The 70147-nt window shown below is 43.2% G+C and overlaps 5 protein-coding genes across 10 annotated transcripts; 2 read left to right on the top strand and 3 right to left on the bottom strand.

Annotated features, from left to right (window-relative positions):
* Window positions 1-18081: 18081 nt before the first annotated feature.
* triap1 (TP53 regulated inhibitor of apoptosis 1) lies at window positions 18082-18846 on the bottom strand. Its single transcript, XM_010752093.3, has one exon. The coding sequence runs from the start codon at window positions 18567-18569 to the stop codon at window positions 18345-18347; it is 225 nt and encodes a 74-aa protein (XP_010750395.1). The 5' UTR covers window positions 18570-18846; the 3' UTR covers window positions 18082-18344.
* Window positions 18847-19904: 1058 nt separating this feature from the next.
* supt5h (SPT5 homolog, DSIF elongation factor subunit) lies at window positions 19905-34906 on the top strand. Of its 3 annotated transcripts, XM_027280172.1 has the most exons (31): window positions 19905-20047; window positions 20250-20356; window positions 20458-20614; window positions 20704-20772; window positions 22105-22110; window positions 23389-23400; window positions 23504-23573; window positions 23776-23844; window positions 24293-24358; window positions 24448-24478; window positions 24567-24635; window positions 25445-25696; window positions 26032-26121; window positions 26213-26283; window positions 26365-26470; window positions 27615-27705; window positions 27830-27966; window positions 28069-28224; window positions 28371-28517; window positions 28599-28745; window positions 28959-29084; window positions 29168-29252; window positions 29855-29980; window positions 30088-30190; window positions 30313-30440; window positions 30527-30632; window positions 30708-30866; window positions 32989-33157; window positions 33744-33941; window positions 34239-34334; window positions 34493-34906. In XM_027280172.1, exons 2-31 carry the CDS (start codon window positions 20270-20272, stop codon window positions 34631-34633), a joined length of 3270 nt encoding a protein of 1089 aa, XP_027135973.1. In that variant the 5' UTR covers window positions 19905-20047; window positions 20250-20269; the 3' UTR covers window positions 34634-34906. The 3 variants fall into 3 exon arrangements, with proteins under 3 accessions (XP_027135973.1, XP_027135975.1, XP_027135974.1); XM_027280174.1 differs by lacking the exon at window positions 22105-22110; XM_027280173.1 differs by lacking the exon at window positions 22105-22110 and having other exon boundaries at window positions 23386-23400.
* A 652-nt stretch (window positions 34907-35558) lies between these two features.
* On the bottom strand, window positions 35559-41473 carry rnaset2l (ribonuclease T2, like). 4 transcript variants are annotated; one of them, XM_027280178.1, is made up of 9 exons: window positions 41422-41473; window positions 40369-40571; window positions 40168-40235; window positions 40030-40087; window positions 39874-39941; window positions 38210-38323; window positions 37847-37895; window positions 37370-37444; window positions 35559-36119 (listed from the first exon to the last, which is right to left on the bottom strand). In XM_027280178.1, the coding sequence occupies exons 2-9, from the start codon at window positions 40549-40551 to the stop codon at window positions 35907-35909; spliced, it is 828 nt and encodes a 275-aa protein (XP_027135979.1). In that variant the 5' UTR covers window positions 40552-40571; window positions 41422-41473; the 3' UTR covers window positions 35559-35906. The 4 variants fall into 4 exon arrangements, with proteins under 4 accessions (XP_027135979.1, XP_027135977.1, XP_027135978.1 ...); XM_027280176.1 differs by having other exon boundaries at window positions 40369-40618; window positions 41422-41471; XM_027280177.1 differs by having other exon boundaries at window positions 40369-40561; window positions 41422-41471.
* A 400-nt stretch (window positions 41474-41873) lies between these two features.
* On the top strand, window positions 41874-47440 carry cox7a1 (cytochrome c oxidase subunit 7A1). Its single transcript, XM_010752089.3, has 4 exons — window positions 41874-41973; window positions 45774-45860; window positions 46528-46612; window positions 47270-47440. The coding sequence occupies exons 1-4, from the start codon at window positions 41959-41961 to the stop codon at window positions 47326-47328; spliced, it is 246 nt and encodes an 81-aa protein (XP_010750391.1). The 5' UTR covers window positions 41874-41958; the 3' UTR covers window positions 47329-47440.
* A 2069-nt stretch (window positions 47441-49509) lies between these two features.
* chp2 (calcineurin-like EF-hand protein 2) lies at window positions 49510-52798 on the bottom strand. Its single transcript, XM_027280813.1, has 8 exons — window positions 52678-52798; window positions 52049-52186; window positions 51289-51361; window positions 51070-51150; window positions 50744-50868; window positions 50576-50637; window positions 50060-50182; window positions 49510-49930 (listed from the first exon to the last, which is right to left on the bottom strand). Exons 1-8 carry the CDS (start codon window positions 52772-52774, stop codon window positions 49877-49879), a joined length of 753 nt encoding a protein of 250 aa, XP_027136614.1. The 5' UTR covers window positions 52775-52798; the 3' UTR covers window positions 49510-49876.
* Between the last annotated feature and the right edge of the window lie 17349 nt (window positions 52799-70147).

The following is a 70147-nucleotide window of genomic DNA, read 5'->3' as shown; positions in this document are numbered from 1 at the left end:
TTTTTTCACACTTTTTGACACTCTCCCTTGTGCCATGCCTGTTCTCACACATCTTGACCAATCATGTTTGGCTTTCAAGGGAAAAAAAAACTAGCGGGAAAAAAACTTTTTGTGTGAAAGTAATTGGTCAAGATGTATAGCAGTATGGCACACGGCAGGGGTGACACACACACACACACACACACACACACACACACAACACACAGACACACAAACAGACATTAATTGTTAATTACATTATTGCATTATTTTGGGTGATAAATTAATTAAATAGTTAGTACGTTTTATTTATATAGCACATTTTTACACCGCATGCACTGACCAAAGTGCTTTACAATGTCAAAAATAAAATAAAATACAATAACATTTAAAAATATAAAATAATAATAACAGCAATAATAATAAAATAATAATAAAAATTAATTAATTAAACCAATTAATAAAATGTTTGGGAGCCGAAAGAGCCGAAGTTCCATCACTATTGGGAAACAATCCACTCTGAAGCGTCATCGGCATTCAGCTGTGTTTAGTTGTATCGTATCTAACCTCTAATCTACCAGGGTACTCACAGATGACTAAGCAGTAATTTGCATAAAGTTTTTAGGTAGTCAATACATACTTGGCAACCGGAGAGCAGGGATGGTTGCTTTAGACATGTCTGTGCTGCAACATTCCTGTTCTCTGAGAACTGAACTCTGTAACACGTTTATCAGTGAGGCTGTTTGTGTCTGTGATAAGACGCTGGCTTTCACTTTTTGTTCACGTAGACTTTGGACCTGTTTGATTCACTCTGCTCACCTGCAGTTCACTCTGAGGCAGTCGGCAGAATCTCTCAGGGTACGTAGCTGTGTTTATTCCTCTCGTGGTGTGGAGAACCTTCTCCAGTCTGTCAGGCTGTAGATCAAGTCAGGCGCTTTGACCTAAAGGCTAAGCTGTTAGGTTACAGGACTGGGAAAGTTTTACAAAATAAAACGGGGGAACACTGTCACTGTCGCTCACCATGTTTGTGTTTGAATAACTTGACTTGATCAAATAAATGAGTTAGTTATGTGAACATGACATGAAGTTATGAGTTGGTCCTGAGGGGAACATGAACGTCGAGCCACGTGGTTAACTAAGAAACCAATGACTGCGATTACATCTGATTAGTTTCAGCTGTCGTTGTGTAAATGCTGAGAAATGGGCGTGTTGAGCAATAACGCCTCCTGAGGGTCTGTGACTGGTCCAGTCATGTTCTGATTTGATCTGCTCTTTTTCTGAACCAGATCATCAGATACAAACACAAAGAGAAGTGTGACTGAACCTGAACTCAGGGCTTCAATAATTAAACACAGTCTCAAACTCTGACCGAGCGCTCGGTGCGGTTAAACATTAAACTGACGTTGAAGGTGAAGTGCTGACCCGTGCAGCCACACTGAGGTTCAGATTATCGTGGGTTCTGCCTCTGCATCACTTCCTGAGTCTGAACCACTGAGAACATTTAAATCAGGGATGTCCAAAGTAAGTCTGGCCCCGGGGCCAATCACAGCATGCTCAGATTCCAGTGTAACATTCATGGCCTGCAGGGATTGGCAGACACTGCATGGCTAGGAGAGCTTTTGAACCTTTAAGGACGTAACTGCTGTTATATATCTGTAGATGTGGCATTGAGAAAATGTGCTCAGACATCTCCCATCGATAACTCGCTCTGTCTTTTCAATGATGCTAATCTCTCATGCAGTCGCTTCCTGCTGCGTCACAGCATAAAAAGCTCTGAGGGTTCATCAGGAGGTTAATCTAATGAGGTCTGATTGGTTTTGGGTCTTTACCAAAGGAGGACAGCAGATGTGTGGTTGTGTGTGGTCCAATGTGAAAATATTCACTTTATCAGCTCTGCATGTTTTCACTCAAACACAGATTTCATTTTTCCGTAAGTAACCGGGCTGAGCTGCCCTGCGTCTCTTCCCACACAGCTGGTTCAGCGTTCAGTGGTAAAACTTAAAATAACTTTGTCAGGAACTCGTTTGTGTGTCATGGAATACGAACGTGCACGGGGAACCTTTGTGTCTTTGGTGATCGAGGTTATAAGAAAGTGAAGTGAAACAAAAAGGATTAGTTCACGACTCAGCTGTGCGTCCTCGGGTTAGTTTGACTCTGTCAGTACTCACAGCGGTTCGTTCATATGGATCAGTCGTTTGTTCGTTTGTGACGTTTACCTCAGCCACAAGAGGGCGCTGCAGCGCTGCACCGGTGAACGAACGAAATGACTCAAATAAAAGATCCGTTCAGTTTACCGTCTGAGAGTCAGCGATCCGATTCAGTACAAAGACTTGAACTTCCCAGCGCTGTTGTCGACCATCCGTCCAGACCAGCGTCTGTTCACAGGGCTGTCATAAAATAAGACAGACTTTGATGATCCATCATTTCATTTAGTTCTCAGTATCTCGAGTTATTAAAGTTATTATGTTGAATATTTGTCAGAGGAAAAATAGTTCCATCAGATTTGAACTCTTCGACCTCTCAGACAGAGTGACAGGCTATGAAAGTTATCTATGAATACAAAGAAAAAGGAAAAACCAAAACTACTGACAAACAAAAAACACTTGACAGGGAGGGAAGAATTTAAGTTGAGCTGAAAAACTCTCTGCTATAGAACGACATAAAATAACACTCAGCTCGATTCTGCCAAACTTTAATCTAGAACAAAAAAATCACTCCAATGGAGGCCCTGGCATTTTGGACCAGACCGGCCCACAACACGTGATAACACCTTTTCAGTCTTTTTGGTCTTTAAAACAACACACCTTGAGCCATGCAATGACTTAAATACTTCCAAACTTGTCATTTATTAACACTATACTACTATAACAGTACTATTTAATACACTGCACCACTCAGTCACAGTGATGAATCTGAAGGCAGCATTCATCCTGGTGGGTGAGTCTATGTGTTTCAGGGAGGAAGAAAAGCAACTTACTCAACAGGCCAGCCTAGTACTCACCCCACACACAATAATAGTCTAATAAGAAATTAGACCTATTGTTATTGCTGGTGAATAGTGAACAAGTGAAGAAGTGTAGCGTACAATGTCTCACAGTCAAAATAACACTAATGCTCATTTCACCTGCATTAAACGAACCAACTTGTCCAAAGGGCAACAGACAGAATTATTTGATTGACATTTTATCATATTTATTAAGGGGTTGGGTGGCTTTATCCTACTCGTTGCATTTCACACATGTTCTGACAGTAGTCCAGCTTACTTAGGTTCTACAACATGTTGAGTGCCACTGCCACTGGCACCACAGTCCTCAGCACCGGGAGCTGATGGAGCCCTGCTGTGGCAACATGTCGGTGATTTTAACCTCACAGCATCTGCCTGAAGACCAAGCTTCTTTTTGCTGCAGAGTTTTTCTGCGTCACCTTTACGTTTTCTCTCCATCTCTAACTGAGAACGTTTCACCTGCACACGGCGCCCCGAGCCAGAGGATGGAGGTGTTTCATGATGTGACTGGACCGGTCCCCTGTCAGTCAGCGAACCAAAGCAAACGGGGTGTTTGGGCTGTGTGATCTACAGGTTATGGGCCGGTCAGAACAATATTTAAAAAAAAACTATTGGCCCAGATATACAGACACAGACTGTTAAACACATGAGGGGGAACAGGGAGACAAAAACCCAGGACAAGACTAAACCCAGGACAAGACTAAACCCAGGACAAGACTAAACCCAGGACAAGACTAAACCCAGGACAAGACAAAACCCAGGACAAGACAAAACCCAGGACAAGACTAAACCCAGGACAAGACTAAACCCAGGACAAGACTAAACCCAGGACAAGACTAAACCCAGGACAAGACTAAACCCAGGACAAGACTAAACCCAGGACAAGACAAAACCCAAGACAAGACTAAACCCAGGACAAGACTAAACCCAGGACAGGACTAAACCCAGGACAAGACTAAACCTCGCCGCGGTGTGATTAAACGATCCTGAGATAACAGGATCATTTTTCTCCAGATCTCAAGAAAACAAAAAGACGGTCCAGTCTGTCAGATCGTTCATTCAAGATGTTTTATTGGCTTCCGATCTCGAGAAATTCATCCCGTTATCTCGGGATACATTTGTTCTGGCATAAATAACTCAAGATCTTGAGAAAACAAAAGAAAAATGAACTTATCACAGGAAAATGTACGAGCGCTTCGGCTTCAGTACATGGGTCATTTTAAGTTCTTCTTCCTTTATCAGTCCACAAAGATGGTCCACTGGGAGACCCGGTGGACCGTGACGGAGACGCTTCATTTGTAACTCCCCCCACGTTTTCGTTTTAATAGTGATTCAGGTCAGTTTCCTGGAAAGTTTTTAAATTCTACACATATCAGCTGATGTTACGACAGATACTGGTGATGGAAAATCCTCCGATCATTGGACAAATGTGGCTGTTGGACTTCTGTAACATTACTCAGGTTATTCAGTACATGCTTTCACACCGACAGAGCTGTTACTGTAAATATTTAATCCGCTGTGACATTCAAGCTTTAAACAGTGTATAATGTACTTTGTGTTTAATTTCATCTGGTTTCATGATTTATGGATTTTCATTCCAGTAAAACTTGGCCGGAGGAACTTTGTCTCATCCAGAAAATAAGGAGGGAAAAGCAGGAGTTGGAAAGTGTCCTGGAAAGGAGGTGGGAGCTGCTACTGATATCAGCCCTGGGGAGGTGGTGGAGGTGAAGGAGGAGGAGTGACGGGAGGAGTGAGAAAGTGAAAAAGGAGGAGTGAGCGCTCAGTGAAAGTCATTCCACAAAGTAACACTCAGTGTGAAGCACGTGGAGACGAGCAGCTGCTGATAACGGAGGGAAATCTTCTTCTTCTGCTTTAGGTGAAGAGGAAGAACGCAGCAGGAACGCCGCCCTGTCTTTCATGGAATCTGGTTTTTGGTTTTTTCTTGTTGTTCTCCTGCAGTGGAGCTGTTGGAATAACTGAAGGAGTCTAAATCCAGGTGTGAGTCTGAGGAACTGTCCTTCATGGAGTCTCATTTTCGAGCATTTCTCTGAGATCTTATCAAGCTGTTTCACAACACGCCTGGGAGCTCTCCAGAAGTGGCTTCCTGTCGTGTTACTCAGAGGAACTCGATGACATGGACTTCTGCTTCCGACAGATTCTCCCGGCCCTGACGGACTCGGACATGTAGCAGCAGCAGCAGCAGTGTGAGGCTTACTGTGGCTCAGATGATGGTTCTGCTGCCCGTGCCATGCTGAGAGGGTGGCTTGCTCTCGCGAGTGTGCATCTGTGTTTCGTCTGTCAGCTTGCCGCCGTGCCGGTGGGACCAAACCTCTGCAGCCCCGACATTTACACCAACATCCAGACCCTGATCAACAGCAGTGACCTGGTATGACTCCAGTCTGTCTCTAATGTTCAGGGAGCAGCTGTGCACGGCTCCACTCATGGAGCCTGATTTTATGAGAACAAACTTTATTTGCTAAATCATTTTCTGAAAGTCAAAAACATTGATTTGAACATTTGATCAGAGGATGTTGGGTGTGTCCATCTTTATTATCAGCCTATCATTTTTATTGAACATGACATATGTGATAAACAGCACCAATGACTCGTTGGCGGGGTTGTTATGTAGAGCAAAGGTGTTTGGTTGTGAAGTACCTGGGAACAGACAGATGCACGTTTGTACTGCATGAATGATGATTTGAACTTGTGAAAGAATCATAACCTTAAAAAATCATTCACCGCAGCTCAGCTTTCGAAAACAAGAAATATTACTGAGAATAAACCAAAGTACCTGTGAAACATTTCACAAACTAAAAAGATTGAGTCTCAAAGCGCGCACAGACTTAAGAATTCTTTCCTAATATGTAGAAATGTTTTCAAATGAAGCAAAGTGTCATTGTCTTTAATAAGAATCTAAACCACTGAACAAGGAAAGTGAGGCACTACCCATCAACCAGGACTGGAGTCCTACACACATCTGACTAAAGGGTTTTGTAAAGTTTGCATGTATAGTGAAATAGAAACGTGACACAAACTCAAATATTCAAAAGTTTGCAGTTAAAACATTAAGTTTGTAAAATAAAAAAACATAACACACAAACAGATAATTGTCTAAAAATAATTAAAAAACTCATCTTTGATTAAATTTTCACAGGAAATAATTCATCCAGTCTTCAGTATTTATTATAGTTTCATCGTTGAGTTCATCAGCTGTTCTGTTCTGTTGTTGTGCACTGAATATAAAGTGAAGCATGATACATACTCAGAAAAGAGAGTTATATTTATGAGAGTATTTTCTATAGTTTGAATAATAAATCATTATTTATCATTTATTTCTGGGACTTTTGAGTCTCAGTAAATTCTCCTAACGAGATCCTCCTCAGCCTAACGAAGACACATTCACATGAGATATCCTGACTTATTAAACTCAACTTTATTTATAAAGCCCTTTAAAGACAGCCGCACCTGACACAAAGTGCTGTACATGAAATATAAGACATATATGACATAAAACATAAGAAGTACATGAAATATAAGACATATATGACATAAAACATAAGAACAATAAAAAAAACAATAATAAACAATGTTAAAATAATAATAAAGCAAAAAACAGAAACAGAGTCTCGTGCTGGGTTAAAGGTCAAGAATATAGACGGGTCTTAAGATGCGTTTTAAAAATGGACAGTGGACGGTTTGTCTGATGTACAGGGAGGTCAGTCCATAGGCTCGAACCCCTCTGATCCGTTCAGCCCTGGGGAAATTCTAGCAGAAATTTTCCCGCACAGAAACATGTCAGACAGAATGAAACATGCTCCATCGTTCCTTCAGCAGCGAAACAAACATCAGGGTTTCGTTCTCACACTCACAGATCTTCACCTGAATCTTCTTTGGTTAATGATTACACTGGGGAACAATTTTTATGCTGATTAAAAAAGCGTTTAAGATAAGCAAACTTCCTCTGATCAGCTGTGTAAGACCTGCCGGCTGATCACGACTGGATCATCTGCAGCTACGTGGCAACTTGTTTGTGCCGCCACAGTGAGACAGTGCGGTGATAGATCGATTCCAGATCAGGTCTGCTGCTGATACTTCACAGCCCTGACTCCTTTTGCTGTGTTTGTGCTGGTTTCACCAAAGGAAAGCAAACATCAGTGCGTTAGTCAAACGAGCATATTCTGCATATTTTAAAGTCAAACTCAAGACAACAAGACATGGGCCCTCACAAAGTGTGCAAGCAGAGTGTGGAGAGTTTACGGATGTGGACCAAAGGAACACGTGAACAGTTGGTGTCCCCAGAAAGATCATTGGACCGTTACTTTAGTGAAGACAAGCACATGTCTGTTAGGTTCAGTGTATTTCAGATTTTTTAAGAAAACAGGATCAAAAACTTGACGTGATGGAGAAAAACTGTTTGAAATGAGTTAAATCAGCTGTCAGACCTGACTCAGCAAACACTGTGTTCCCCAGTGTGATCAGTTTGTTGTGTTGTAAAGACGTGACAGAGATGCTAACTGTTTCTTTCTCCTCAGACGTTGTTGGACTGCAAACTGTACACGCCCACCGTCCCCGACTACAAGGTATGAGCCTCCTCAGCTTTTATTATCCTGGCACCTGGTTTTATACTTTGCACTCAAAGATAAAGTTTTCTCACTGGATTGATCGCTTCAAGTAAACAGTAATAAAAGTTTAACCTGGTACTAACCATCCACATCTACATATCCTAAACTAATAACAATGAATATTAGTAAAAAATCTAATCTGAATAAAACACTTAAGTTAATCAAACAAAGTTAATTAGCTAATTAAATTAGAAATAGCTCCGGCCCCTAATTGTGCATAATATCAATGCCATAAATGGACCATCTTCTTAATGAATCTGCAACATGAAACACAGGTCAACTGGAGAAAAAGAAAGAAAAAATAGAGGTAGAGAGGAGAGTCATGATGTTAGACAGAGCTTCGTCACAGGTCTCTCCAGAATACTGGTCCTAGTTTGCAGACGCACAGTGCGTACCCTTCGCATCTGGTCTGATGTCCAAAACTTTCCCCATGATCCAAGTTCCTCTTGGAGCTGAGGCATCTGCGACAAGAACAATGTCTCCAGGAGAAAGGCTTTTCCTTGGCCCTGTCCATTTTTGTCTCTCCTGCATCACGGGTCGATGCTCACAAATCCATCAGCAGTATGCTGTGCTTGCTTCCACCTTTTCCTCATGTACAGATCATTTGGGTCAAACAGTCCTGGTGGCATGATTGGTTTTCCTTTCAACATTAAACTGTGATTTGGTGAGAGAGCTTCTAAGTCATCTGGATCATCTGAGACCTTTGTGATGGGTCTGTCCTTCAGAATTGCCTCAGCCTCACAGAAGACAGTCTGGAGCCCTTCGTCATGTAGAGTTTGGATTCAGAACTGAAGTGAGAACAACTTTTCACTGAGCGAATCAGACGTTCCCAAACAAGCTGCTGGTGTGTTGAAGCTCCATCATCATCCTTTTGAATTTAGCTGATTCAGACCAACCAGCCGCTTCCCTTTATAACGCCGACAACCAACAAAGAAAGAAGTCAGGAAGATGGGAGGCGATCAAAAAGAGATTTACAGTATTAAAACCTGAGGCGACAGAGGCTTCTCTCCACAAACACACGGACTGCACTGACTCGCCCACCTTCAAATCTCTGACACACCTTTTTAAAATTGCTTTTAATGTTCAGCTCAGTCTGCTGTGTTCTCAGTGAGCTGTCTTATATCGTTTTGATGATTTGATGTTCTTCTTATGTAAAGTGTCTTTGAGTACCTTGAAAAGTAAAATGTATTATTACATATTTAAAGGAAAAGGTAAACAACAAATGTAGGTTTGAAAGATGTGGTGGAGAAGAGAACTGTGGGGGTGTGAACTACAACTCCATAGATGCACTGCAAACAAAACACGCGACATACGACGTCCGAAGCAGCAACTGCTTCGTTGCCAGAATGAATCACCTGACGGGTTCGCGGTCCAATCAGGTGATTCGCTGGCACTGCCTCGTCTGGGTTCTGACAGGTGACAGGTTTTCATGCACGCCAGCCTCATCAGTTCATCGTGAGCGAGTGTCCCTCATCCATGTATCACATGTACCCAGCACTGTCCTCAGTAACACAACACACATTAATCCTCTCATCTCTCTCATTGATCTTTATTGTCAATTGAACATAATTAGTCTGTGTGTAATTAAAAGCTTCCTGCCTAATCTGACTGCAGCCTGGCACTTCGCCAGGAGAGGTCACTGTAACTGAAGCTTTGAGTAATGAACCCGTCAATCACCAGAGGCAACAACCCATAACCTGCTGTGGTAACAATTACTTTCCAAGTGCACGGATGTATAGGGAGCCCCAGTTCTATCCCCCACCACAAACCTACAGAGAGTAAAGACAAGAGAGGCTTTTAAAAAGGCGTCCTCCGTCTCTGATTGGCTGACTGACTGGAGGGTGAGCCAATCCCCAGCTCCTCTGGAGCCCACAGGTGGCAGCCAATCATCCCCTTCTCACCTGAAGGACAACGGGATGAAGGAGAGAGACACACACACACATCTATACACGTAACACACACTTTCCTTCAGCTCCCGGTTCACAAAATGAGTGTGGCTGCATGTCTTTAGAAAGACCGACCACCAACTCTGAGGATCCACCATCCAGCACTGGATCCAGTTTGTGCAGCGAGCTTTCTTTTGGTTTAAATCCACTCTTGCTGAGGCGATTCCAGCTTCAGACTTGTGTTCTTGTACAGACAGAATGATGGATCTTTGGCTTTAAAGTTCTCAACTGTCCACTTCCCGATCTTTATTAAGGCTTTTTTCTCAAGTCGATCACAAGCGACGTTCCTCCATCTTTCCCTTAGCCTGTAAGGAAGTTTCATGATGATGCTTCTCATGTTAAGTCCAGCTCTTTCACTTTGAACAGGTGTCCAGTTAAAAAACTTTTCCTATGCACGCAATTGTGTATTTATTTCCAAAATGCTCTGCTAGAAGAACTTGGTCCTTGTTGTATCCCATCTCTGAAGGCAAGTGACTGCACTAAGTTCCTTGGTTCCCCCCTGGTGTATTACGATCACTCCAATTAGATGTTTTCTCCTCCACTCCATTTTCAAGACAGAGTCTCCATCCAACACAGGCATGTTTCTTGATGGAAGCACAGAGCTTAATGTTTACAGTTTCATCCTGAGAAGCATCCATCCGAGCATGATGTTGAGGATGTACCGGTCCAAGTTGAACTGATTCATCAACATCCATCAAACTCTCATCCCTTCATGTTTCTCTGCTGTTTAAAGGCCTAATAACTAGTTGGTGGTTTTTATCCAAGGTTACTGGTACAAACATGTCAGCATCAAGATTCAATACATTTGCTCCTTTCAAAATAAGAGTTCACCCCGTCTGAATGTTTTGAGCCACACACAGATGAATTCATCTCCAGAACATTAAGTTTTTCCACTTCGGTTTCAAGTTTCAGTTCACTATCATCAGGATTTATTTCAGGATTTATTTCATCAGTGACAGCTTGATCCTCAGGAGATTCAACATTCTGATACACATATGGATAACCCAGTTCGGAAAGCCAGTGTTTTACCGTTTCAGTGAAAAGATTCAACTTTATCATCTTTGCCTCGACGTATTCACATTGTCTTTTAATTTCAAAGAGTCCAGAGGGAGATAGAGGCGCTGAAGTTAGAACTTAAATATCCAAGATACTAAAATATGTTGTTTATGATTATTACAGTCCTGTGCAATGATTCTCGTTGTTTGTGTGATGAGGTGGTTGTTGGGCTCCTGGACTCACCTCTCTCTCTTTCTCTCCAGCAGCAATGTCCCCGCTCCACAATGAAATGTTTTGCTGAAGAAATTAAAGTCCTCATTTTTGAGTGGGAGACCATCCCTCAGAAGGGTTTCAGTCTGAGCAAGAAGCTTAACAAAATAGCAGCGAGGTTAAACCAGGTAAGGAGGAAGAAGGAGAGACACAAATACAGTTTTTATGAAAACCACTGTTATGTTGATTAGTGACTATCCAACCATCCTGTTGTGATTCATTGTACAGAATCAGTGACACATTTGCATCTTTATTTCAGAGACCTTTGTACTCTACTGACTCGTCTTTGACTGGCATTCAACTTGAGTCTTTAAACTGTAAATAAAAATATTAGATGATCATCTGTTATTAAATATGAGTATGTGAGACTCAGTACTGAACACAGAAAGCTACAAAGCTGTCATGATGTGACAAACAGCCTTTGTTTCATGTCTAAATGAGAAATGAGGTCAGGAATCACGACACACGTTCAGCAGATGAGAGTTTTCCTTTAACAACAGATGCTGGAGATGTTTCTATTGTCTTCTTATGTTAGTTATTTACGACGGAGTATTAGGGCCCAATTAAATTTAAAAAATGTGGAATTAATTACAAGATTAAAGTCATTATTAAATATACAGCTTGAGTATTTTTGATACATGTTTTTGAACATGTAAGATTTTTATCTGGTTAAGAGGACTTAATAAATGAGTTTGAAAAAAAGATAAAGTGTTTATACGCCTCAGGTATCTACAAATACATATGAAATTATTTAGTTTAGGGGTTTTCAAAGTGTGGGATAGTGAGCCTCCCCTAAGAAAACTCAAAGTCAGTCAGTCTTTGGGAGTTTTCATCGCACAGTGATGAGACACATATCTTTGTAAGATGTATTTTTTTTCCTCTGGCGCGCCTCACACTTTGAAAACCGCTGGTTTACATTGTTACACCAGATTAGATTGTTCTTCCTGTTTTCCACATGTAAATGTAGCACTGTGTCATCTGCATATATCTGAACATCAGCTACAATATATGCTGAACGCAGATCACTGATGAAGGAGGGAGGACCTAGAATAGAGCCCTGGGGGACTCCAACATTATAACTTGAAGGAGTGTTGTGGGAATGTTTAGGGTTCAGGTGAAGGTGGTCCAGCTGCTCTTAAGGTCTGTCATTGTGTTTCTCTTTGTCTCTCTGCCTCTCCACAGACAGAGTCAAAGTGTCATCATTGTGAATTCTCCAGGGAGGAAAATGCAGAAGAGTTCCTCAAAGGTCTTCGTGATGCTATTCAGGCGATGAACGCTCAGTACTGCACACAAGTACAAGGTTTGTTGAGAGGCTTGATGATCCAAAGTGCACTAGTAATGTATCTCCAAACAATTTGTACCATCCAACAGCTCCAAATGGTCAGCAGGAGGAGCTATGAACCATTGTATACCACTTACAAATAGTATATATATATTAATTATTATTTAAATATGATATTGTTTCATTTGAATTTAGATCAAGTACAACTTCTGCTTCTTTAAAACAATGGTTAAGTCATTTTTAGAGCGAGAGTTGACTCTAAGACAGCACAGATGTATTTCACCAGCCTGAGATGTCAAATTTACAGTATCTGCAAACCACTGGGAGATTAAAAGAGGACTTCTTCTTCTTCTTCTTCTTCTTCTCATTTCCCCATGTGAATACTGTACTGTATCATATACTTATATTTAAACGTCAGCTACAATATTTGCTGAACGCAGATCATTGATGAAGAAGATGAAGAAAGTGCCATGGAGTGAATAATATATCTCTCTGTCTCTCTGCCCATACACAGACCAAAGCAAAGTGTCTACAGTGTGAGTTCTTCAGGGAGGAAAACGCAGAGAAGTTCCTCAAAGATCTTAATTTGACTCTTCAGAGGATGCTATACTCCTTCTTAATGAATTAATACAAAAAAAAGAGGTTTGTCAATGATTAATAACAGATAAACACTCGTGCTCTGATAATGCATCTCCAGGCAGTTTGTAATAAAACAGCTTGACAATAATAGATTTTCCAGTATGTCTGGAGTAGCTTCTTATATGTGAATATATTACTGTATCATCTGCATACATTTGAACATCAGCTACAATATATGCTGAACACAGGACCGAGAATAGTACACAATCATTTTGCATTATGAAGGTTTAGGGTTAAGGTGACACTGGTCTGATCTTGAGGTCTTGTTTGTGTCGTTGTGTTTCTTTCACCAATAATATATATGTCTCTTTGTTTCTGTGCCCAACCACAGATGGAGTCAGAATGTCTACAGAGTGAAGTTCCTCTTTGTTTGACTCTTTAGAAGATGAACTTTGAGGATTGGAACAGCTCATCATGCCCCCGAAAGCACTTTCAAAAGAGACTTCATGACTTATTTTCCTCTTAATGGACTTTTCATATTACGTGCACACGAATAAAACACACAATGCATGATGTTTGAGCATCTCAGTAGTATTTAATTCAATGGAGGGATGTGAACAGGGTGGGAGGGGGAGTCCCCCGGCAGTCTAATCCTATGGCAGCATAACTAAGAAATGACCTGAGCCAGTCCTAACTATAAGCTCTATCAAAGAGGAAAGTCTTAAGTCTACTCTTAAAGGTGATGACCGTCTCTGCCTCCCGTATGCATGGAGGATTCATCATTGACGTGAACAAACTGAGATCGATCTAAGAAATCCGACTTAAACCAGCTTAGGGCGGTTCCTTTGATGCCAGTTTGATGTTCCAGTCTCTGTAAAAGAATTGGATGGTCAATGGTGTCAAATGCAGCACTAAGATCTAACAGGACAAGTACAGAGATGAGTCCTTTGTCTGATGCCATTAGGAGGTCATTTGTAACTTTGACTAATTCGGTCTCTGTGCTATGATGCACTCTAAATCCTGACTGGAAATCCTCAAATAGACTATTGTTATGGAGAAAGTCACACAGCTGATTAGCTACAGCTTTCTCAAGTATCTTAGACAGAAAGGGAAGGTTTGATATCGGTCTGTAGTTGGCTAAGACCTCTGGGTCTAGAGTGGGCTTTTTAAGAAGAGGTTTAATTACAGCTACCTTAAAGGACTGTGGAACATATCCTGATAATAAAGACAGATTAATCATATCCAATAAAGAATGACTAACTAGAGGTAAAACATCCTTGAGCAGCCTGGTTGGGATGGAGTCTAAGAGACAGGATGACGGCTTAGCTGCAGGACATTATTAAAGTTATTTATGAAGGTTGATGGGAGAAAAACAGTCTAAATACATATCAGGTTTTACAGCTGTTTCCATATAACTGCTGCTTCTTGTTAAACAAAGAGGATCTTGCACTTTATCAACTCTTAGAGTAACAATTAAACCTGTCAATGTCAATTTAAAAAACACTTCTAATAGTTGTACATTGATGGTGCCCAAAGCACATATTGACAGTCATTTCCTGTCATAGCACAAGCTATGAGCGTCAGCGTCAACTCGAGTGAACAGTGTTGGAGCTGGGACCAAACACAACCTCAGAACCAGCAGTGTCCAGTCTAACAGTGAACACAGCGACAGAACCTCTGAACAGCAGTGTCCAGTCTAACAGTGAACACAGCGACAGAACCTCTGAACGGCAGTTCCAGTCTAACAGCGAACACAGCGACAGAACCTCTGAACCGGCAGTGTCCAGTTCTAACAGTGAACACAGCACAGAAACCTCTGAACCAGCAGTGTCCAGTCTAACAGTGAACACAGCGACAGAACCTCTGAAACCATGTCCAGTCTAACAGTGAACACAGCGACAGAACCTCTGAACCGGCAGTGCCAGTCTAACAGCGAACACAGCACAGCGACAGAACCTCTGAACCGGCAGTGTCCAGTCTAACAGCGAACACAGCGACAGAACCTCTGAACCGGCAGTGTCCCAGTCTAACAGCGAACACGCGACAGAACCTCTGAACCGCAGTGTCCAGTCTAACAGGAACACAGCGACAGAACCTCTGAACCAGCAGTGTCCAGTCTAACAGTGAGTACAGTGACAGAACCTCTGAACCAGCAGTGTCCAGTCTAACAGTGAACACAGTAACAGAACCTCTGAACCGGCAGTGTCCAGTCTAACAGTGAACACAGCGACAGAACCTCTGAACCGTCCATTAGCACTAGCTCCCAGCTAACTGAATGCTCAGTGTTAGCTTTGTTATGTTAGCTTTAGCTCTGCTGCTACTCGTCAGTTTCCATCTTAAACTCTGGAACTCGCCTCGTTAGTGTCGTTGACGTTATTCCCTGTTGCAGAGGCCTAATTAGTAGTTAGCTACTTTAGCAAGAGGTTAGGCTAAAGTTATCCGTCTGTAAATCACAGAGAGTTGAAGGACGTCCGAATATACAGAAGAATACCTGAAATACTAAAAACATTTTCTTTGCGTATGAAAGCTACTTACATAAAGTAGCATTTTATTCAGAACAGGGAGTCATAAATAACCATGAGGACAGTACTGGATCACACTGAACCCACAATCCTCCAGCTGCTGGGACTAAACACCTCAGGAGGATTTGTTATGCTGACATGTTTCAAATGTGATTTCTATTATTTGATGGATCGTTCTCAGGAAGCAGCCCTCGTTTCCTCTGAGTCCAGCTCTTTGCTCTTACTCAAAGGAGGGCAAAGGTTTTTGGACACAGATGAGAAATCTTTTGGCTCCATGAATGTGTAAATGTTTAATAGCTGACAAAACAGAGTCACGAGTTCGGTAATACATCAACATAACAGAGAACATTTCATTTAACCAGTGAATTCAGTACCATTACATCCTGGGGATTGGAGCCAAATTCTTTGTCATTTTATGTTGAGAAACATTATTCTTAAGTCAAACCAAGGCCGATCACATGACACATTCACATCTCATTTCAATCCTACACAGACTCTTCTGTATTCAACATTTGAGGATCCAACTCATGGACCACACGTGCTCGCCCAGAGCTCCAAAACACAAAAGAACAATTCACTGTAGAAGCAATGGAAATATTGTTTAACCATGAAAGGGCGTGAGGTGTTTTTCCATTAGATATTCTCACGAAATGAGCAGAGTCTCCCTGCTGACGTCCCCGCCTGGTCTGAGCCTCGCAGCTAACAAACAGCTGCAGAAGGAAATGTTTTGCTCTGCACATGAAGGATTTCAGGGACTTGAGACACTTTTCATGTTATCATAAGTCAGATGGTGTAGCATGTCTCTTAGAGTGCTACTGTTGCAATGCCATCACATCTTCTCCTCCGAGCTTCACGGTGTTTCGTTGGTCCAAGTCGTAGTTACCTGCGAACTGACTGAACAGAGCCAGTTTCATCAGTGTTTGATGTTTTTTGTAGGACTGACCTTGAAGACACGTTGACTGATTGATTGATTGATTGATTGATTGATTGATTGATTGATTGATTGAAGTTTATTTGGAATATGTAAAAAATTAAAATAAGGCAAAACATTTAAACATAGAAATACATATTTGAAAAGGAGTGAGAAGACGAATAACTTATAAACTCTTTAAATAATGAGCAACAATACCAAGCTTCCTTACAACTTGTTTAATTATTCTTGATACTTATAATTAGAATATATCCCTGACTTTGTATTACAAAAAAAAACCCAAAATAAAACCTGCATATACACTTAATACAATACACACACACATACACACATGCACGAAGAGAAACAATAAAACAAAACAAATAAGCTCATAACCCTTAGTGCTACTCCTCCCTCATCCCTGCACCGCTTAACAACAGTGTGTGCCTCATTTTAAACTGGTTCATGTTTCATGGTCTCACCCACTCACTGAAACCTTCCTCTTTGTCCCAATAAAGTTAAACTTTATTTAAATTATAACTCCCCTCATGCACAATGAATCATTTCTGTATATTCAGACTTGTTGAAATGCTGTGGACTCACTGGACTGTCATCTCTACACTTAGCTGAGTAGTTCTTGTCATGCATGGATTACTACAGTAGCTGAATAACTGACAGAAAGCTTCAAACCACTAACATGCTGCTAACGAGTCAGCTGATTAAGACCCGATGGGTCGGAGGTCACGGACTCTCAGCGTTAGTTTACGTACACGAGATTTCTCTGGATTCTCTGAATCTCTCAGTTCAACGTGTTTCTGTACAAACTTTAGATTTTGGATTCAACAACTCTCCACCAGCGTTATTTTAATGTTAGACGAGCGTTATTTTAATGTTAGACGAGCGTTATTTTAATGTTAGACGAGCACAGGAATGAGATGGACTGTTTCAAATCTGAAGGTTTCTCTCTAAAATCTGTTCCACATGTTGCTGATGTGTTTCCTTGGAAACAGTGAATCTATGACCAGAGCTGGTTATCATCAACATCAGAACAAATACTCTGATAACATGAGTCATCCAAGCATCGTTAATATAGTTTGTGACAGGGAACGATTAGTCTTTGCTCTGTGACTCAGCTCTAATCTGCAGATATGAAGACACAGAAGTCACACACACTTTCAGTCTCTGTGAAACATGAAACACATTTACACTGCAGTTCCTCTAACGTCCACCTGAGGCTGGCTCCAGAAGTGAGTCAGTCTCCATTAGTCCCCATGTCCAAATGTCCAACTTCACAGCAGAAATAAACATGTTTACAGCCTGGTACAAAAAACAGTTTTGGTCTCTGTAGCTAATTTCCCCGTTCATGACAACTGTACTGAGGGTGAATTTATATACAACTCACCTGTTCACATTATATTAAGGCTTAAAGTTATGCAGACAGTCTCCGGGGATGTCACGGAGACTACGTCCAGGTTTTAGTCAGTCTGCGGGGACGTCACGGAGACTACGTCCAGGTTTTAGACAGTCTGTGGGGACGTCACGGAGACTACGTCCAGGTTTTAGACAGTCTGCGTGGACGTCACAGAGACTACGTCCAGGTTTTAGACAGTCTGTGGGGACGTCACGGAGACTACGTCCAGGTTTTAGACAGTCTGCGGGGACGTCACGGAGACTACGTCCAGGTTTTAGACAGTCTGACGTCACGGAGACTACGTCCAGGTTTTAGACAGTCTGCAGGGACGTCACAGAGACTACGTCCAGGTTTTAGACAGTCTGACGTCACGGAGACTACGTCCAGGTTTTAGACAGTCTGCGGGGACGTCTCGGAGACTACGTCCAGGTTTTAGACAGTCTGTGGGGACGTCACGGAGACTACGTCCAGGTTTTAGACAGTCTGCGGGGACGTCACGGAGACTACGTCCAGGTTTTAGACAGTTTAAATTTGTGAAACTTTAAAACAGACGAAACTAGTTTGATTTAAAAAAAAACAAACTTTATTTACATAAATGTCACTTTACATCATCATCATCATCTTTAATGTGACGTCATGGATCCGTCTCCATGACTACAACCTGTCACTGATTCATCATCGATTAATCGACTCTTTCAGTCTTTGGTGGCTCGAGCTGGTGTGACGTCAGTCCTGACGGCGTCATCGCCTCTGCTTCTGCGCATGCTCAGTGGGCCGCGTGGACTCCACGGTATCGACGTCAGTATCGATCTATCGGCGCTGATCAGCTGTCGGGCTTGTCCCTGCCGGGCCCCATGAAGTCCACCCCGTCCACCGGGATGTCCTTGTCCTTGATGGCCTTCTGCACGCAGCGCTGGTACCGCCGGAAGCTCTCGGTGCACGGGTCTCCGCTCCGGTCCCCCTTCAGGAACTTCTCGGCGAACCAGCGGTTGAAGCACTGGTCGTAGTCCCGCTTCAGGTCGGTGCAGGCCTCCCCGACGCTGTTCATGTCGGAACCGAGCCGCCGAACCACGGAGAGAAAGATGGAGGACTGTTCTTCACCTGTCCGAGCCCGGGGACTGCGTCACACGGAGCACTGACGCGCTTCAACTGGCTGACGTCGGACGTTGTAACGTAATGACGTATCGGAGATAGTTTAGAAGTCAGAGGGATCACTCTGCGTGTTGTAGTTTTGTAGTTTTTTGAACAAAGATCAAATTTTAAACATTGAAAGAGTTTGACATGTTAGTGTTTTATTTAAAATGTATTGTTTAAATATGATTCAGTGGAAACTCTTTTTTTTTTAATAAAACAGGCGCTTATTTGAGCATCACTTATTGTGTGTGTTTATATGAGTGAGTGTTTGTTTATATTATTTTTCTACATTTCTATAGTAAACGTAGCATAAACATCACCTGTTTCCACCTCCTCCACCCCTCCGTACTCCTCATAGCACCGCCATCCTGGTTCACGGCCTCGTCACCTCCCTCCTCCTTGGCCTCACCCACAAATCTCTCCATAAGCTCCAACGGGTCCCTGCATCATCATCAGAACCCCTTCCATCCACCACATCACTCCTGTCCTGCAGCATCTCCACTCTGCTCACATTCAAAGCCATCCATCACCTCGCACCACCATGTCTCTCGGATCTTCTCCACGTTGCTGCTCCCTCAGATCTTCCTCCTCCATCCACCTGACTGTCCGCTCCGCCCGTCTCACCTCCAGCTCTGACCTCTTTACCCGCCGTCATAAATCTGCACCTAAAACCCGCCTGTTTATAATAACCTCTTCCATCTGAATCAACTGCTCTGTCCTATTCTAACCTGTTTATAATGTTGTATTCTTGCAATTTGATACTTTCATGGTTCTTTGTTTCTTTCTGTTATTTGCTGTCTACTCTCATTTATTGCACACTGTCCTTGGGCACTACAAAGAGTACCTGTGGATTTATAAATAAATAAACAGGACCACTATTGATTTTGTTGTTGTTTTTTTGTATATTATTATTTTTTGTTCTGTGTTGTTGTTTTGTTTTGTGTGTTGTTGTTGTTTTTGTTTTGTTTTTCTTCATTTGAATGTTTGTGCTGTTGAGGGTGGGGAGGAGGGCTGTTCTGTGATTGTATGCTTTCTTTAAAAAAAAACAATAAACATAGTGTTAAAAACAATAATCATAGTGTTAAAAAATAATAATCATAGTGTTAAAAAACAATAAAAATAGTGTTATTGTGGGTGACAGAAAGGCGCCTATGAAATAAAATGTATTATTATTATTAAATCTCTCAAATTGGCGGCGGAGTGAGTCCTCTTCACGGTGTTAACCCAGCCGCCGAGCAAACCTCGCGAGATTTCCCACCTCTACCTCTTGCTTGTTGAAATCTCGCGGTGTTCCGAGTGGACGTGATCGGCGGCACGGCGCTCGGTCAAAGCTGTTTACCCGTTATTTAACCGATTAACGGGACGTTAGGACACAGGCGGGAGTTTGTACGGGTGAGTAAGCAGCCGCTGGGCTGGTCGGCTCAGCTTTGATGTGAGCCGCTCGGCCGGTATGAGAGCCGTTAGCTGTGTTAGCATGTTGGGCTAGGCTAGGCTAGGCTAGGCCTGGTTGTCATGGCTGCTAACTGACACGGCGCGCGCGTCTGTGTGGTGTGTGTGTGTGTGTGTGTGTGTGTGTGTGTGTGTGTGTCTTTAGTGTGTTAACACGGAGACAAGATGTCCGACAGCGAGGACAGCGACTTCTCCGACAACCAGAGCGAGCGCAGCAGCGACGGAGAGGCCGAGGAGGTGGAGGAGAATGAGGTATGCTAACCCCGCTCACGGAGCGCCTTCCCCGGCCACAGCGTCCGAGCCTCCGCCCGCAGGTGGTGGATCAGTGATGAGCTGTTTGTCTGTCTCATCAGGAGGAGACAGGCAGCCCCGTAGGCAGCGACAAGGTGGCCGAGGAGGAGGGAGAGGACCTGGAGGATGAGGAGGAGTATGACGAGGAGGAGGAGGAGGACGATGAAGACCGTCCCAGGAAGAAGCCGAGACACGGGGGGTTCATCCTGGATGAAGCCGGTACGAGTCCACCCCTCCGTCACGCCGTCTCTGCCGCTTTGATTCAGTCAGTGTCCTTAACGTTTGTCTCTTCTGTCTCCTCCGTCTAGACGTGGACGATGAGTACGAGGACGAGGAGGACCAGTGGGAGGACGGAGCCGAGGGTCTTCTGGAAAAAGGTGAGGAGCTCCACCTGTTCAGACGCTACTGTCAGGACACCACGACCTGCAGACTCTAGTCTCCGTGACGTCCCCGCAGACTGTCTAAAACCTGGACGTAGTCTCTGTGACGTCCCCGCAGACTGTTTAAAACCTGGACGTAGTCTCCGTGACGTCCCCGCAGACTGTCTAAAACCTGGACGTAGTCTCTGTCACGTCCTCGCAGACTGTGGTACACTAACATGAGCTAACATGAGCTAACAGCAGCTACAGCTGTCAGCAGTTTACTTCACTGTCCATCATAAACTCTGTAAATCAGAGAGAGTCAGAGGACAAACCAGAAGACATGTCAGTGTAGCATCATCAGGATTTAACTGACGTTCGTTGAGAGAAGTTCTGACTTGTTGCTGTAAACACGTTCACCACAATCAGCTTTTAACAAATCATTAAGTCGTCCGTCTCACTCATTTGTTTCGGATCATTTCCATCTCCACTGAGCGCGGCGTGCAGAAACACGTTCACGTCTCAGAGAGCGAGCCAGAGATGATGACAGGATGTTTTCCAAACATAAATGACCTGACCTAACCTGTGACAGCGTGTTCACACCTGAACCAACTCAGGTGTTTGTGACTGATCTCAAGCTTTATCTTTGTCTTCTCCCCACAGGATCGTAACCCTGTCTCACATGTGTAACTGTAATGGCTCCATTCCATTTAGGTGTGTCTTTCAGGGCCGTGATTTGCATGTAGAGGACCAGAACGGGGGCGTTATTTAAACGTTTTTTATGTGTTTCACTTGGCTCTGCCTTGTGGAAAACAGAAGTCAGTAACTCGTGTTTATTAGTTAGATTGAAAGCAGACCTGACGCTGGCTGCAGTGTTCAGGCCTCGTTCACACCTGGTGGTAACACGGAGATCCCATCACAGCTCAAAGTGCGTCCCTTCACGCGGTTAAGAAGAAGATAAAGAAAGAACGTTTCAACAAACTGAACTCATAAAGTTGTGACATGTCTAAATCATCAGTGAAATGTTAGTTTTATAAATTGCGTCCAGGCTCACGGCTCGATGACTGTACCACCGTCCAGGCGAGGGGGGGGGGTAGATTTATCATGTCCAGCTGTCGGTGGGTTGGTGAATCTTCCCGCGGGGCGTCTTTTTGATCGGCTTTTGGCGCGTGACGTCGGCTCTGTTTTCCCAAAAGTTGGATCTGGATCAAATGAACGGAAAGACTGTTGATGATGGGATCACACCAGGTGTCGACCACAAATGGACCTGATGTTGTGATGTCGAGTGTTTTCTGACTGAACTCTCTCTTCTCGTTGGTGTTCCTTCTCTGTCATGCATGTCCTCTTCAGTTAACGGTAATTCTCCAGATACTCTCCTGCTCTGATGTTTCCATTTATGTCCATGTGTATCTGAAGCAAATGGAGTATCAGTTTCATCCATTTGATTTTAAAATCCATGTCCCAGAATGTATTAACCCACCTCATCTCAGCACAGCTGTATTTGTGAGTGTGTAGCTTCATGTGAGGAAGCACAGACGGCAAATCCATTATTGGCTCCTTGAACTGCAACAACTCCAAAGTCCATAAAACTGTTTGTGATTGGCTCCCCTATAAATTAGTAGTTACAGTTTTATGTATCTATTTTATAGTTACAGACAACATAACTCCCTTTATGAGGTCTGACGTTCAGCAGGAGAGAACCTTTCAGAACCAAGTGTGATCATTTGCCCGACCCTGCTACCTGTTAGACGACCGCCATGTTCTTACTGAAGATGTTTGGACTAACTGACGTGGTTGAAGCTTTTCATGTGGCACATGGTTAATGCACACGATCACTGAAGGTACGGTGGAAACAAAATCCAGACTGGAGTCCCAACTGGACAAAGACGACGCGTCTTGACTTCCATTTTTGTTTAAAAGTTGATTTTATGATGTCATCGTGTCGCGCTTCTTACTGCTCATCTCGTGAACCAATCAAACGCTTAGTCGCTTTTTTTCTGTTCACGAAATTTGGTTGAAATTTGTGACACGTTTGGATGGAAACACGGCTGAAGAGACGGTGGACGCAAAGTTCTAGTAGTTTCCCTGACGACCCCGCAGACTGTCTAAAACCTGGACGTAGTCTCCGTGACGTCCCCGCAGACTGTCTAAAACCTGGACTCACCAGCTGAGTTTCCATCAGCGTCTTCTAGAAAAGTTTGCTGTAAACGTTTTTTTGATGATGCAGAGAGTTGGCACCAGTGGTCGGTGGTGACGTCCTGGTCTGTGCTGGACTTCAGTTGAGGTTTAGTTTCCACTGTACCGACCCTTGAACCCACATTGACCCCTTCACTGGCCTCATGCTTCTCTGTGCCGTCACCATTAATCGTTTGTTTTTCTGTTGTTTTTTCTCCCATCATGCTTTGTGTTGCTGCTGCCTGACTGCTCCTGTGTGCTCTGCCCTGATGACAATAATCTTTTGGCTTCTATCCTCACCTCTTCATCCTCCTCCGTCGGCTCTGCCTCTATTCTCTCCTCTCTTCCTTCTTTTTATTCTTTTGTTTCTTGCATTGCTTCTCTTCCTTCCTTTTTCTTGACCTCCTCTCTGCTGCTCCTCCTCCTCTCTTTTCTCTGTCACCGGTTGGTCCCAAGCAGAAGAGGCTGAAGGTTAGTCTGTTCTTGTTATTGAATCCAAATCAATCAAATTTATATTTAGTTTGCATAAATAAGACATAAGAACACATAAGAACGTCTCTTTGCTCCCGCTTAGTGTCCAACATCGACCACGTGGTTCTGGACGAAGATCACTCTGGATCCAGGCGGCTGCAGAACCTCTGGAGGTAAGAGACACCTGCAAACATCAGAGAAACTAAAACTGTGTAAAGGTCCCGAGAAGGAAAAGTCAGTTTGTGGGAATGCAGAGTCGCGATTTGACGTAGTCTCCGTGACGTCACAGAGACTACGTCCAGGTTTTAGACAGTCTGTGACGTCCCTTTTATTTTGTGTATTTCTGTCTAACTGTGTGTGTGTTGTGTGTTACAGAGACTCCAGAGAGGAGGCCCTGGGTGAATACTACATGAGGAAATATGCCAAGTCTTCAGGAGGCGAGCAGTGAGTATCTTTGTTCCTCTGCCATGTCAATAAAAGCTCAGCGGTGTTTCCTGTCAACAGCTCAATGTTTCCATACAGCGTTAAACATTCCATTAATGTTTTTCCAATTGTGGAAAAGCTGTCCAGAGTTCCTCAGTGAGTTCATTAAGCCTGTCTCTGTGATGCTACACTCCCCAACACGTCCCCGTGGTACTCATACGGTGGATTGTACCATCTTAGATCCAGCTCCTTCTCGAGCAGGGATTTACAGTCCTTAAATCTGATGTAAAGATATGTGATGGAAGCCCGGCAGGCCTTTGCATTTCCTTTCTAGTTTGGTTCATTTGATGAAGAGCCTCCCTCAAGTGTGCAGTTGATCACCGCTTTCCAAAGAACCCAGTATTCTGACTTCCAGCTGATTTTCCACAGAAACGTCTAAATGTTTTTGTTTTTCTTCTGCGGTGTGCAGTTACTCCGGAGGGTCCGAGGAGCTCTCTGATGACATCACCCAGCAGCAGCTACTTCCTGGCGTCAAGTACGTAAAGCGCCGCCAAAGACACGAATGTTTGTGGATTATCTAGTCGTCTCAATGTGAAAGCGTTAAACTGTGTTTGTCGTCTTCAGGGATCCCAATCTGTGGACGGTCAAGTGTAAGGTGTGTGTAACACGCGTGACGTCACAGCCAGTCAACATACGTGTGCGGTCACACAAACACGTCCCCTGAACATGTTCTGTCATTGTAGATCGGAGAGGAGCGAGCGACAGCCATCGCGTTGATGAGGAAGTTCATCGCCTACCAGTTCACCGACACAGTAAGAAGCTTGTCGGGTTTTGTCACACCCTGAGAAATGATTATATTTTTATATAAATTAAGCTCATTAAGCTTTATGGTAATCAAACCTGACTCGGTAAAGATCTTGGATCATTAATTTTCATCAAATGATGCCACAAATAAAAGGAAACCAATGTTTGTCCTGAGTTACTGAACCCTCTTGATCCAAGTTAAGTTCACTGACAACCGTCACTTCAGTCAACAAACAGCTCGATCTCAAAACAGAAAGAAAAGCACAACTTCTTTAAATTGATGCCAAAATATGTAGCAAATGTAGGTTTTTAATTTAATTAGTTTTGATTCAACACTTGTGGAAAAGTAAGTCCTCCCTGCCGACTCTTCAGTGAACACTCCCCCAGAAAACAGCCTCCCTCTGGGCAATGAGAGCTGGTTAGGTCCCTCCTTTTATCCACGGTAATCATGTGATGACATTTCTAACAAAAGTGATGCAGTAGTTGGTTGTATCTTTGGCAACTTATATGAGAAAAGATCTTGAAATGTATGTGTTAAAATCAACATGACCCGGTCAGTCTTCCCTGCCGACTCTTCGGCAAACACTCCCCCCAGTAAACAGCCTCTATCTGGGCAGTGAGAGCTGGGTAAGTCCCTCTGTTCACTGATGGTGATGATATGATGATGAATTCACAATGTCTTCGCCTCTTTCCACTCTGCATTTTTTAAAGATTCACAGAGAAACCGGGTGGAAACTTACCAAAATAAAATCATGGATATTAGCTGATATCCCCAAGAACACTTAAGGGTAATTACACTGACTGTCCCCTCCAACAGCCCCTGCAGATCAAGTCCGTGGTCGCCCCGGATCACGTCAAAGGTTACATCTATGTGGAGTCGTACAAACAGACGCACGTCAAGTCGGCCATCGAAGGCATCGGCAACCTGAGGATGGGCCTTTGGAACCAGCAGATGGTCCCTATCAAAGAGATGACGGACGTCCTCAAGGTCGTCAAAGAGGTGACCAACCTGAAGCCCAAGTCCTGGGTGCGGCTCAAGAGAGGCCTGTACAAGGACGACATCGCTCAGGTATCAGCTCGGTCATCCAGGTCGTTGTGTACATTGAAGGTTGTCGTAGACGATTGGACTAGCTTCGTTTCTTGAAGATGTTTTAAGAGTTTGGGATCGTGTACGGAGACTCAAGTAAAGACGAAACGTTTTCAAGAAACTGAACTAGACCAGTCGTCTATGAGAACCTTCGATGGATATGTTTCTGAATGTTAGCACAGGAGGAGCCTGGTGAGTCTTCAAGTCATAATCCTCCTGATTTCTGATGATGGAGTCCAGTTAGGATTCTTTGGTCAAACGATCTCTTTCTAACGTCGAGAATGAACTGAAATTAATTGACAGTCGTCATTCTTCAGGTGGACTACGTGGAGCCGAGTCAGAACACCATCTCCCTGAAGATGATCCCACGTATAGACCTGGACCGTATCAAGGCCAAGATGAGCCTGGTAGAACAAACACACACATTAACACTGTGTTTTTTCCTCTGTATTCATTTTGGTGATGGTTGACTTGACCCTCTGTGTGTGTGTCCTGTAGAAAGACTGGTTCGCCAAGAGGAAGAAGTTTAAGAGACCTGCTCAGAGACTGTTTGACGCAGAAAAGATCAGGTACACACACCTGAACGTCTACAAAATAAACCTTGATTATACTGAACATATCGACCTGACAGACAATGATTTGTTCGGCAGGTCTCTCGGAGGGGAGGTCAGCCACGATGGAGACTTCATGATCTTCGAGGGGAACCGCTACAGCCGCAAAGGATTCCTTTTCAAGAGCTTCGCTATGTCAGCTGTGGTGAGGAGGGACTCTGGTGCATACCCCGGGAAACTCCCTTTTAGTCTGAAAGCAGCGTTTCCTCTTAAGTTTTCTAGTCTTTAGCAGCCCACCACAGTTTCTTGATGAACTGAAAACATTTTTACACTTCAGGCGGGAGAGCGTGAAACGAAACATGAAGTTCATTTAGATGTCTAAACACCTGATAAAATAAAGAGAAGACGAGTGTTTTGCTCATAGTTTAATGGAAAAAAACTGAAGTTAACAGCTGTGAAGTTTCTCCAACAAATGGAGCTTGAGTATTTTGTAAAATGGAAATGTGAATGAGTTCAAAATCAAAGTGAAGCAGATTTCAAAAGTTTGTGAGTAAACTCTAAAAGTCCCTGAGGTCAATTCTTTCAAAACCTGTTAAATATGTTGGAAAATAGTTGCTGAAAACACGTGAAAAGACTTTGAACGACATATCACTGAAATGTGGAGTTAGAGGTTCAAATGTTTTTCACCAGTTTTCAGTCTCAGGATTTTGTGGGCGGTCCTTAAAGGGTGGCTCGATGACACGCTGAGGCCACCCTGAGCGGAGAGATACAGATTAATAATTAAATTCATCTCGCTCAGAGATTTCATAAACTTGTCAATATTTTTATTATTCAGATTTGGCTGAGTGGTTAATAACACTTCTTTGGCCTGACAAACTCAGAACACATTTATTCTTTCTTTACACAGACTTTAAACTAAGTCGAATCAACACGGGCTATAAGAAATCACCTACTAGAAATAAAAATACACCGTCCTCTAGAGCTCTGAAAAATTTTATCAACTCTTAACTGCTTAAAAACATGTTGCACATATTGTCGTTTCATGACACTTATCATTTCATTTTAATATATAATACTTCATAATAATAATAATAATAATAATAATAATAATAAAATAACTTTAATCGCCCCCAAAAATCCTGATCTGACCATCAAGTATTTAAACTGTAGTACACACAGTGTTTTAGATTTGATGATGCATGTCAAGACCGTTCATACCTTTTGGAAACACTGTTAAAGGTTTCATGAATCCTGATGGAAGTCAAAACACGTCAACACTTTTTGATTGACACGTTAACGAGCGTGTGAAGAATACCGTCAGCAGCTGGACTTTGGTTTCTCTCCGACAGATCACAGACGGAGTGAAGCCCACGCTGTCCGAGCTGGAGAAGTTTGAAGACCAGCCTGAAGGAATCGACCTGGAGGTGGTCACGGAGTCCGGTACGCCATCTCTGCGACGGGTTAATTTTAGGACACCTTAGAACCACAAATAAGAAGTTAGAGCTGTTTCTTGTGTCTGTTGGTGTGTGTTGGCTAAAGAAACTTCTTTGCGTGTTGCGTGCAGGTAAAGAGCGTGAACACAACCTGCAGGCCGGCGACAACGTGGAGGTCTGTGAGGGAGAGTTGATCAACCTGCAGGGTAAAATCCTGAGTGTGGACGGCAACAAGATCACCATCATGCCCAAACATGAAGACCTGAAGGTAAAACACACACACACTGAACTGCAATCTGCCTCTCAAACTAAACAAAAACAAAGTTTTCCTCACTCATAACCCATCTTCCTGTTGTCCCCTTTCTCGTAGGACCCTCTGGAGTTTCCAGCTCACGAGTTGAGGAAATATTTCCGGATGGGCGACCACGTGAAGGTGATCGCCGGGCGATACGAGGGCGACACTGGCCTCATCGTCAGAGTGGAAGAGAACTTCGTCATCCTGTTCTCTGACCTCACCATGCACGAGGTACCTGCTCTGTCCATTCACGTCATGACGCTGGAGTCAGCTCGTTAAACGGGAGAAAGAAAATCAGTATTAGCAGGATGGTATCTACATGTGTGGTTCCCACCCTGTCTTTAAACGTCTCACCCTGTGTTTGTGTTTGTGTGCAGTTGAAAGTGTTGCCCAGAGACCTGCAGCTCTGCTCGGAAACGGCGTCCGGCGTCGATGCGGGAGGGCAGCACGAGTGGGGCGAGCTGGTGCAGCTTGACCCGCAGACCGTCGGCGTCATCGTCCGTCTGGAGAGAGAGACGTTTCAGGTTAGTAGTCTGCTCCCGGACGGACAAACACATTGAAGACACTCAGGAGACACTCAAGTGAACGACTCTCGTCTTTCTCAGGTGTTGAACATGCACGGGAAGGTGCTGACGGTTCGGCATCAGGCGGTGAACCGCAGGAAGGACAACCGCTTCGCCGTTGCTCTGGACTCGGAGCAGAACAACATCCACGTCAAGGACATCGTCAAAGTCATCGACGGGCCACACTCTGTAAGGATGAGAGCTTCTTTGTCAGCTGTTAATCTGGAACTAAGTATCTCTATCAATACCACGTAAGAGAACACAATGGTTATTTTGAAAGCTGAGATTCAAAGTTCATAACAACAACAGATACTTCAGTATTTACACCAGACTTCATGTGTCCGATGTTCCAATCATCCACGGTCGCTGTGATTTTGTGTGCTGATTGAACTCTGTGTTCAGGGCCGTGAAGGTGAGATCCGTCACCTTTTCCGAGGCTTTGCCTTCCTCCACTGCAAGAAGCTGGTGGAGAACGGAGGCATGTTCGTCTGCAAGACCAGACACCTGGTGCTGGCTGGTGGATCCAAGGTCAGATCCAAGAGAGAGAGAAAAGATTTTAATGAAACCTGAGGTTTAGAGTTCAAAGTCTTATTTCTGTTCGTGTCTTTCAGCCCAGAGACGTGACCAACTTCACCGTGGGAGGATTTGCTCCGATGAGCCCTCGGATCAGCAGTCCCATGCACCACGGCGGAGGAGGTGGGTGTCAAACTAAACACACATGCTTTTTCCTCTGCGGACGCTTAAAGACTTGAACCTAAGAGGTTCTTCAGATGTTTGAGCTATTTTTAAACCTTTTTCTTTGGAAGTCAACAAAACAACAGCAAAAGGATTTCAGTAAATCTGTGAAAATAATTTCCAGATGTTAGACCCTAACTGTTACACACCATTAAAATGGTAACCACAAACCACCCCATATTTTTTTAATCGTCTCCCCTTAAGCATTACAGTCCTTAATTTTTCCACCATCATGTTTAATGTTTTGTTGAACCATGAATGAAACTACATCTACATCTGTGGCGTTTGCACCATGTGTGCATGTGTGTTGCTAAATAGGTTGCTAAATAGGTTTCAGCATTTTTGTGTAATCACTTCCTGGCACATAATTTATCAACAACTAAAGTGATTATACTCTCCCAGAGGCCTTAGAGTGCAGTTAGAAACAAACAGAGTGGTTACGTTATAGTGGTTAAGTTAGGAATGTCTAAAACCTGGACGTAGTCTCTGCGACGTCCCCGCAGACTGTCTAAAACCTGGACGTAGTCTCTGTGTTTGATTCAGGTGTGTTTTTTGTCTTGCAGGTGCTCCGCAGAGAGGAGGAGGAGGAGGTGGAGGAGGAGGAGGAGGAGGAATGGGGCGGGGCAGAGGACGAAGGGACAACGAGCTGATTGGTCAGACAGTCCGCATCTCCCAGGGTCCTTACAAAGGTAAGACTGACTGGGGGAACCAGGTCAGGATCTCGTTTGGTTCATTCAGGTGAATATCTTGTTTCTTTTTAAAACGTAAACACTGATGTATTTGCCTCATTTCCCAGGTTACATTGGTGTGGTGAAGGACGCAACAGAGTCTACAGCCAGAGTCGAGCTTCACTCCACCTGTCAGACGATCTCTGTAGACCGACAGCGCCTAACCACCATGTACGTCGTCGGTTTCCTCACATTGCCAAAGCTGTTCTTTCAGTCTTTATTCTCTGATTACTCCCAGTCTGTCCTCCAAGACCCGGCACATGATCTAACCTGAACCTCCTCCTTCCCTTCAGGGGAGCAAAGAGACACAGTGGAATGACCTCCACCCACGGACGTACGCCCATGTACGGATCACAGACTCCCATGTACGGCACAGGCTCCAGAACGCCCATGTACGGGTCTCAGACGCCGCTACATGACGGTAAGAAGAAACCAAAACAACTAGATGATCAAGAGACAATCAACACAATCCTCCATGACGACCTTGATGTTTTGTGTTTTAAACAGGAAGCCGTACGCCTCACTACGGCTCTCAAACCCCGCTGCATGATGGGAGCAGGACGCCGGGTCAGAGTGGCGCCTGGGATCCAAGCAACCCCAACACACCTTCCAGGTAAGAACGGGTTAAAGTTATTTTACTTATTTATAATTGATTTTGCATTTTTAAATGTCTAAATATTCTCTGCAGGAATGAAGAGGAGTACGACTTTGGCTACGACGACGAGCCCTCCCCTTCCCCTCAGGGCTACGGGGGGACCCCCAACCCCCAGACCCCGGGTTACCCAGAAGTCCCGTCACCACAAGTCAACCCTCAGTACAACCCGCAGACACCTGGCACGCCTGCCATGTAAGTATCAACACCCATAAAGCCACGAATACTCCGTCAGGAACGAGCTGACGCTACATCCCGACGCTCATGTTCGTTTATATGCAGATGACACCGTCATATACTGCTGTGTCTCAATTCTCGTAACGTTCACTCATAAGTTGAGTGTGGCGCACTTCTCGCCCTCAGTGGACGCCTTTTTGTCTACATACTCTAATTGAGACAACACTAGGGCTGCAATATAATAGCCCATGATTACCGAAAATATATACTGATATCAGCACGAAGACAATTAAACACAAAGGCAATTCAGGGAAAATTATCTTTATTTTTATTGCTCATATTCTGAGCCATGCAATTGACAATTCCCTCTGTGATATCATGTTTGGACACAACATCACATCCAGAACATCCAGCGTGGTCTGGGCGTATCTGAGGGATGCTGCCGTTGTTGCGGGCGGGTGCGCCTGCAGTTATAAAACGAATAAACAATTATTAGACTAAAATATTGAAATATGTTTAACAGTGTTTCAAGGTTTTTTGTTGGCGGGACGGGGGGGGAAGAGTCGTCCGGCAGAAATCTGTATTACTATTTTTATTTAAGATTTTTTGTGAGTCCAGCGGATCCTACAGAACATTCCTGAATTAAAAAATAATAACACTGTGCATCACAAGGCCAGCTGACTTGCAAAGATCATAGAAGCTGGCTTACATAACATAACAGATGTTTAATGTTAATGATTAATTCGGCGCTACCCAAGCCGGCCGTAGTGAGTAATGCACTTCTGGTCATTTTCACAAAAATTCACATTTCATTCACTCCAGACCAGCCGCTCCTGTAACGGAGCAGCCCAGTCTGTCTGCTGACGTGATCTACGGTCAAAACTTCACCGTCATTAATTTACTGCAGCTTTTTGAAGATTAAACGTGGCTGGAGAGCTTCATTTTGGAAGATCAATGTAGGTCTCATAGATGAAAATAAACATCTGTGGCGGGGGGGAACATGAACCTTCATAAAACATGAATAATATGGACCTTCTTTAATCTACCGGTCTCTAGTGGGTTGGGCTAATCCAAAATATTGAAAACAAGGGGGGTGTTCTCTGAAGACAGGCTGTTACCTGTGAAACAAGGGGTGCTCTGAAAACACCCCCATTAGCACTTGGTACTTTCTATCAATCAGAATTTTGGTCGACCCAGAACGTATCGACCAATAAGTCGACCAGTCGACTAGGACTTAGACAACACCACCTTGTGCCTTAAACCAGGAAGTTCACAGCCAATAAAATCAAACCTAGAAGAAGAAGAGTGCCACAAAAGATCCCGTGAGTGGTCCCTGTTGAAGGAAAGCTTCCCGTGAATCCGCTGACGTCCTGATCAATGATCCCCTGACTTTTAATCCACGTGTTCAATGTTTGTTAAAAATAATGATTTGTATTTATACAAACAAGTTCTTGGCTTTAGTTGTTGCTGCCACGCTCTTACTGATGTTCGATCACAGGGATCTTTTATACATTCGCGCCCAGTTTACGACTCACCACTGTGAACTTTCATGTACAAGATTGTGCTTTGCACAAACAAGTTTGACTTCATCGACTGGAAATTACATTGAAAAGACAAAAAAGTGTGAATAGAACATCTGTTCAGATCCTGTAAAACACTTGATACTTGATTGATAGCGTAACTTGTAACATGTTTTACAAATTGCAAACGGATAATATGACTTCAGCTACAGCTGCTACAGCTGCAGCTAAAATGATGTAGTTGGATCCATGCACACTATTAGAAGAGTGATTTATTTGGAATAAAGTCTGGGTAATGTAAACACCATCTCAAGATGACCTGATTTCAAATCAGTTTGAAGACCTGGAGACAGAATCGTTGGGGACTCGTCGTTGGATTCATGTCAAGTTGTAAAGCCGCCTGTTTTCCTCTTTTGGAATAAACGTAACAATTGCCTCAATCAGCGTCCGGCAGATTAAAGCAGATGTTGGTATCTCTGTTTTTACAAAGTCTTACTGTTAACACTGCGGTGATGAATTGGTTTCGGGTGTTTGGAAAAACCTTTAACTCTCAGCTGTGAAATGTTTCTCAGAAGTGATCTTTAAACTGACTAAATAAGTTTCATTTGTTTTCTGTATAGGTATAACACAGAGCAGTATTCTCCCTATGCCGCCCCGTCGCCTCAGGGCTCGTACCAGCCCAGCCCCAGCCCTCAGAGCTACCACCAGGTGGCGCCGTCACCAGTCGGCTACCAGAACACGCACTCTCCAGCCAGCTACCATCCAACTCCTTCCCCCATGGCTTATCAGGTAAGAGGTGGCTTCGATTTGTCACAATTTTTCACAAGACGATAAATAACTAGTTTATGACGACAAGCAAAGATCCAATCAGAACGAACGTTAACTTATTAGCAAACCTTTTCTCTAAACTGTCCGTGTTAGAGAAGTTACTGTAAACTCACGTTACATGTCGAAGCGACGCTGCCTCAAGTATTGTTTACTTGTTTCTTTGTTCAAATAGTTCAAATAAGTTGAATCATAATTTGTTTTAGTAATAAACAGCATCAAATTTCAGAGTTTTGGATGATTGTTTCAAATATTTACTTCAAAAATATTAAAGTATCAAATTTTATATTATAGATTTAACTATTTATATTGAGACCAAAACTCAATGAACAGAAACTCAGTGTCCTGGTATGAGGATACATATTTTAATGTGGCACTTGCCTGGTGGGACTGCTCACAGTGAATAAAACCTTAAATATACGGACACGTGACGTATGGTTTCATTTCAGTTCATGGAGACGTACCACATGTCGATACACGAGTTCCAAATGAGTGTTCAGCCAACAAACACACCCAGACATATTGAAAGATTTTCTCATTGCTTCCACAGGCCAGTCCTAGTCCCAGTCCTGTCGGCTACAGTCCAATGACGCCTGGCGCACCCTCCCCCGGAGGTTACAACCCCCACACCCCAGGCTCCAACATCGAGCAGGGCAGCAGCGACTGGGTGACCACCGACATCCTGGTCCGGGTGAAGGACTCCTTCATGGACCTGATGGGACAGACCGGAGTCATCAGGAGCGTCACGGTAACGGATACAACCACATAAAATCGTACACAACTGACTCCATCAAGATTAGTCTGGTTTCGTTTGTAGTCTTCCTTCTGTTCAACAAAGTTAATTTCAGTTCAATTCAGACACCATCCATCAGAAACTCGTACAGCACAGACTGCACTCACTGTCCCACTCCACCCAAAGTCTCTGGAAACCATTGAACTCCAACAGTAAACACAAGCCGGATCAACCAGTTCTCCAGAGAGTTGACAACATTAAGTAACCTTTGTTAATGGATGAAGTTCAGCTTGTGTCCTGTCGTGTTTGTAGGGAGGGATGTGTTCAGTGTTCATGCAGGAGTCGGAGAAGGTGGTCAGCATCAGCAGTGACCACCTCGAGCCGGTCACGCCCACCAAGAACAACAAGGTAATGACATTTACATGATTCCTCGTGTGTCACGCTGTTATACTGTAATATATCAAATCCAAACTAAACAATTGATGTAGAAGCAGTAGATGTCATGTAGGTGTTCAGTTTCCTCTCAGTGTTGTTGACGTTGATTCGTTTCGTCCCTGTCCGTCCAGGTGAAGGTGATTCTGGGTGAAGACCGCGAGGCGACGGGGATCCTGCTGAGCATTGACGGAGACGACGGCATCGTCCGCATGGAGTTGGATGACCAGCTGAAGATCCTCAACCTGAGGTTCCTCGGACGCCTCGAGCACTGAGGGGACCTTAAACACAGCACGAGGAGGACTGTGAGATCATGAGATCAGATCCCGCAGCAGCAGCTTACATCACAAGAGCTTTTTTTTCCATCTTTGTTGTCGCTCTCGTCTCGGCTCTTTCTGGAGTTTTTTTAAGTTTTGGTTAGATTTCTTAGTCGTGGTCTGAATCGGTTTTTAGTGCTTTCTCAATGTTCTGTCAGTACTTTTGGTTTCTTTGGGGGGGATGGGTGAAAAAACTAAATGTAACATGTCAATAAACTGTGATTCAGTTCATCTGTTTGTCTACACGAGCATTTTCTCAACAACCAAGATACCAAACTAAAGGTACAAGAGGTCTGATTGATGCCGGGAAAACAGTCAGAAGTCGTCCAAGCCTTAATAACAATCTGCAACAGACGATTTCTAGTACCAGAAACGTTTGTGGAGGTTCACAAACTGAATAAATGGCATACATACAGCGGGTAAAACAAGTATGGAACATGTCAGCATTTTTCTGTTACTGACATGAAACCAGATGTTGGTAACAACCCGGGTTCTCCCAGGAATTCACAGGCTTGTCCAAATGTTACGCAACAAACTTTAAAGGGATTATGCCACCAACAGTGCTCACTAGAACATTCAGAGGTTTAGGAATTCTTCTTCAGCCAGTGCCATCAGTTTGTTTTGCAGCGGTTGCAAAGGTCTTGAGCGAGCTGTTTGCTTTTACCCATCGTGAAATGTTCCTCATGTGACACCTTTTTGTAGGCCATCAGTTTGGACTGAACCAGCTGATGTTTGACACGCAGGATCGCTGGTGGAGAGTCGTAAAGTTTGTACAGACACAGTTTGTGGATTATATGGATGCTGCACTGAATTAGACTGTGGATACGTAGCATCCTTTTATTCTAAATATTTTTGTGTTGTGGACAAATGAACAGGGATAAAGGAAGTTAAAGGTTCAGTCTGATTTAATGCTGCAACGCGTTTCTCGTCTCTCAACACTTCAGATTAAGACATGTCTTTAAAAGCAGATGTTTAGTTTCCCTTAGTGATCCAAAGAGTATTTGTTACAGCAAGTAAATACACTACAGAGCTGGATGGAAGAAGACAAATCATGATGTGTTCCTCAACTTCTCATGAGATGCACCAGATTTGTTGACAATAAAACATCCTGTTAAATCCTTTTAAAAGCTTCTAAACTAATCAAAGCAAATAAAATATAAATCACTCTTTATTGTCTTTATTTGTTGAGCGGTGCAGTTCGACCTGCAGACCGATCATAGCGAAGCTCCCGTTAGCCACAGGGCTGCCGTGGATGCTCGTGGTCTATGGGGAGGTAGTAGAACGGTTTCTGAGCGGGGCAGGGATGTCCAGCTGAGGACGTCCTTCCTGGACCAGACCCGGACGCCAGGTCTATGTCAGCGGTGGTGTGGTCACCGTGGTGATCGCAGCCGATGGTCAGGTTTCGAGACAGAGGGATCTTCACCTGAAACCACACCTCTCTGTCCTGAAGGAGGAGGAGAGTGTAGAGACATTGTGATGTTAGGACATCATTCATTCATTGTTATTACTGCTGCAAGTATTACCGCCAGACGACTTCCTGTAGTTCATGTTTTGATATATGTCTCAATGCATTTTAAAATGATTAAAACCAGAGGGAGATTATTACTGACACTGCAGCAGCACAGAGACTTCAACAAAGTCAGTCAAAGGCAGCTTGAGGTTGCCGAGCAACCAGGGTCAGCTGCAGGTCAGAGCAATTAACTGCAGCTGTGCTCTGTCTGTGTGTGAGTGACTGCTGAGAGACACAGAAAATCTCTAAATGAAGCCCCTCCAACTAGTGGACGCTAATGCCAAACGGTAGGTGGTATCAAAAAGCCCAAATGACCGTGAGCATCCTCCGGCTGCTCCGCCTCAACTCTCTGTGATTTACAGAGTTTATGATGGACAGTGAAGTAAACTGCTGACAGCTGTAGCTGCTGTTAGCTCATGTTAGCTCAGTCTGTTAGCTGCTGTTAGCTCATGTTAGCTCAGTCTGTTAGCTGCTGTTAGCTCAGTCTGTTAGCTGCTGTTAGCTCAGTTTGTTAGCTGCTTTTAGCTCAGTCTGTTAGCTCATGTTAGCTCAGTCTGTTAGCTGCTGTTAGCTAATGTTAGCTCAGTTTGTTAGCTGCTGTTAGCTCATGTTAGCTCAGTCTGTTAGCTGCTGTTAGCTCAGTTTGTTAGCTGCTGTTAGCTCAGTTTGTTAGCTGCTTTTAGCTCAGTCTGTTAGCTCATGTTAGCTCAGTCTGTTAGCTGCTGTTAGCTCATGTTAGCTCAGTCTGTTAGCTGCTGTTAGCTCATGGTAGCTCAGTTTGTTGACCTCAGGATTGTTAGGGTTTGTACTACAGGCGTTTTGGACCTCTGGGAAGAAAAAGAGGAAGAGTAACAATAATGCTTTAAAAGGAATTCTGTGTCTCACCATGAATTCAGATGAATCCTATAAATTGCTGTAAGTATTAGTTTAGTGGAGCTCTTTGGGCAGCACAGTCTCGTTGTTTAGGGAGTTACATGATCACCCACGCAGGGAAAACTCATGGACTCTGGAGTAAATGTTTGCTTTGGGCCAGTTTTAGCTGAGATCAGTCAGGAGGCTCGTTTGATCATTGCTCATCTGGCAAAGAATCTTATATATTTTTCTTGAGAAAACTCTTGAGTAAGCAGTGGCTGTGCAGCATATTGAACAAATCAACAACCAGTATAACAGGACCCACACTGGACCTTGTCATCTGTAACACACTGGATCTCATGTTTGTCACCCAGATGTGGGGCCAGGACCTGATGAACTTCGGAAACCTGAACAAGAAGCACAAGAAGTATCTTAGATCATAGCACAAGGTTACTGGGTCCTGAGAGCAGAGAAACATGTGTCAGCTGGTTGGACCGCTACCGCACACCAGAGAAAGTCTCAGCTTTAGAGTCTCACAGTCAACTCATCCGTCAAGACTTTATTCTGTTCCAGGATCCTAATCCAAGTTTACCTCTGATGACCCTGAAGCTAGTCAAGAACAACCTCTGGATCACTACTGATCAATGGTTCCATCATGAAGTCTGTAAGTCACCTCGGTAGTGTAATGTTATTCCCTGTTGGTTGCAACATTTGTTTGGCTTTCTCCTTAAAGTCCATTCCCCATAAGTCCCCATGTTTGCACATGTAGTGATAAATTAAAGTAACTTCAGCTCTCAGTGTGTCGTTACCTTGTAGAGTCGATCACAGGACGGAGTGATGCCAGCTTCCCCCAACAACCTGCAGGAAAGAAGAATGTCAGAAGTTTGACCTTTATGTCATTCATACAGTTTGAAAAAAAACCTCGTCTGAAGGTTTGAAAAGCATCAAGACTCAGCCTGGATGATGATTTTAGCGACCTGCAGGTGACCTTAACGACCCACAGGTAACCATAACGACTCACAGGTGACCTTAACGACCTGCAGGTGACCTTAACGACTCACAGGTGACCTTAACAACCCACACATGACCTCAGTGACACACAGGTGACAGATGTGTGTGTGTGTGTGTGTGTGTGTGTGTGTGTGTGTGTGTGTGTGTGTGTGTGTACTAACTTGTGGATGTCGAAGTGTTGTTGCAGTTTGAGGCAGATCTGGAAGTATCTGAGTGGAGAGTTCATTCCTTCGACACATGCTGCACACACTCCGTGTTTGTGCCACTCCTCTCTCCTGTCAGGCAGACAAACATGGTGATGGATGGATGTTGTTGGATTGTTGTTGGATGATGGATGGATGTTGTTGGATTGTTGTTGGATGATGGATGGATGTTGTTGGATTGTTGTTGGTGTTGGATGGATGTTGTTGGATTGTTGTTGGTGTTGGATGGATGTTGTTGGATTGTTGTTGGTGTTGGATGGATGTTGTTGGATTGTTGTTGGTGTTGGATGGATGTTGTTGGATTGTTGTTGGATGATGGATGGATGTTGTTGGATTGTTGTTGGTGTTGGATGGATGTTGTTGGATTGTTGTTGGTGTTGGATGGATGTTGTTGGATTGTTGTTGGATGATGGATGGATGTTGTTGGATTGTTGTTGGTGTTGGATGGATGTTGTTGGATTGTTGTTGGATGATGGATGGATGTTGTTGGATTGTTGTTGGATGATGCATGGATGTTGTTGGATGATGGATGGATGTTGTTGGATGATGGATGGATGTTGTTGGATGATGGATGGATGTTGGCGTTCTCCATGTGTCAGATCATCAGAGGAAGTTTCACACTGACCATGAACGCACACGTCCAACTCATCATGTTTCACACACAGCAGAGTTTATTCAACAGTCAAAACATTCAATCAGTGTTTACTCGTCTCACTGAGTACTGTCCAGGGTCTGTGTACTTCAGTATGTTGAGAGGTGACGTGGTACTGATGGGAATACTTGTGTACTTTTACCACATGGAGCTCAACAACAGGTCAAACAGTTCATAGAGTTTCCACTAATCCAGAGAATCATCCACAGACTCATGATAATGAAAAGTATCGTTAGTCACAACTGAACAACTGAAGACAGAAATCTGAAGTTAACGTCTGTGTGTGTGAGTGTTCAGTGTGTGTTCAGTGTGTGTGTGTGTTCAGTGTGTGTTCAGTGTGTGTTCGTGTTCAGTGTGTGTGTTCAGTGTGTGTGTTCAGTGTGTGTTCAGTGTGTTTTCAGTGTGTGTTCAGTGTGTGTGTGTGTGTGTGTGTTCAGTGTGTGTTCATTGTGTGTGTGTGTGTGTGTGTGTGTGTTTAGTGTGTGTTCAGTGTCCGTGTGTGTGTGTTCAGTGTGTGTTCAGTGTCCGTGTGTGTGTGTTCAGTGTGTGTTCAGTGTGTGTGTGTGTGTTCAGTGTGTGTTCAGTGTGTGTGTGTTCAGTGTGTGTTCAGTGTGTGTGTGTTCATTGTGTGTTCACTGTGTATGTGTGTGTGTTCAGTGTGTGTGTGTTCAGTGTGTGTGTGTGTGTGTGTTCAGTGTGTGTGTGTGTGCAGTGTGTGTTCAGTGTGTGTGTGTGTGTTCAGTGTGTGTGTGTGTGTTCAGTGTGTGTTCAGTGTGTGTGTGTTCATTGTGTAATCACTGTGTGTATGTGTGTGTGTTCAGTGTGTGTGTTCAGTGTGTGTGTGTGTGTGTATGTGTGTGTGTTCAGTGTGTGTTCAGTGTGTGTGTGTTCAGTGTGTGTTCATTGTGTGTGTGTTCAGTGTGTGTGTGTTCAGTGTGTGTTCAGTGTGTGTGTTGATGATGTTTGGTACCAGAAGTGGAAGCTGGATTTTATCTTCAGTAAGGACGGCCAGTGTTCGGTCAGCTCCGCCTCCAGCTCCTGAAGGAACATCAGCCAATCAGCTCACAGCTCTTAAAGAGTCAACAGGTGACCAACCAGGTGAGTCGATCACCTGACCGGGACTCACCTCGACGTCTGACTGGAACATCGGCCAACAGTTACAGCAGTCCATCACATGAAGCGGCCTGCAGAGTGTGACACACGTCTGTCAGGTGACACATGAGTTGCTATGGTTACAGCTCAGGTATGTGATGCGTTTACTGACCACAGGCCGTGGATCGTCCAGTTGTTGATGCTCTGAGGGATCTGACAGAGAGACTCCCGGTCCAAGAACTGCAGACAGACAGACAGACAGACAGGCAGACAGACAGACAGACAGACAGACAGACAGACAGACAGACAGACAGGCAGGTGTTAAATCATGTGACTGGCTTGTAATCAGCTGAATAATGTTGTTTATGATCACCTGACAGAACCCTGCGGGCCACTGCACGGTGAACAGGAGACATTTCCAGGTGCAGAACTTCTTTTCTGAGCCCGGGCGGCCATATTTGTAGTCCTCCTGTGTGTCGGCGTAGTCAGGAAGCTGCAGCAGGATCAGAACCGCAGGACTCAGACTGAACAGCAGGGGCAGGACCGAGCACCACATCCTCAGAGATCTGAAGTATTCTGATCGATCAGAGATCAACGAAGAAGACGCCAGAGTACACGAGAAGCTGTACTGCAGTATTTGTATGTACACACACACACACACACACATACACACACATATATATACATGTTTATCAATTCAATATTGGTGGACATGTAGGTGCAGAGGCTCGTGAACCCTGAGCTGCATTGGTTAAAAGAAGCAGTTCAGTAGAATCTGGTGTCTGAATGAAATGGACCAATAACATCAGAGATGTTTGTGCATCACTGATTGGACCCAGGTGAACCCATACAGGTCATCATGCAGAGAGGAGGCGGGATCTCAGAGGACCTCAGGAACAGTGACAGCTATGAAGTCATCTCAAAACGTGAGGCAGATCATCTACAAATGGAGAGCTATGAAGAAGACTACAAGTCTGCCTAGGCACGACCTTCTAAAATATACTACTGAATAATACTTCTAAAATGTTATTAATAATACAAGAACATTGGCAAATATCCTCCAAAGTAGATGTGACTGATGAGCCACTACAGAAACCAGAAAAGAGTTTTTCTTAAACACCTTTTAAAATAAAGAATGAAAATATAACCACTTCTTTAGTTTGGGGTATAACTTTACATTTAATCGAGTTATTTTAGTATTTTTACAAAAAATCTGACAATCGCTGTGAGGTTCACAAACATTTGAGCAGCACTGTATGTGTGTGTGTGTGTGTGTGTGTGTGTATATAATTAGATTTAAAACAAGATTTTGAAATAAAGTTTACTTCTTTTAATCTAGAAAGAAAACTCAGAAATATTATTATTAAAATTTAAAGTGAATCATCATCAGTGAATGTTTTCTGAGATAAAGTTCAGAGAGACGTACCGCAGAGCTGCTGCTGTCCGAGCTTCACTTCCCCGTCAAACGATCAGAGTGAAACCTGGACGCAGAACTCGGGTCGTGACTTTGTCTTTAGAGGAAGTGAGCGCTCTGCTGCACCTGACAGCTGGCAGAGAGAAAACACACCACATTCAGCGGACTTTTATTTTGGTGAATCACTTGGATTTAAAAAAAGAGCTCCATGCTGCTGGGCCAGAACCTCCACCTCTTCTTCTTCTTATTATTATTCACTGTTAGACTGGACACTGCCGGTTCAGAGGTTCTGTCGCTGTGTTCACTGTTATCATACATTGACAGTCATAAAAGCTCCTCAGTGACTCACAAACACTGAGTGTGCAGCAGCCACAGTTTCACAGCTGCATCAGTCATTAACCGGCCGACAGACTGTTTGGCCTCTGCAGCAGCTCGTAGTTTGGCAGACATTCAGAAACACTGATATCTGTGTGTGTGTGTGTGTGTGTGTGTGTGTGTGTGCGCATGTCCATGCCAGTGTGAAGCGAGGCAGAGCAGCTCGACTCGGACATGAATCACCTGCTGGTAAATGCCCAAAGATTTTGTGTGTTTTGTTGCTGTTTGCTGGTCTGAGTTATTCCAGGTGACAGAGTGTGTCACCTGGAGTGTCAGGTGGAGACAGAGACCAGGTGAAGAGGTTTGTGTGCCGTGACGTGAGGCCAGGCCAGGCCTGACCTCTGGACTGTGGAGGACACGCGTGTCAAAGTCTCACAGCTGAGCGTGTTTCCTCGACGCCGTGTCATACGAGGTACAGACATGATCTATATATACAGACTGCAGATCACGTGACCTGCTGCAGGGTCAATGCAGAGCAGCAAGTTTAAGGTACTCCAGGGTTTTTAAGGACACTTTTCCAGGAGGCATTTGCTGACTCATTGGTCTTTTTTCAGAGTTTATGATAAAGTGTCTCGGTGGTCGACATTTATGAGAATTTTAAAATTTAAAGACCGGTCCTGGAAATTAAGATCAGATATCCTGGAAATAATCCATGTTCTTCTACTTGAAACTTGTTGGCTGTTGGGAGGTTGGACATGTAACAAACACTTTAACTTTCAAGGTTTATCTCCGTAAAATAAAATAAATTCTTCTTGATTTGAACAGTTTTTTTATTGTTACATTCAATAGCAATAAAACTGTCAGGAAAAACCCCTGGAAAAGGTCCTGGAAAGTTTGTTTTGAGCTTGCTTTTGTGGCACATAAAAACGTATCACGTAAAACAAGATATAATTATATCTAATTAACTCTTAATTATAACGACTTTTTAATATTTAACGAATATAATATTTTTCACGTCTGTCTTTATTTTGTTTCCCCGTTTTTATATTGTTATAAAACGTGAAAAAAATAAAGTTACTTGTTAGTTTGTACGTCACAATAAGTTAAAACCATTTATGTGTTGGCATGTTGAACGACTTATGACGTGATAACAAATAGATAAAAAGAATATTTGTTTTGTTTGTCGTAACTTGAAAATATTTTATCACAACGTACAAACGTGACCACGTGACAATGTTATATATTATATAATATAATGTTTGTTTCAAGTTATTACAACATAAAAACGTATCACGTTAAAACAACAAACTTTTCTTGTTCCTCACATAAAACAAGATATTTTCAACCACATAAAAAACAAAAATACTTATTTTAATTATAACGTGACAACTTGTTATAAAATTTCACGTTATCATGTGAAATGTTTTTTTTTTACAACATGCTAAGTTTGTATGTCGTAACGTACGTACAATAAACCTTTCATGTATGTCATGTAGAACATTGTTACGTGGCTACATTTGTAAAATGTTTTGTTATATATCGTGAAAAAATCGAAGTTTCTTATTAAAATGTCTCAAGTTTGGACGTAATTGGCACGTGGAACGAGTTGTGACGTAATAACGAATAGATAAATTGTAAATTTGTTTTGTTTGTCGTAACTTGTGAGTTAAATGTTTTAACTTTGTGTATCGTAATAACGTGTACGTGAAAATATCTCGTTCTAACGTTAATGTTACGCGACATAACGTGACACTGATCCGTTTTCTTCTGGCTGGTTTGGCATCAATATACTTCCGTACTTTCTTGTAATCGTCAGTCTGTCTAAACAAGTTTTTTGTCTCGGAATAATATTTATTTTACGTTTGTATTTATTTTAATTTCACTAATGAATCTTTCCCAAACAGACGATCCAACAGTCACACGTGTGTGTGTGTGTGTGTGTGTGTGTGTGTGTGACCTCAGTTGTTGACATTAACTGTTGGGCTTCAGTGCCAAACACACACACACACACACACACACACACACACACACACAGTGGGTGGGCTCTTTCCCTTCCTGACTCCTGATTGGTTTAGGTGTCAGATTCTGAGGCTGTGATTGGCCGACAGTGAGGTCAGTCACGCCTGCAGCTACCTGATGTGACCTTGGTTGTCAGGCAGCTGCCTTAAAGTGTCAGGCAGAGCAGGAAGTGACAGCTGAGCGCTTTTTTTTTTCAAAATAAAGGTCAAAGACGCTAAAAGCAGAGAAAGTATAAGAATTCACAACACGACTTAAAATGACTTCCAGGCGGCGGAAATAAAAAGTTTAATAGAGAACATGATGTCATGAACAAAGCAAAGAATCTCACACTCAGTAAAACATCAAAGTTTCATACATGCTCCAAATGTTGCATGAAATAATTAATTTCAGTTTGTTTTTTGTTATTTCAAAGCACAACACGACTTTAGCCTGAAAAACATCGTCAGCAACAGCTCGTTTCAAATGTGTGGAGGATCTTTACGAACATCCCGTCAGTGAGGAAAGGACGGGACCAGCTTAGTGCTGCTAATTAATTAGTTAATTGCATGGATAGTTGTGAATTGAGGCAGCTGTTGACGAGCAGCTCCACTGTTCTGTCAGGTGTTTGAACAGTTTTCTGATGAGTCAACCAAACCCACGAAAACTGGTTTGTCTGCTCCAAACGCTGCGCTCTGTCGTAGACGGGTTCAGGTGTCGGGCCGACCTGATTTGGACTCCTCGTATCTTTGTATGATGATAGAAACGGGAACAGAGACACAGAGTCGATTTCAGCGAAAACAGAAACGATACAAATGTCAGAGTCACTTCTTCTTTCACACGCTGGAGTCTCAGTACTACAGATGTTTTATATAAAATCATTGAGGCGATGCCTGGGTCAGGTTGCCAGCATTCATGGTGAGATCTTCCAGTTGCCACTAGGACATTTAAAATTAGGCCTTCGTAACAACGTCATTATTATTTCAAAGGGAATACCGTATTAGTTGCTGGTGCTGAGACTCTGCTGGTATGTTTCACAACAGATTCCAATAGAAATAAAGAAAAGCTGTTTTCCAGTAAAGGCTGCATTGTTACCGCACAGCGCTCATGTCACAACATTGGTCTGTCTGTGGATCAGCGCTCGCAGACGCTTGAATACAGCAGCACCTGTTTCTTCATGTGTAACGGAGTGTGGTTGGGGGCATGAAGGAAGATGACTCAATGTATGAAACGCATGATTCAAACATGCACAGTGCACAGGTTACATGACTGTGTAGTCCAAAAATAAAAACGTCTATCAAACTTATATAAGCGGACAAAACAGCTTGGTAACATAAAGTATGAACAATACGCACCGAAGATTTCAACATAAATGGCTCCAATGAAAATCCAATATCACCGTCAGCAATGCAACGCGGCACTGTGAGAAGCCCAGGAGGTCAATTAGTAAAATAATGGTAAATGAAAATAACTCATTGAGAGAAAATAATAAATAAAACATACAAATACAAACTGGAAATAATAATTAATAAAGTGAATGTTTAGGGAAAAGCAGTCAGGCTCATTAGCTCAGTTAAAGGAGCCACGGTGGCCCAGGGTTCAAATCCGACCTGTGGCCCAATGAAAGCTCGAAAGAGGCCAAAAAAAATTTCCGTAGAATCCTGAAGAATGTCATTCAAAATAAGTTTTGCATTTCCCGTAATATTTTATTTCGATATCAGCCGGACGTAGCGGTTCATGCATCGTGCTTTACTGATAAACTCATTAAGTAAACCATGACTCTGGACTAAAGAATGCAGCCTTCACTGGAAAACTACTTGAAGCCAGGAGGAGGTTGTTGCTGGAGGACGAGGACGAAGAGGAGGTGGAAGAAGAGGAGGTGGAGGACAAGAAGGAGGAGGAGGAGGTGGAGGTTGCTGTTGAGGGTATTAAAACATGAAAACTTGCTGGAACAGGGAGGGAAGTTTCTTATTGCGCGATAACGATGAAACCATTAAACTGGTTCTGCATTGTCAGTTTTCCAAACTCAGTGTCTCGTTTCTTTGCATTTCCAGAAAGTTCCAGTTCTGGCCCGTCGGGCCTTCAGCACGCCTGCCAGGCGGCTGACGAACAAAGTCCCCGAGGCCCAGAAATTCTTCCAGGTAACTGAACAACAGTTTTAAACCACGGTAGTATTAAATGTTTAGTTTGGGTTATTGGCTGCGTTGTTGTATGATTAGATTAGATTATGAGGTACTGATCCAAAGTCAGCGCCAGCAGACAACAGGTCCAACATGAGGCTCAACAAACAGCATCAGCTTGTGAAACGGAACAAATCTCCACTCACCATTCTGTTATTAACCAGCTAACCGTTCTGTTATTAACCAGCTCACCGTTCTGTTATTAACCAGCTAACCGTTCTGTTATTAACCATTCTGTCATTAACCAGCTAACCATTCTGTTATTAACCAGCTCACCGTTCTGTTATTAACCAGCTAACCGTTCTGTTATTAACCGTTCTGTCATTAACCAGCTAACCGTTCTGTTATTAACCAGCTAACCATTCTGTCATTAACCAGCTAACCATTCTGTTATTAACCAGCTCACCGTTCTGTCATTAACCAGCTAACCGTTCTGTCATTAACCAGCTAACCGTTCTGTTATTAACCAGCTAACCGTTCTGTTATTAACCAGCTAACCGTTCTGTCATTAACCAGCTAACCGTTCTGTTATTAACCAGCTAACCGTGCCCAGTAAACAGTTTCACCTTCTCCCAGGTTTAGCAGCTTCCATGCTGATGTTCTGGTCGTGTGCTTTGTTTGGTTGCAGGCGGATAACGGGTTGCCGGTTCACATCAAGGGAGGAACCGGTGACGTCGTGCTCTACCGGGCAACCATGACGCTAACTCTGGGAGGTAACGTGAAGACAGATGCTGATATGTTTCTGTTCTCACTTGAATAATGTGGATAATATTCAGCAGAGTAGCAAAACATATGGTGTCTGTTGTGAAATGCAACAGAAGAAGCTGTAACTGTTGCCACGTCTAAAAAGAAAAGCACGGATCGGGTTTTAGAACTTTGAAACTCTGAAAGGTTTATTGAAGCTTGGCCAAGGAGAAGAGAGGATTTACTACTCTGCCTTTCAAGACATGACGCTGCCTTAATTCTGAAGAAGTTCGTCTTTAATCAGATCAGTTTGATCATATCTCTTGACACTGGACTCTTTATTATAATACACGGCTCAAAATGACCCATTGTCAGACCCTACGCTGGTGCAGTCCCGGGTTCCTCCTGGTGCACGACCATGCAGGCAGTTCCTGGAGGATGAAGGATTGATACCATTGACTGTCCCCGATGCTCGACTGACCTAAATCCAACAGAACTCCTCCTGGTCTTTATGTTTTGGTCCTTTCATTCTTAACACATTACCCAGTCCACATCTGGAAAGATATCCAGCGTGATTCCTTTAATTTTACAGAGAACCAACAATTCACACCACAAGCAAACATTTCTAAAGGTTTACAGATAATCCTTGAATATCTTTATTTGTGTGTTTTCTGTCTCCTCTACAGGAGCCATGTACTCTGTGTACTGGCTCGTCTTCGCCTCGTTCCCTCATAAGAAAGAATAGAGGAGCAAAGAACCCCGGGCTCGGTCTATCGCATGGAGAACGACGCTCACGAACACTAACCACAAGCCGTCCTACTTTCATTATTACATTAAAAAAGTGGAAAAATTCAAAATGCTTGCAGAGTTTTTATTTGTCTTTGTGGTTTCTGACTGGTCACACAGTCGCTCATAGACGCATAGAGAAAGCGTTTGATTGGCTGTAGAATTAGTGCAGGATGACATCATCAACAGCTTTTTGTGGTTTATCAGGGAACGACAAACTGAGGTGCCATGAAGAACGCCTGAAAACACTTTAAGTTCTACTTCACGAGGACTTCAAAATAAAAGTTTGTTGATGATGATAGAACAATGTTTAAGCTTTAAGACTTTAATATTGTGTACAGTGCTGGGTTCAGGCAGAATGTCGAGATGCGTTCATGATGAAACCTCTGGCCTGCATCACATTTCCTTCACTTTGTCATGTTGTCTCTACCACAGAGGCATTTTCACTTCTGTTGTTTCAGATGCCAAACGGACAGTAAATCTCTTTTCTACTGACCCTTGTACATACATCAAGATCCAGTGGGTCAGATTATGAGTTTGTTGGATTTGCTCGATGGTGGTTCTCAGCTGTCACCTTTGGTTACATATGAAGAAGATTAAGACTCCAGAATCTTGGTTCTGGTCTCTGTGCCTCCAAGGTGCCAAAAGGCAGTTAGTTATTAGGAGAGTGAAAGGAGCTGCTGTGTCTTTCATGATCCAAGAAAGATAACCCTAAAAATGGGATGGTGTCTGATGATCTTCTCCAGCTGTTACACACCACCGACCACTTCAGAGAAAATATTTAGCAATGGCTCAACCTAGTGGTCAAAGCAGGAAATACAACAATGTTTCTGTAATAAAGCTTTTGTCTGGCTAAAAAGGAACAGACATTTACTTCACATTCAATTTTATCACATGCAAAAAGTATGTGGACCCACATGTGGAGTCCATCCAAACTGTCAGTCAGGTCATTTACCCAAACAGACACTTACAACTCAGGAACAGGGGAAACAAGATATATTGGCAGGACACTTCTGATAAACAGAGCGGGTCTAAAGATATTTATTTAAGCAATAATGTGATCTATTATTGGAGCGGTAATTCAAAACCTCAGCTGGGGAACATTCCATGACTCATACTGTGTTACAAAACAAAGGCTTTGTTTAAAATGGAAAGCTCCGTGAACCGAGGCTTTGAAGTGCTGCAGGCTTATGGACAGTCTGAAGAAAGGACTGATGTGGTGTTCAGAGGTGTAGAAATGCTGATTAGAAAATCTAAAGATGGAAGTAGTGAAGTGAAAAGTGCTGGCATCGTTGTTTCTAGGAGCGGGTGAAGCAGCAAGCAGGTTTACTTTCATGAAAGATGAACTCTGAACCCTGAAGTCGGTTCATGATGTCCAACACCTCCAGCATCAACCTGTCAGGGCGTATTTCTCTCATTTCTTTGTTTACACGGCTACTCACGTCATTTAAAAATGATTCTATTGATTTAAATAAAACGTCCAAGGTCTTCTAGACTCTATGATCAGAAGTGCATCAACAGCAGCAGACTACAATTCATAACACGTTTGGCTATGAAAAAATAAAGGCCGCAGCTGTGATTGACCAATCCGAATCAAATGTTCAACAAAGCTGAGTGATAATTAAAGACTGGGGTTCACAGAGATATCTCATTGTAGCTGGACCTGTTCTGAAACACAGACAGTTGCATCCAGCAGATGTTTTTCTTCTCTCTGACACATTTGGCCACATTTCCAGGTGGCATGAAGCCATCTACAGTGCAGATGCAGTTACAATGAATTTTCGTCAGGCAGTAGGTCATCGTGTTTACCGTGCATGTTGTTTCTCTGCTCCATATGAACCAGCAGATCATCGGCCTTGAATTTCTGAACCACCGGGTATCTCAAACCCAACCCATAGCTTTACTTTCTGCTGAGCGTTGACTCTTATAGTTTGCCTTATGGTTTCCTCCAGGGATATCTGAAATATCTCTACAACTATTCGATGGATTGTCACAAAATATTGAACATTCATGGTCTTCTGGTACTTTGGTGATTCTCTGACTTCTTCTACCATGACCTATGCTTTGGTTTATGAAAACAGATGCTACACTGGGTGTCTGCATTCGAGATAGTGTTCACACATGGACAGTCCACGCAAACCTTTGCCTCTCTTCTCTGTTTATTAGTTTCTTTTAAAAGGGAGAAGAAGAACTCATGTGATCTCCCTCTCTAAACTCAACCAGCAGATGTCCGTCCACTAGAAGTCGGCTCAGCTCGAGGTTTCTGCCCCTTAAAGGTAGTTTTTTTTCCCCTGCCACCGTCGCCAAGTGCTCGCTCATGGTGGGCATTAAAGAAGATGATCTAGACCTGCTCTGCAGGGAAAGTTGTGATAGTTTTGCCCTGCCTCATTGATTACATTCACAAATCTAAATAACTTATTCCTGTAGCACATTATACTCATTAGGCACATCCACCCAAACCAAATCCCTACAGATTTTCACACTTTGTTGTTCCTCCGTCTTTGTCTTTAGCTCAGGAAGCGAATACTCATTTTGTGATCGATGTTCACTTTCTCCAGGGACTGAAAACAAAAACAAAAAAAGGAAACAGATTTTAGTATTTCAGTGTGGAAGCTGTTTATCTGTGTCATCGTTAGCAGATTTAAACAGCCGGTTGTCTATTCAGTCTCTAATTTGGTCGACCCGCTCACCTTTCTGAACTCGTCAAAGGAAATGGCGTCATCTTGGTCGAAGTCGGCCTCCTGGATGGCTCGCTCAGCGATGCTCTGCAGCTGCTCCTCCGTCACCTGCATCCCCAGCATCGCCCGTAACACCTGAGAGTCAACCAATCACTAATCACGTTGGCTTTGAGAAGTCCAAATCTCTGTTTTTCTGTAGAACGTGGAAACTTCAGTTCACGTGGAGTAACTCAAGAGTCAATTCTAGGCCCTGTTCCGCCTGTTTCAAAATATTTGGTACTGTATATTTCTATGCAGATGATGCACAATTATAGCTTCCTGTTGATACTAGTAGTTTGGTTACCTGAAGGAAGCTTTAAATAATATTAAGTGATGGATGTCTTGTCATTTTCTTTGGCTTGATAAGGACAAAAGTGAAATCTTTATATTCCTTTGAGGAGCAGTTATCGCTGTTAAATATGCATTTTTAACTAGTTTCAGTGTGGGAGGTAGCAGAGAGACACAGTGATGAACTTAACGGTTACAGACCTGAAGAAGCTCTGCTCTGGAAATCTTTCCATCTCTGTCTTGATCGTACAACTGGAAAGCAACTGAACACACACACACACACACACACACACAGTTAAAGAATCATTGTCTGAGAAGAACATTAGAGGTCTATAGATCAAAAGTTGTAGCAGAACCGACTGAACTGACATTTGAGTTTCCTCATGCTGCTGTTGGCCGGCTCCGGCTGGGCTCCGTCTCTGGTTCGGTTTGAGTCTGCAGGTCGGAAATGAGCCAGAACCCGAACAAAGGAGGCAAAGTCCAAAGTTTCCTGTCTGGAGAGAGAGAGAGAGAGGAAAGGGAAGTGCTTCTTGTTCAAAGTGACAAACAGGATAAATAACGAAGTGCTCTAAAGTCCAAACGCTCAAATCTCCAGTTCTGTTAGTTTGTCCTGAAGGTTTCATGTCTCACATGTAAAAATCAGCATTGCACTTATCTAATTTTTACATTTTTTAAACATTTGCAGGCTGCTGTACCCTGGAGAGAAGAAGGCGCTGATGATTCGGTCTCCGATCGGGTTCATGGCCAACTCCCGAACTGCTCCGAAATCTTCAGGCCTAGAACACAGAGACCGAGAGTAGAGAGACTTCCAGGGCTGCTAACACGGAGTGTTATGATGCTGTTGATGAATTTGTTATTTCAAATGGTTACAAATAAAGTTTTATCCTCAATGACACAAATAGTGATCCACCAACCTGAGCTGTCCGGTGTCGTCTTTGTCCAGAAACTGAAACCTCTCGTAGAGACGAAGGATGTGAGCGGCAGAGACTGAAACATGGAGAACGTTTGATGGATCACAGATGATTCAATAACCCGTCATGTTTTTATCACACCTGTCAGCTTCACTCCAGTATCAGACCAAGAGTGACAACAAGTCGTGTTTGAGGTATTTATCTATTTATTTGTAAAATACATTAAAAAAGGTTTCCTCAGTTTGAGCTTTGTTTTTATGTGAAGAACTTTGTGTTACATTTTGTTTTGTATGAAAAGTTCAAATATTAAAGATGTAATTATCCATTCAAAATATATTTGTAACATTCCCTCAAACCTGATCTGATGAAGAAGACAGTGAACCGTGGTTAAAGCTCCAGGACGAGCAGCGCAGTGACGCTGCGTTTCATCTGTTTATCTCAGTTTGTGGTGAACACCCTGAACTGTCTGATAACAGAAAACACACTGAGCTGCTTCCTGTGGGGTTTACTGTCACACACACACTCACACACTTCACTTCATTTTTAATGTATATTCTGCATTTCCTCCGGCGTTCAGCTTGTACAAATATAAGTACAGAAATGAATGAATGCTTTATGACATCAGCTGTCAGCGTCCTTCAACACGTGATGGTTCAAACTGTAACAAAGAGTAACAAGACAGTCAGTGACTGTCTTCACTAACAGAACAGCTGTTCCCTGCAGTCTGATCTGTTGGACTGAAACAAAGGAAAGTGGAACTCACAGCCGGTTTCCTGCACGAGCTGCTCGGCGTCCGGGATGTTGTTCATGCTCGAGCTGTTGGAGCCCATCCTGCTGCTGAAACACAACCTGACCTCTGACACACTCTGTTGGTTCTGCTTGATCAGGCTGACTGTAACTCCTCCACAGAGATGACGGACATGTCATTCACCCAATCACAACTCACCTGACAGGCACGCACTGACCAATGAGCTGCAAGGGTGTGATATTTTAAAGACAGCATGAAGCTGCTGGAGCTCATGAAAAAACTGGATATTTGAATATAAATGAAGATGATGGTGTCATCTACATAATAGATTTTAATGAATAAACTCATAAACTGTGAAGTTATTAAATATTCTTACACTTGAAAAATCCCTCTGAATTATGCTTAATGAGCTGACCGTGAAAAACAAACTTCATTTAAACAGAAACGTCTTCGTTAGTCACCATCTCTGCTCTGGGCGATAAACATCCTCGAGTCGACGAGTGAGATCTGAAAATATTAAATATATTTCTGTCCTCGAGTCGACGAGTGAGATCTGAAAATATTAAATATATTTCTGTGACACGTCTCAATGGGACCAGCCACATGTCTCTTTAGAATCTGCTGTTTGTTTCAGGCTGACGTACCTGAGCTGGTTGGAGTCACACAGGTGTGTGCAGGTGTGTGCAGGTGTGTTGACTCAGTGGAGCTGTGACTCTGTTCATGGTCACAAGAGGGAGCCATTTCCACACAAATACACCAACGTCCTCAGAAGAAGTGCTGATACACACACTGTGAACACATGGACGACATGAGGACATGAGGACACGAGGACACGAGAACACGAAGACATGAGGACATGAAGACACGAGGACATGAGAACACGAAGACACGAGGACATGAGGACACGAGGACACGAAGACATGAGGACATGAGAACACGAAGACACGAGGACATGAGGACACGAAGACACGAAGACATGAGGACACGAGGACATGAGAACACGAGGACACGAAGACATGAGGACACGAGGACATGAGTCGCATTGAGTTTGGTTTTAGGCTTTAGATTGATTATAGATTATAGATAGAGTTCCATCAGGACTCACCTCCTCCCAGCAGTATATAAACAGAGGAGTGAGCTTTGTCTGCTCGTGTATAGACAGTTAATACATCTGTTCATCATTCATCAGTTCATGTGATTACAGTTTTGTTTTGTTGTATTATTGACTGTTCATACAAGATACAAGTTAGAACTGGATTCTGGTCTATGGTCTGCAGCTGGTGCTGGACTGGGATCCAGTGAAGGGTGGAGTTAGGATGAGTGTGCTCCATCCATCTACCTCAACTATACGTGCTAGTGTTTCCAGGCCTTGAACGAGCACAGGAGTTTCCAGGCCTGCAGAGAGTTGGGAATGCCAGCACAGGGCAGTAACTGGTGTCGTGCCAGAACAGGAGCTGGGCGAGCAGGCAGTGTAACCGGGCCCAGCAGCCTCTATAGACATCATGGCAGAGGAGAAGAGAGCGAAGAGGATGTTGACGGAGGAAGCTGAGACGTGCACCATGTCCCGGGTCCCCGACTCAAACTCTTGCGTCCGGTTTCCTGAGTTTGTGTCCACAGAAGATACTCGAGTACAGCTGAACATATTTATTTTACACCCTGACACTGGGGGGCGCTAAATCACAAGAAAAGAAGTTCTTCAGCTTCTGGACTAAAATGAAACTGGGTCAAAGTCCAAACTGTCAGCGGCTCAGTGTCGACTTGGCAGCCGGTCAAACAGTGTGCAGCTCTGCTCGTCTGAGTAAAGAATGAAGAATTTATCTGCCTGTTTCATTCAGCTGCTCAGACTGAAGCTCATCAACCTGCAGCCGAACAACATGAGGTCAAACAAAACATCCGTTTGGTTCATCTGGACTGGACCATGAAAATAAAGATCTCTGGTTTCCTTCTTGTGGTTCTGGACTAATTCATGTTCATGACATGAAGGTATGAACACGCTGACAGGTAACTGACCTCACTGACTGACTGAGGCACAAACATATCAGGTCCTGCTTTACCTTCACGCCCCAAACAAAGTGCAGAAGGTCAGACTCCAGAATCAGGTGGTAAACTTTCCGTGTACCACGTTGGTTTGGTTGCACGTTCATTCAAACTGCAACATGACAACATGGAACGTCTCTGATGTCAAGTCTGGACTTTGATTAGAGAAAAAAATCATCTCTACAATGAAGTAATCAAATCAAAACTGACTGCAAGTCTGATTCATGACGGAGGCCACAGGTCAGACCTCCACCTGCTTTCTGTCTCCGTTTCTTAGAACTCACACCGCTCCGCCTTTTCTATCAGTCAGCTGTTTGTTTGTTTTCCAGCCGTGGAAATGAAAGTGCAGCCATGTTCGGTATGCGTAGGCAGGTGACAGGTGAGACGTGGGCGGGTGAAAAGTCAACAGATCAAACACTGAGACACGTGTCGACAAGATCACATGGAGGAAACAGTCCCGCTCCGGTTTCACCTCTTATCATGTCGACTGATGAGTCTGAAACCAAATACACAAAAGAACAGTTAGTGTTTTATGAACATGGAACAGGAAGCAGAGTTCTGTTTCAGCCTCGTGCTGCTAATGTCCATCAGGAAACTTGGATCTCGCTGCCCAGATGGAGGCTGTTTTCTGGGACACAGTCCACCAAAGAACCTGGAGGTGGTTTCCTTGCTGGGTTTGGCTCCTGGCATTACAAGTCTCAAGTTCTTGCTTGTCCCCAGTCCCCTCGTTGCACCTCCACACATTTCAACAAGCCGCTCTTAGCGGGGTTCAAACCCACAACTTCTGGATCTAAAAGGGACTCACAGGCAAGATGTTAAACCACTGGACCAGTGAAGACGTAGGAGGACATGAGGAGCAGGGAGCAGTGGACCATGTGGTCCAAAAGGACATGGAGACGTGGTTTTCCTTCTACATGATGAGACAAACAAAGAAGGACAGAGATGTTCTTCAGCAGCTCCATCAGGACTGATGGAGGAGAATCTTCAGCATGATTCCTCCATCAGTCTGATCCTGGTTCTTCTTCTTCATCAGGACTGAAGATGGTCCAGTGAGGAAGATCGAGCGTGGCTCTGGAAACTGAGCCGTCGTACAGTGTAAATCACAGAGAGCAGGGCTGAGCAGGTGGAGGACATCAGAGGGAAAATACATTGTGACTAAAACCTGATCCAGTTTGAATGAAGCTGTGATTTTGTAACATGTTTGAACTTCATGTTCATATTCAGGTCAAAGAGCTCCATGGTGATTGATAATAAGCGTTAGACTGGTTGTACTGGTTAGTCTGCGTAAGAGGCTCAAACTTTGTCTGGTTAATAACTATTTCTGTGAAAGTATGCGAACAATGCGGTTATACAACTGTGCCAGAGACAAATGAGAGGTGACACTCTGCAGTCCAGCTTCTAACAGGAGAAACCCAGAGCAGGAGGAACGTCCCACTGAGTCCAGGCGGGCTGGTAATGAGCGGGAACATTCCTCAGAGGAACCGGTGACTGGATGAATGACATGTTACAGTGATTCTTCCACTGTGAACCTATTAACCTGGACTGTCACATCTGAGCTCACAACTCAGACAAAGTCTCCTGAGTCATTTGAAGATCGGTGACGTCCTCAGACGGTCTCACCGTCCTGACAAAGTTTCCACAAGAAACCTCAAAATCCTCTCCAGAGGATAAACCCGTCAGGTTTAGGTAATGATGCAGGAGAAGGCCTTCATGTGTTTTTCTGAGATTTACAAATCATTGCATTCTGTTTTTATTTACATTTTACACAGCGTCCAAACTTCTTTGGGGTTGTAGTACAGAAAAGGTGGATATGAAGAATGAAGAGTGACGTGAGCTGACCTCAGCTGGCCCGGCCTGGTCCGAGGGTTCCCCCGGTGCCGGAGGTGACCGGCTCTGCTGTGTTTGATCATGGACCTCCAGCTGCACAGGAAGCTGCATCGAGTCGAGTGATCCGTCTCAACAATGACGTTTATGACTCATAAAGAGCTACCGCACTTCACTTTCAATACTGAAACAATAAAGTGACAGGTATTCCCCGTGTCACCTGCACACACACACACACACACACATAAACAAACACACACACGCCTGCTGATTATGTTACAGCGGTTTACGAGAGTTTCGTCTAAACGTTTTTATCTCGACCTTCTGACGGAGGTTTAGTTTCACTATGACCAGAAAGTTGAATTCCCGCTCACTGAAAATCATATTTATCAAACTCATGATATGAACGCGTCTCTTTAGCAGAACTACAGGCTGAACGTGCGTCCACTGCATCACGCCTGCAGCGTTTTGGATTTGTGGGATCTGATTTGTGTCAAGATGGAACGAAGTTCCTTCAGACGTGAAGATTCATCATTAATACAGTGAATGTGCAGCTGCTCAGCATTAAACATACCAAGAACATTTCAAAGACATTTTAATGTTCAGAAATAATGAGGATGAAAAATATATTCATACATAAATACTTCTTCTTTTGTTTGCACATATTCATCAGTTAATGAATCGATCAGGCCACGTCGTTCGTGCTGAACATTTACAATCGTTTACATGTCACGAACTCTTAGTTCGTTAGTTTCAGTTTATTTGGAACGTGTGCGAGTAACAACAAAGTAAAGTGAACACGTCCCAAAAGGAGCAGATGCTGATTTCTACCAAAACATAAAAAAAAGAAAATAAATAGATTAAATAAACAAATTCATAAATCATTGATCATGTGTTGGTGTTAAAGCTCTTCTTCCTCCCTGTACTTCTAAAGAAACCCAAAGAGGCCGGCGTCAGTACGAAGGTGGAGGTGTGTGCCAGGAAAAGATTAAAGTAAACAGAAAAATAAGGTGCAGCTGTAACGGTCGTTCATGTTCAGCTGGTTCAGAAAACGTAAAAGTTATTTAACTGTCAGTCGTCGTTTTATTATGACGAGTCGAATTTTCAATTTTCCATTAAAGAAAAGTTACAAAAATCAAAGACCAAGAATCCTTTGAATTGTTGCTTCTGTAGTTTTGTCTCAAACATTTGTTGCCGTCTTTAAAAACATTTTGAATTTATTTTTGATCTTCTTCAGCCACCATAACTTTACTGTGTACAAGTGACTGTTAGAGGAGGTGTGACATTATGATGATGAAGACATCCAGACGGCATGAATCCAAAAAAAGTTTGATTTCAAAGCATAAAATGACCTGAATCCTCCTCATGTTTCCATATATATTCACACATATTCTGTTCATAATGTACGCTCAGTCTTTTTGGACGAGGCTGCATCACGCTCGAAGCTCGCCGCTTTTCTTGGCGGTTCGTCAGCGACGGCTCGACCTTCAAACCTCGGTGAGATCTCGGTGAGGGGTGTGCTACACTAAAAACATTGGTTTGGTCATCTACTTTCAGAGCAATGCATCATGATTTAGGAATACTAATGTTCCTCAGTTTACACACTGAATCCTTCGAGGCTTAAAACCAAAAGTGACCTTTGTTTCATGAACTTAGTTCGTTATAGCGTTTCCATGACAACAATAATGTATTATGACTGCATGGTTTGTTTCAAACCTCCGTCCACCTTCACTGAGCAGCCTCAGGCCCGATCCACATCCTGCCTTATTCCTGCTGGACGTTCTCTCTGTGCTTTCATTTTGCTACATTGTTCCCCACAGTCGTCTTAACACAGATATTATGCAACCACAGCAGATAATCATCTATTTAAAGGTATCTCATTTCTAATCTGTCTTACTTTCCCGGCTGAAAACCCCGAGGCCTTCGCCGTCACCTCTTCCTCTTCCTTCTGCTCATGCTCGGGAGTTTCCAGTTTTGCTGATCCCAGAACGGGTTCTTGATTTGTTTGTTTAATCGGCTTCAAGCTGAAGGATCTGATTTACTGTCAGATCTGACATCCATCCTGTGGATGGTGGCAGAGGAAAATATATCATAGTTGTTTTTTTTTTTTATTAGATATACTATTATATATATATATCTAATATATATCTATAATAATCGATGATATAGATACGATATCTACTATCTATCACTAAAACCTGGTTTCATTTCGTGAGTAAATCAAAACATCTTCTGGGCTGACAAACACTGACGTGAGAGTTTCGGTTCATCCGAGTTCAGTTCTTGTCATTCAAGTTTGTTTTTGTTTTGTTCTTCCAATGAAATTTCAGGGCTGATAAAAATAAATTATTTGGAAAAATCTGACGAGGAAACTCTGATTATAGTTTTTGTAGAACAATGTATGTTTTCTGTTAAAGGATATTTTAATGTATTTATGTTCATATATATATCCAAACCCATGTTCCAAACTTCAAACTTTAACATTAAACTGCACTCAGTCATTTTTGTACCCACATCTAGAAAAACTTTGGTATTGTTCACACTGCAGCAGTTTGTCGACACGCCTGAAGAACTTTATGGAGCGTGGAGAAAACTTCAGTACTAAGTATCAAATGAAGTACTCGTTCAGCGTCACTTTAAGGAGATGTTGTAATATCTGGTGTTGTGTTTTTTGTTGTTTTACTGAGCTTTGGAACAGAACTGTATTCATCTGCCTTCATACGTGAATCTGTCCATTTGCAGGAATTGTGTCTGATTCATGGTAACAAAAAGGAAGTCAGTGTTTTTATTCTCTCAAACCAACGCGAACGACAAACCTCAGTTTTTATCTCCGTGTTGTGTTATGTAATGAAAGTGAAACAATATGACTCACTGCAGCTGAAGTATGAGGAAGTTATGATTTTAATGATGTCACCGTAAAACTGTATATGTTCAGATAAGAATCGACATTTACAAAAACAAAACAGTATTTCTGTTTCTATTTCCCATAAACACGTTTAATGTGGTCAGCTGATCTGAACTTTGATGCAGTAAATAAAACATTATAATATATATAATAAATAATAATTATATAATAATAATATACTCTAAATATAATATAAATAACCAGTGGTTAAAAAAGCACTCAGATCCTTAACTTACTTAAATTAATTAAAGTAAGTTAATAATAATAAATAATAATTAAAATACTTAATGTTACTACATTAAAAGTGTTACATAAGTCAGACATCTGTCAGACGTCTGTGGACCTCCTCAGACAGCAGCAGCTCATCAGAACCAGGAGAACCGAACACGTTACTTCAGTGGAAGTGCTGCTGCTGGTTAATGAAGCGGTTAACAGAGTGGACACGGACCTGTGATCAGGTTCTACGTGCACGTCTGTGGTGATTCGCACGTCTTTCACAACTTTGGTCTCGACTTGAACCGAACATCAGAAGATTAATTCCACACACACTTTCTGATCCACTGGAGTTAAACACAAGAGGAATAAATAATAATAATTTTAAAATGAGACTTATCACGTTTATAAAGTCAGGATGTTCACACCGCTCTATAGATCAGGGATGTCCAAAGTCTGGCCCGGGGGCCAATCACGGCCACGGTCTGTGTTTGAAAGACACATTACTGGTAACGCTGACTAACAGCTCGAGCAGATGAATCAACTTCTAAAAGAAATATTTTGACAGAAAACTGTTTTTTTCCAATTAGAAATATACAAATGAGTAATGTGTGATTGGTCATTTTGTTTGTCATGTTAAAACTTCAGAGTCGTTCAAATCTGGGTTAAATATAGAAATCTGTCAGAAGATAAACAGTGATGCTCTGTGACGTCTTTGAGACGGTTCTTCCTGGAGTTGCTCTGAGAATCATCTGGACGTCGATTTCAAGGTGCTGACGGGACACATGAATCACAGACAACAGAGATCTGCTGTCTGAGTCAAAGGTTATGGGGAAACTTCTGCGTTCACAGTCTGTCCTGGTTTTAATTCTGCATTTCCTGGACAGATTTCCCTGATGACCGGTCTGGTTTTACCCAAAGATTAAAAGAAGCTGAAGCTGGTTAACTCTTCCGAGCAGAAACATTTCTGGTTCTAACGTGTTCATGCAGCATTTAAATAACTCAATATTTAAACCTAAACACAAAACCAGTTCACTTGATATCTTCATGTGGGTGTAGAGAGAGATATGGTGGGAACAAAGGGGGGTGGTCATCATCATTAAAGTACAGACAGGGGGCGGTCTGACTCACATGGTCATCAGATGTCGTATCTCCAGGAAAAAGATGAAACGCTCCACAGGATTGAGAAACTTCTACGGTGGCTATGGCGACACGCCAGGCTAGCACAAGCGCTAACAAGCTTCTCATTCTCTTCAGCCGCCTCCGTCTGTCACGTGACCACACCTGCAACATTTAGGTTTTAAATTACGGGACGTTTCTTCCTTTTAGGTTTTTCGGCAAAGAGCCGCCCTTGAATCAGGTTGTGGGTTGCACAAGTGCCGCAGCAGCGTACAGAGAAACCTCGTACCTCGAGCATCAACAGGTCTACATGACGGTGTTCTTGTGCAAAGTTACCCTCAACATTATCCTGCATTGCTTTCTTTGATGCTCCGCCAACCTGATTTAAATATTAAAATCCAGATATGGAGAAAAGAGATTAACAGCAGGTGGAACCGTAACAACGCGGATCACCACAGATGGACGGACGGCGTTCAGAAATCAGACGTGGATCCTGTAACTGACAGCTGATCTGGAACTTTATCGGTTTGTAGCAAAGATCACTAAAATCCCTCCGGCTGTCTCTGTCCAGTCGTAGTTTTGGTTTCATTATTATTAAAGTGCGTTCCTGTTGACCCTACAACGGTTCAGGTTCAGCTGCATTTGGTTTGGGAACGGTCGTAGTCACGGTTAAAAAGGGTCGACTCATCGACACATTCAGCCTCCCTCTGTGCATCATTCATTCCTTAATAACTCCATAATCTCTTTCTTTAAAGCACAGAAATGTGTTTCTGCCAGTTTATCAGTTTGGAAATAATCGGCTGAATTACTCTGTTATCAGGAACATTTCAGGTTTCCTGTTTTTGTCCGGCTGAAGCGTTTCTGTTGAAGTTTGAGTCTGGCTGATAAAGTGCTGTGTGCTGGTAAACACTTTAACTAAACCATTAATACTGAAGTTTCACTCCAGAGTGACACCTCTGCAGAGGTTTTACTGAAGTCATCAGCTCTTACAGGAAACAAGCACGAGCGTAAAGAATGATTAATCTGATGTCTTTACAGATCCGTCTCTACTGAAGGGAAATATTTTTATGACATCTCTTTACGGACAAGAGCAACAAAAGATGACAGAGAGTCGTAACATGATGTCATACGAGACGAGCTCCGTGTTTGTAGCAGTAAACGTGACGGTCACAGTTTTGGTTTGGATGGATCCTCTTTTTGTGGTTTTCTACAGAGAAGTGGTTAAAATCCACAACCTTTTTTTGGCTTAAATATTGCTGTGCTGAATTATCATCATATTGCTAGTGTCATCGCAGATCTACCCGAAATACTAGAGTTGTTCAGTGAATAACATCCAGACTTTCTCAGTGATCATGGCAGCAGTGCACACACAGTAAAGGACCTGATATCCATCATGAAGCGATGAAACTAGAGAACAACAGGAAACCGACTGGCCAGGATTCTGAAACTGAGACCAAGGGTGCGTCATCTTCCAGTCCGGTAATGGTCAGATACAGAGATAGAAAGAAACAAAAGAGTGGCAGAGATAATAGAGAATTACAATAATTTTTAAATTAGAAGATACGATGGAGGGTTCTGTTGTTGGAACGACATTTCTGGCTTAACGCACTTCAGTTGCTGTATCTCAGGGTCTTGTTGAAGAGTGATGGGAAGATGGAGCGTGACATGGACCGGCGAACTTGGGTAGCATCAGCAGTAATCGTTGTACTGGACTGTTGTGGTTCAGATCTGAGCCAGAAGGCAAAGCTCTAGATGTACGTTCCAGTCCTCACCTCTGGTCATGAGCTTTGAGTAGTGACCGAAAGAACGAGTTTCCTCTGCCGGGTGGCCTCAGAGATAAGGTGAGGAGGTGGTCTAGGTATCTGATCACGTCCTGGCAGCAGACCCCGGGGCAGATCCAGTACCTGTTGGAGGGCCTATATGGTCCAACTGACCGCAGGATTTCTGCTAAACCTGCAGCCACAACATCCAGGAAGTTACTTTACAGACAGCGTTCTCTCTCTAACACTGTGTTGGCTCAAAGCCACATTACAAAACAAGGAGAAACAGATAAAGAACTTCATGGGTGTGTTTGTAACATCACGAGGACAACATCTTTTATGGATCGGACCTCAGGACCTTTGCACAACATTGTAGGCTGACTAAACCATTAAAATGTTTGCATGTTTAAAGAAAGTCCACCATCAGGTCACCTCTGATACCAGAGCGAGTCATTCTGAACCTGAAACCACCGACAGGAAGCGCCCATGATCACCCCCCATCTGATGCACTCACTTTAGCAAGAGTGCTTCCTGTTTGCTGCTGGTGGATTCATGGGACGTATACCTTTAACTCATGCTACGCTGTAATGAGGTAACTGCTGAGTGTTTGCGGGGGCGAGCTGTTTAGATCGGACTGTTTGCATCAGTCACTTCCTGAGTCTTTGTCACTCGCCGGTTGCTCATTGGGAAACTCCTGACAACAGGAATCAGCTGTCAGAGACGACGCTCGTAAAGAGTCGCACATTCCTCAACGCCAACGTCAGCTTCAGTCAAACATTTTTCCTTTGTCTACCTCTGTGAAAGTCCCTGTTAGACCTCAGGTACATACCACCAGAAGTCAAATGTAAGAGTCATCTTGGGTTGCTACATTGGAAGTGAGCTGCTGAAGTGGAATCTGTGTAGTAGGCGACTGAAAGTTTGGTAAACTCCAAACACTTCCGTCATCCAATGAAACACTGAGCTCATTTCTCTGATCTACTGAGATAAACTGTAAATCACAGAGAGTCGAAGAGTCAAAAATATCGTGAATAAAATCTGATCCAGTTTGAACAAAGTTCTGAAGTTGCTTTGGTGATCAGTGCTGACTGTGGCACCTGCTGTACTTTACCTGGAAACAGACTGAGGAGGAAAACCAGCTCCTCGTTAAGTTAATGACAATGATTAGATCAAACTCTAACTTGTTTTTTCTGTGGGTGCGTCCTGCAGCTTCAGGTCATAATTCTCTGAAATTTCCCGTAAGGATTTCGTCATGGTCGTTAACGTGGAATGAACACAACAAATAAACTCTCAGTTTACTAAGGAGATCTGTGTCTGTGTCCGAGTTTGTGTCCAGCTCGGTGAAGCCTGTTTACAACTGACAAATAAATTAGGAATTTATTGAACTAACAATCTGGACATGGATCGCTTTGGTCATCAAGCTCCGCACAACGTTCTCCTGTCCTATTGGTTGATCGTGAAGATGCTTTTTTATGATGTAAGTGACATGTTATGTTTTTATTACAGCTGTGTTTTTCGGTGCAACAGCTTCTCCTAATCAGCTGATTACACCCAGGACCGAGGTTCATCTTTATCCTATGATAATTAAGATTTCATCCGATTGTGTTCATGTCAATAAATCGATGTGTCGACCTAGAATGAAGTGCGATTGGCTCGATCACCTTTAAAACTCGTCTGGGCCTGGCTCCAGGTGAGATGTTGACCCTCTTATGAGCCACATGTCCTCAGGTGGAGGCTCCTCCTGTTCCAAAGTCGACTGACCTGCCTGAGGAGATAAGGCTCGCGTTCAGTGACTTCTTTTAAATCACATTTTTATGGACTTTATTTATTGACTTATCTAAGCTCTAGCCTTTATTGGTTTGTTATCACGTTTCCTCATGGATCCTTGTCTTCTCCAGGCGTTCCCAGTCTAGATGGGCCAGTCCCTCCAGCGGGTTCTGGGGCTGCACCGGGATCTCCTGCCGGTTAGACATGCCCGAAACACCTCCAAAGGAAGGCACACAGGAGGATCCTAATCAATTGTTGAACCACCGCCACCGGCTTCTTTCGATTTGAAGGATCTTCAGCTCGATTCCGAGCTCCCTCCGGATGTCTGAGCTCCTCTAAAGCTGAGCCCAGACACCCAGTGGACTACCCAAAGCTCCTGACAGCAGGTGAGGGTTGGAACATAGATGGACTGGACAGTTGAGAGCTTTGCTTAGCTCCAACTGAACCACAACAGTCCGGTACAGCATCTACAATACTGCTGACGCTGCACCTCTCACGCTTCATGTTCTCGTCACTCGTGCCTCCAACAGACTTTAACTCTGTTTGCTTGGCAGCTCCCTCCCAACAAAACGCCTCCGGGCTCTGCACATATTCTACAAAGTAGCTCTGCGAGCAGGTACACGCAGGTACACAAAAGAAAGCACCTGCAGGCGGGCTTTATTCTTATTACCGTACATCCTTCATGTAAACTCTTTGGTACAAATGTTTCCTGTAATGAACGCTCACACACGGCCGTACTGTCCGGTAACGTTTCTAGTTAATCATCTCCAACGCTCTGGAAAAACTACCTGTTCCCCGTTTGTCCTGGCAGGCTGCCCTGATGCAGAGTCGATGCCAGCTTCATACCTGAGTCATGCAACTACACGATGCACCTGAGACAACAAGCCTCACTTTCACTGAGCTCACCCAACTTTAAAACAAATAAACCACTTCAAGGAACACCGGCTGCAACCGAGGAGCGAAAGTGAAAGCAACAGACTTTGTAACTGTTAAACACAGATTGATGAAGTGATACTGACTTCATTTAACGTGTCACACCCACGTCAAACCACATCAGTCACAGATAAAGACAGACAAACACTTTTATGGCCACGTTTTATGAGACAAACACTGAGATAAATTATATATTAATAAACCAGTCAGACGTGAACAGATCTAAATCAGTTCTTGATTCTGTCCCATCTGGAGTCAGATCACAGAATAAACTGTATGAACACATTAAACTGGATGAAGCTGATAAAACCTGAATGTTCATTTTAAACATGATTATTATGAGTGATAAAGTCTGTCAACGTTTCAGTTCAACACGAGTCACCGTGTCTCTGCTCTGTAACAAACATCTGCAGATATATAATAACATATATACACACACACACACATATATACATACATACATACATACATACATACATACATACACACATACACACACACACACACACGTATGTATATGTTATTATATATCTGTATAACACATATATATACATATATATACATACATACATACATACATACATACATACATACATACATAGACATGGACCGGCGAACTGGGTAGCAGCAGCAGTAACGCTGTACTGGAACTGTTGTGGTTCAGACTAGCCGAAGGCAAAGCTCTATGTACGTTCCAGTCCTCACCTCGGGTCATGAGCTTTGAGTAGTGACCGAAAGAACCAGTTTCCTCTGCCGGGTGGCCGGGCCTCAGCCTCAGAGATAAGGTGAGGAGAAGGTCTGAGGTAGTCTATTATCTGATCACGTCCTGGCAGCAGACCCCAGGGCAGATCCAGTACACTGTTGGAGGGCCTATATGGTCCACCTGACCGCAGGATTTCTGCTAAAACCTGCCACCACAACATCCAGGAAGTTACTTTACAGACAGTGTTCTCTCCTAACACTGTGTGTGGCTCAAAGCCACATTACAAAACAAGGACAAACAGATAAAGAAACTTCTGGGTGGTGTTTGTAACATCACGAGGACAACATCTTTTATGGATCGGACCTCAGGACTCGGGCAGAAAACTTTGCACAACATTGTAGGCTGACTAAACCTTAAAATGTTTGCATGTTTTAAAGAAAGTCCACCATCAGGTCACCTCTGATACCAGAGCGAGTCATTCTGAACCTGAAACCACCGACAGGAAGCGCCCATGATCACCCCCCATCTGATGCACTCACTTTAGCAAGAGTGCTTCCTGTTTGCTGCTGGTGGGTATAGGGACGTATACCTTTAACTCATGCTAACGCTTGTAATGAGGTAACTGCTGAGGTGTTTGCGGGGGCAGCTGTTTAGATCGGACTGTTTGCATCAGTCACTTCCTGAGTCTTGTCACTCGCCGGTTGCTCATTGGGAAACTCCTGACAACAGGAATCAGCTGTCAGAGACGACGCTCGTAAAGAGTCGCACATTCCTCAACGCCAACGTCAGCTTCAGTCAAACATTTTTCCTTTGTCTACCTCTGTGAAAGTCCCCGTTAGACACTCAGGTACATACCACCAGAAGTCAAATGAAAGAGTCATCTTGGTTTGCTAACATTGGAAGTGAGCTGCTGAAGTGGAATCTGTGTAGTAGGCGACTGAAAGTTTGGTAAACTCCAAACACTTCCGTCATCCAATGAAACACTGAGCCATTTCTCTGATCTACTGAGATAAACTGTAAATCACAGAGAGTCGAAGAGTCAGAAATATCGTGAAATAAAATCTGATCCAGTTTGAACAAAGTTCTGAAGTTGCTTTGGTGATCAGTGCTGACTGTGGCACCTGCTGTACGTTCACCTGAGGGAGGAAAACCAGCTCCTCGTTAAGTTAAGGACACTGATTAGATAAAACTCTAACTTGTTTTTTCTGTGGGTGCGTCCTGCAGCTTCGGGTCATAATCTCTGAAATTTCCCGTAAGGATTTCGTCATGGTCGTTAACGTGGAATGAACACAACAAATAAACACTCGTTTACTAGAGATCGTGTCCTGTGTCCGAGTTTTGTCCAGCTCGTGAAGTTGTTTACAACTGACAAATGAATAAGGAATTTATGAACTAACAATCTGGACATGGATCGCTTTGGTCATCAAGCTCCGCACAACCGTTCTCCTGTCACTGTTGGTTGATCGTGAAGATGCTTTTTTATGATGTAAGTGACATGTTATGTTTTTATTACAGCTGTGTGTTTTTCGGTGCAACAGCTTCTCCTAATCAGCTGATTACACCCAGGACCGAGGTTCATCTTTATCTTATGATAATAAGATTTCATCCGGTGGTTCATTCAATAAATCTATGTGTCCGACTAGAAGAAGTGCGATTGGCTCGATCACCTTTAAAACCTCGTCGGGGCCTGGCTCCAGGTGAGATGTTGACCCTCTTATGAGCCACATGTCCTCAGGTGGAGGCTCCTCCTGTTCCAAAGTCGACTGACCTGCCTGAGAAGATAAGGCTCGCATTCCAGTGACTTCTTTTAAATCACATTTTTTTGGACTTTATTTATTGACTTATCTAAGCTCTAGCCTTATTGGTTTGTTGTCACGTTTACTCATGGACCTTATCTTCTCCAGGCATTCCCAGTCTAGATGGGCCAGTCCCTCCACGCGGTTCTGGGTCTGCACCGGGATCTCCTGCAGGTTAGACATGCCCGAAACACTCAAAAGGAAGGCACACAGGAGGATCCTATCATTGTTGAACCACCGCCACCGGCTTCTTTCAATTTGAAGGATCTTCAGCTTGACGCCGAGCTCCCTCCGGATGTCTGAGCTCCTCTAAAGCTGAGCCCAGAACACCCAGTGGGACTACCCAAAGCTCCTGACAGCAGGTGAGGGTTTGAACATAGATGGACTGGACAGTTGAGAGCTTTGCTTAGCTCCAACTGAACCACAACAGTCCGGTAACAGCATCTACAATACTGCTGACGCTGCACCTCCCACGCTTCATGTTTCTCGTCACTCGTGCCTCCAACAGACTTTAACTCGGTTTGCTTGCCAGCTCCCTCCCAACAAAACGCCTCCGGGCTCTGCACATATTCTACAAAGTAGCTCTGGCAGCAGGTACACCGCAGGTACACAAAAGAAAGCACCTGCGGCGGCCTTTATTCTTATTACGGTACATCCTTCATGTAAACTCTTTGGTACAAATGTTTCCTGTAATGAACGCTCACACACGGCCGTTCGGTCCGGTAACGTTTCTATTTAATCATCTCCAACGCTCTGGAAAAACTACCTGTTCCCCGTTTGTCCTGGCAGGCGGCCCTGATGCAAAGTCGATGCCAGCTTCATACCTGAGTCATGCAACTACACGATGCACCTGAGACAACAGCCACTCATTCACTGACGCACCCAACTTAAAACAATAAACCACTTCAAGGAACACCGGCTGCAACCGAGGACGAAAGTGAAAGCACGGACTTTGTAACTGTTAAACACAGATTGATGAAGTGATACTGACTTCATTAACGTGTCACACCACGTCAAACCACATCAGTCACAGATAAGACAGACAAACACTTTTAGGCCACGTTTTATGAGACAAACACGTGAGATAAATGATATATTAATAAACCAGTCAGACGTGAACAGATCTAACAGCAGTTCTTGTTTCTGTCCCATCTGAGTCAGATCCAGAATAAACTGTATGAACACGTTAACTGGATGAAGCTGATAAACCTGAATGTTCATTTTAAAAAACATATTATGAGGTGATAAAGTCTGTGAACATTTCAGTTCAACACGAGTCCTCTCTGTCTCTGCTCTGTAACAAACATCTGCAGAATAATAATAACATATACTATATATATATATAGACACAAATATGTAATTGATATCTCTCTCTCTCTCATCTCTCTCTACTCCGCTCCTCTCTCTCTCCCTGTTCTCTATCTCTCTCGTACTCTCTCTTTTCTTATATTCTCTATATATATTATATATATATATATATATATATATATAATATATATCTATATATATATATATATATAGATATAATCTAAGAATATAGCTGTATCTAGCCCCTAGCCCTAACCCACAGCTCTATATCCCATATATACTATCCACACCCCCCCCACATATGTTTTAATTATATCTGTTCGCACAGATATATCCATACCGATACCACTGTCTAGCTATAATACCTATCTATGTGCTCCGCTTAGCATACCATCGACCTACCTGTATCTCTCTCTAGCTATCTTATCTCTATCTATACTGTTCTCCCGCGATCTTCCCCGCACGCCAGTTACAGCTTCATCATGTCAACAATAAAACACAAACAGTCAGACAGTACCTGACGATCCAGCATATATTATAAACATGAAGCTGAGGGCCACATGACAGCAGACCGTGGACTGTGATTGGCCCCCAGGCCGTACTTTGGACACCCCTGGTTTACACATTAACAGATGTGTAAGGAGTTCCTCCTCCGTGATTCAGACTGCCGCTGACTGTTTCTCCGATGTAAAGGCAAACAAAAGAATCTGGACTGACGGGGAAATGTGAAGAGACACAAGTATTCAGCTCCCCGCTGGCCCGCTAGTTAAATCTGTGGAAGTTGTCCCGTGGACTCAGCGCTGGTCGAAAGATCATTGACGGTGATGGAGCTGTCGCTTTGGATCACACAGTGACAATAAAGACGCCGAGTAACACTGAGGAATGCCGAGAGACGCCCGGCGGGTGGGAAGCAGAGCGAGGTCAAACACATGTCAAAGAGTATGAACTCATTTCATTCACACACCGACACGAGATCAAAGTGTGTGCACAGAAACATCCACCTCTTTGTATTCTTGTACCAAAATCTACTTTTTTCTTCCCGTTAAACTAAATATGACATGATTTAAAGCTTGAATTCATCAATTTCAACCAATAATATCACGACATTCACTAATTAATCAGTCAATTCTGAGATTTCTTTCAAAGCACGTTCAATACCTTGTAAAATAGTTTCTGAAAACACGTGAAAAGACTTACATGCATACATATATATAACAATATATATAACGTGGAGTTAGAGGCTCAAACTGTTTTCAGTCCAGGATTTTGTGGGCGGTCCTTAAAGGGTGGCTTGATGACACGCTGAGGCCTCCAGAGGACACGCCCCCACAGTCCTGGAGCTGAGAATTCATTTTTACCTGATCCTGACACCTAAATTCATAAACTTGTTGATATTTTTAATCCTTCAAATTCAGCTGGATGGTTAATAACACTTTCTTTTTTGGTCTGACAAACTCAGAACTCATTTATTCTGACTTTATTGTTTTTTTATGGTACCACAAACAAACATTGTGTGACGGATCATTGCAACCGAGCTGAACTAATCTTGTGTTCAGTAAAGATAATGATAAGCCTCGCTTAGAATAAATACTGGAAGCAAAGCCTGGCTCAGCCTAACTGTAACCAGACTCATGAAGAAATCAGATTTTAGTGTTTAGATATGACACGTTGGTCTCGACAATCTTCCGTCATCATTGGTTTTCATCTTTGGCTGTCAACAACAGGATTAGACTTTTGGATTAAACTTTTCAA

The sequence above is a fragment of the Larimichthys crocea genome, chromosome VII (assembly GCF_000972845.2).
Source record: "Larimichthys crocea isolate SSNF chromosome VII, L_crocea_2.0, whole genome shotgun sequence".
Taxonomy (NCBI): Eukaryota; Metazoa; Chordata; class Actinopteri; family Sciaenidae; genus Larimichthys; species Larimichthys crocea.
Note: the sequence above shows the minus strand (reverse complement) of the source record. Positions and strands in the feature narration are given on the sequence as shown.

Excerpts from the sequence above, each read along its gene's own strand:
- cox7a1 (XM_010752089.3), top strand. Across the intron at positions 45,861-46,527 it reads AGGCCCAGAAATTCTTCCAG|GCGGATAACGGGTTGCCGGT; the intron begins GTAACTGAACAA and ends GTTTGGTTGCAG. Across the intron at positions 46,613-47,269 it reads CATGACGCTAACTCTGGGAG|GAGCCATGTACTCTGTGTAC; the intron begins GTAACGTGAAGA and ends TCTCCTCTACAG.
- supt5h (XM_027280172.1), top strand. The coding sequence starts at position 20,270 with ATGTCCGACAGCGAGGACAGCGACTTCTCCGACAACCAGAGCGAGCGC. Across the intron at positions 26,122-26,212 it reads TCAAGGCCAAGATGAGCCTG|AAAGACTGGTTCGCCAAGAG; the intron begins GTAGAACAAACA and ends TGTGTCCTGTAG. Across the intron at positions 33,158-33,743 it reads CTTCCCCCATGGCTTATCAG|GCCAGTCCTAGTCCCAGTCC; the intron begins GTAAGAGGTGGC and ends TTGCTTCCACAG.
- rnaset2l (XM_027280178.1), bottom strand. The coding sequence starts at position 40,551 with ATGTGGTGCTCGGTCCTGCCCCTGCTGTTCAGTCTGAGTCCTGCGGTT. Across the intron at positions 40,236-40,368 it reads GGCCCGCAGGGTTCTGTCAG|TTCTTGGACCGGGAGTCTCT; the intron begins GTGATCATAAAC and ends GTCTGTCTGCAG. Across the intron at positions 38,324-39,873 it reads AAATCCAGCTTCCACTTCTG|GAGAGAGGAGTGGCACAAAC; the intron begins GTACCAAACATC and ends TCTGCCTGACAG.
- chp2 (XM_027280813.1), bottom strand. The coding sequence starts at position 52,774 with ATGGCTCCCTCTTGTGACCATGAACAGAGTCACAGCTCCACTGAGTCA. Across the intron at positions 51,151-51,288 it reads GACGACACCGGACAGCTCAG|GCCTGAAGATTTCGGAGCAG; the intron begins GTTGGTGGATCA and ends TCTGTGTTCTAG. Across the intron at positions 50,183-50,575 it reads CCAGAGCAGAGCTTCTTCAG|GTGTTACGGGCGATGCTGGG; the intron begins GTCTGTAACCGT and ends GTTGACTCTCAG.
- triap1 (XM_010752093.3), bottom strand. The coding sequence starts at position 18,569 with ATGAACAGCGTCGGGGAGGCCTGCACCGACCTGAAGCGGGACTACGAC.